This window comes from Equus asinus, chromosome 11 (genome assembly GCF_041296235.1).
Source record: "Equus asinus isolate D_3611 breed Donkey chromosome 11, EquAss-T2T_v2, whole genome shotgun sequence".
NCBI classification, from domain to species: domain Eukaryota; kingdom Metazoa; phylum Chordata; class Mammalia; order Perissodactyla; family Equidae; genus Equus; species Equus asinus.
The window spans coordinates 56,899,783-56,971,871 of NC_091800.1; positions in this window are offsets into that span (position 1 = coordinate 56,899,783).

The following is a 72,089-nucleotide window of genomic DNA, read 5'->3' on the forward strand; positions in this document are numbered from 1 at the left end:
TATTTTAGACCCAAAGGAAGTGAGTGAAAGTGCCATGCAAACATCTGAGGAAAGAGCATACCTGATAGACAGGGCAACAAGTGCAAAAGCTCTGAGAACATTTGAAGGACAGTGAGAAGAGCGGTGCGTCAGGGGCGGAATGGGCAAGGGAGAGTTCTATATCACTTCAGAGAGCCTCGAGGGAGGAGCAGATTTTGTGTGATCTTGGGACCATGAGAGCATTTTGTCTTTCACTCTGAGATGTGAACCTTGGGGAGATTGGGGCTGAGGAGTGGTGTGATGGATGCAAACTTCAAAAGGTGAGAGCTAGAGTAAAAACAGGGAGATGGCTGCCTTGCCAAAGGTGACTTTCCCCACATTCTTAACATTTATGTGTAGATCTTATTTCTAAAAATTTTCGAAAACAATTAAAACAAAATAGTTGATGAACTACCAAAAAGATGGTCTTCTTGACCTTATAGAAGAGTTATGGCATCAACTCTTCTGTATCTTACGGATCTCCCAAATCTGTAAAACAAGACTCATACTTCTCGCTAAGTTAATGGTTCCCTGACTTAAATATTTCATCCCTTACTGCTGTTTGCTTGGTCTACTGAGACCAGTATTAGCAAACATACACATATACCTTTGTGTGCATTAGGTATACACTTAAAAAGTAAATATATATTTACTTGTGTACCATGCATATATGATAATTTCATAGCAGATGTTGAATAATTAGAGAAATTCTCAAGTACTGTCAACATCCTATAGCAAGCACTTTGAAAGTAGGAACCATATCTACTTAATCCCATATTCCTCTATCTATAGGAAAGCTCTTCGTACAAGAGCTTTTTTCAAAATAGTTATGACAGTCCTTTCATATATGCTAATAAACGTGCTGATCTGATCATGATAATGACAATGACTTCATTTTGTATTAGTGCCTTCCCAGTTCACCAAGATTCTCCTTTTTCTGAAAACTCCCTCCAATCCATACAGGCACTTTATCCCACATCACACTGCCTCATTATGTTTGGGCAGAGCATGACTTTGGCCTCTCTTTATAAATAACTGGTCCAGGAGAGAGTACAAAGGGTTAACAATAGTCTCTCCCTAATATTTAGAATTAAGATGAGGGCTGGACCTATAACATGGAAAATTGTGGTCCATCTGCCTTCTGGTTGACAGAAGCAAAGGAAGTTAATTTGCTTAGATGGAAAATATTGATGTAGACATCATATAGCAGATAAGCAAGGGTAGTGAGGAGTTTGGACATTTTATCATTTTTTTATTTCTATAAAATTCAGAGGAATTGACTTATCCCAAGAGAATTTTCATTTCCTTATATTGAATTATCACTTTCTACCTAAGCTAGCTCTGGTTGGTTTCTGTTACTTCAGTTAAAATAACTTTTTATTCTTCTGATAACCCATTTAAATGTTGTTAGGCCTAGCAATACTGGTTTAATGGTAGTATAGCACACAGAATTGAACCACACTTTACTAAAAGCCAAATAGATTTGACTTATTACTCCTTTTATTTAAGAGGCAATTTCAAATGTGTGAATGGGCAGTTAATTATTATAATGTTACTGATTTGCAAAGACATCTTGGTTATTGCCTAACACTGTATCCTTGTCTTTGTATAGATTGGTTATTTTAAAATAAATATTCTGGGGGGCTGACCCAGTAACTTAGTGGTTAAGTTGGCATGCTCTGCTTTGGAGGCCTGGGGTTCACGGGTTCGTGTTCAGGGCACAGACCTACGCACTGCTCATCAAGCCATTCATCAAGTCATGCTTTGGAGGCATCCCACATACAAGACAATGGAAGATTGCCACAGATGTAAGCTCAGTGACAACCCTCCTCAAGCAAAAAGAGTAAAATAGGCAACGGATGCTAGCTCAGGGCCAGTCTTCCTCACCAGAAAAAGAAGAAAAAGAAAAAAAAGAAAGTAAATATTCTGATCTTATGAAAAGCATTTCAAATACTATGTACTTCTATGCAATAGTTATCCTATTTAAATGTTAATAAAATCTGTTTGCATGTAGATAAAAAAGCCAAAACATAAAAACATCAAAATGTTAATTTATAATACAGGGTCAAAAGCAGATTAAAGTATAAAATGAAGTAATAATATCAAAGCTTTCTTCCTAGCTTATGAATTCTCCAGTTTAGTGAGGTTTAAATCAAGACCTGAAATATTTGGAATTGTAACTAAGTTACAAACAAACATTCTACTCCTAGAGATCAGGATTCCAGTTGGAATTACTGACTCTCCATGGAGAGTCATTCTGCACGCTTTCCTTCTGCAGTTACAAGGTTGCAGGCAGTTTCTGTGTAGGTTTTTGTCTAGACTTATAAAAACTTTCAATAAAGCCATGGAGACATTGAATTGCTTCCTGTCTCATGGAAAAAGTCGTAGAACCCAAGTCATGCTGCCTGCCATAAAGCAATCTCTGAGTTTGCGGCCTTCTTTTAGTGCTTCATCTGAATCAAAGAAAGAACACCAGGAACTCTTATTATTGACACAGTGAAAGAATTGTGTAGAAAACTGTGCTGAGCAAGATTTTTATCAGCTATGAAAGTGAGCAAAGTAATTGCTTTGTGATAAGAAGCACCATTATGGAGCACAGACAGAATTTGGGATTTATCCCTTCGTTTTGTGGCAGTACCTTCATAACTATAAGAAGTGAAATTTTCATTTCAATAATGTAAAAAGCATGCCAATAAGTCAACGCAAGAAATCTCTCCTCCTTAGTTTTATTATTATAGCTTTTTCTGTGATATATTTTAAATTCATATATTCTTGGAGTTAAGATAATACTTATACCATTGAAACATTTAAAGTAAACTACAGACACAAGGAAATTCTCTCTCTTAGAAGGGTTTTTACTTTACCTGTTGCACTTCATGTCTTTATTTTGCTGGAATAATTACAATAGTCATACAATGCTCAAGTCTTAGTAGTTAGGAGGACGGGTTAATATGCTAATTTAAAAATGCTCAGACGGATGGAGCTGATTAGAGTTTGGATCAGTTGGCTTCACTTCCTCTTTGATTTCCAATCAAAAAAATGTTGGGAGTGAGGATGTAACAGAGGCTAGAGAAGAAATCCTTAAACAGGCTTATGTGTGAGGGATGAAAGCAGAAGGCTCTGTTTCAAAGGGGAACAAAGATTTTAAACCAGGAGGCTGGGAAAGTTTATGAAGAATTTTCATGTTAAGAATAAGGGCAGGTAAAGAATCAGGAAATAAAACTTTTAATTAGAAAAGCAAAAATAACACTACCTGCAATGTAAGATTGATGAAGCTGGATTCATCCTCCAAATGCTGGATCAGGGTAAGAATTTTAAGATGGATAGATGTGGAAGTAAGAATTGAATATTTTAATCCAGAGTCAGTTTCCCAACCAAGTGCCTGAGGACAAAAAAACAGGATAAATTGTAGGCATCTCAACTCTAGGACAGCTCAGATAGATCATTGTTGCAATCACAAAGATGTAGGCCAATTCCAATGTGTCTGAGAATCTGATCACAGTTGAGTCCTTCCTGCTCCTCTGGCCTGGTGGGTACAAATAAATTGCTGAGATAACCCTTGCCAATCAGCTCTGTACCACATATAAATGACTTCTCTTCTTCTTTGCACTCTAAAAGCTATGAAAAAAAACATACGCGTAGATTTTATATATATGTTAAAATAAAACAACTAAAATTCACTAAATAATTTTTGAAAATATTTCTTGTGTAATATGTATAAGGCATTATCTTACATGTTATATACTATTCAAGGAAATCCACTATGTTCAACAATGTAGATGCTAGTGGATGAAACAGACATTTATACTAATAACATAAGGTACCTGAATTGCTGTAGAGGTAGAGAGAAGGTAATCAACAGAAAAATTCAAGAAGCGCTCCTTGAAGTTCCAAGTAAGAACACTGGAATTCCTTGGAGAAGAAATCTCTCTTAACGTGGCTGCAATGGTGTGGCCCATGCCAGTTCCATTGACAAAGCTGACTGTCCCCAGTCATCACCTTCAGATTGCATCTACAAAGTCAACTATGTTTGCCTTATTAGCAGATTCAAAATGTTTCCAACCATTTCTTAAAGTGCCTGAAAGTAGTTGGTAATAAAAATAAATAAATTTCTGATCAAATTGCCACTACCTTTTTGTTACATAGACTTAACAAAGCCACTACTAGGAGTAATCTTAGAAATTCTGGCATTTTCCAATGACATCAAATAATAAAATCCAAGAAGGATTTTTCTCTTTACAGATTTTTTACACTGTTATTTCTGTGACTCAGAAAATGATAATGAGAAAAAATTTTCATGTGATACAAATTATTGAAAACTTCAATTCAAATTATGATACTAAAATCCTTACAAAAATCAAAATTATTGACCTATTCAGCAGAGTTCACATACTATGAAATAACAATCAGTTTTTATATCATCAAAACCTGTAGGAATTTTCATCTTTATAATAGTAAGTAATTAATTCAAATAGTTTTTCTACATAACATTTTTGAAACATGAGAAACATGACAGAAAGATTATTATGAAACACAAGCATTGCTTTTATATAATTTTTGATAATTGCTTTTAAAGGTAAAGTTAGGTGTAAGTTTCTTATGCTTTTAACTCCAATGTAACTAAAAATTAAAAAGTGAAACAAAACTATAGAAACAGAAAAGGAACATTGTCAACATTAATTTGGTATAACTGATGATGACAGTATGCTTTATAATAAATTACACTGTACAGCTAAATGAAGTGTTGACTGCTCCTATGTGGATATTTTGAATTTAACATACCTAAAATGGCATGTGATTGGTAATTAGTAAATTCTCATGCTTTCCCCTCTTCAAATTTCTTTTGAATGTGTGAAACATACTGTAGAGTTCTAATGTCATTTAAATATTACTTAGCAAAAAGATGTAATTTGTGCGTTAGGTCCTTGTCTGTTGTTTTATTGTTAGTACCCCTTGTCATCAGCTCAATAATAAACTAAAAAAGCAAATGTGTGCATTAAAATCCTGTAGAAGTAGGGGCTGGCCCCATGGCACAGTGGTTAGGTTCGCACGTTCTGCTTGGGAGGCCTGGGGTTTTCTGGTTCAGATCACAGGTGTGGACCTACACACCACTTGTCAAGCCATGCAGTGGCAGGCGTCCCCCAAATAAAGTAGAGGAAGATGGACACGGATGTTAGCTCAAGGCCAATCTTCCTCAGCAAAAAGAGGAGGATTGGTGGCAGATGTTAGCTCAGGGCTAATCTTCCTCGAAAGAAAAAAAAAAATCCCATGGAAGTAAGGGTAAGGGGACAGAAAATGTCAGAAAAGGAGGTTCCAAAGGAGAGCTCAGTGAGGTAGACCAAAATCCTAAGATAGTGGTGTTCCAGCTGCCAAGACTGTTTTGAGAAGGAGGGAGTGAATAATGATGGCAAACACTGCTGAGACGTTACCAGAGAGAGAGAATGAGGCCACTGCATTTGTAACAGGGAGGTAATATGGCAGACTCACAGAAATCTAGTCAGATTTTTTGACCTAAACAATATCCATTACTATTGGTGTTTGGAGTTTGTTCAACTACTTTTTCCAATATATCCTCTAAGTTCCTCAAAAGTGTAGGGCGTTTAATCTCAGTTTTCAAGATCACCCTTCATGGCCCCCATTCTCATAGGAAGGAAATCAAACCTCACTCTCTTTTGGACACACACTCTCTCTCTTCTTTTTTCTTTTTTTAAAATTGTTTACCTCTAGGCTTTCTCTTTTTTTTCCAAGTAATTTAATTGAGACCATAATGGTTTGTAACATTGTGTAATTTTGGGTGTACATTATTATTTATCAATTTCTGAATACACTTCATTGTGCTCACCACCACTAGTCTAATTTTTGTCTGTCACCATACGTATGTGCCCTTTTACCCATTTTGCTGACCCCTCCCAACTCCCTTCCCCTCTAGTAACCACTAATCTCTTCTTTTTATCCATGTATTTGTTATCTTCCACATTTGAGTGAAATCATACAGCATTCTTCTTTCTCTGTCTGGCTTATTTCGCTTAACATCATACCCTCAAGGGCCATCCATGTTGTTGCAAATGAGACGATTTTGTCTTTTCTTTTATGGCTTGAGTACCATTCCATTGTATAAATATACCACATCTTCTTTATCCATTCATCTGTAGATGGGCACTTGGGTTGCTTCCACATCTTGGCTATTATGAATAATGTTGCAATGAACATAGGGGTGCATGAATCTCTTTGGATCATTAATTTCAAGTTCTTTGGATAACTACCCAGTAGTGGGATAGCTGGATATTATGATGTTTCTATTTTTAATTTTTTGAGGAATCTCCATATTGTTTTCCATAGTGGCTGCACCAGTTTGCAGTGTTCTCTCTCTCTTCTTTTTAACCACAAAGCTTCATTCCTTTTGGGCTGTACTGCTTCCCCTCCTAACAGCCTAGTTGTTAGTCATTCAGTCCATTCAGCTCCATTACAGAAGATATGATGAGGATAGGGGTGGCAAAGGGGTCATTCTGAGTCCTCTATAAGGAGGATGTGCGAGACAAGAAGACTTATATTCTTGCATGATGGGCTTCCCCTTAGCATATTTGCTTTTACCATATATGCTATGATGAAAGCATCTCCTTATTTTCCTTGTTTTTGAGCCGCATTACCTAAGTATCCTTTTTTATATTGCTGCCTTAGTTTGTTCAAACTCTTGGAGGTGTGGTGATGGTAATGGTAATTTGATGTATTCCAGGAAGATTTGGGAATGGAAAAACCTTCTCCTGCCACTCAAATGCACCTGTGAATGCATACAACACACAAAACACATAAGGTTTGGAATTAAAAATGTTTTTACATACATTATCCCATTTTATCCTCTCCATGGTCCTTTACTATAGATATACATATGCATTTTTTAAGTGTGGGAAATGAGACAAGAATTAATTAAATATAAACTATATTCCAGACCTTTGAAAGAGAAGCACAGTTTAAAGCAGATACAGACAAAAGCTTACACATTTATCAAAATATGTGGAGGTTCAGTGACAAAGAAATGCACAGGTATTTAATATAGATTATAATAGTTGTTTAAGATGTGGTAAAGCCTTTAAAAATTTTTTTTAATCTTTACTGGTTGATTATAAAGAATAGAAATAAATAACCAAATGAAGAGGTACATAGGGTGGTTTCCAGAATGTGTTGAGAATAGGAGATTCTGTTCCCCCGGATGTGGGGTGTGTCACCCCCCAGGCATGTGAATATGTTTTCTTGTCTAAAGTTGAGTCAAACTTCAGGGAATATTCAGCAGCTTGGATAAGGCCCCTCCACCTCCCACTCTGGTGGGTCAATCAACTGCAGGAAAGAGTAGGAGCTGAGTTACATTAGATAAATATGCTTCACCAGTAACCTGTGTTGGACAGACAACCCCAGCTGTCTACTACTGGTCTCTTCTCTTCTTACCCTACACACTTGATAATTTTCTGTCTCCATCACGGCTTCAGTTTCCATAAGTGTATTGACAACATCCAAATGAATATCACACCACAGACCTTCCCATAAATTTCAGATAATTATATTTTCATGGCCTGTCAATATCTCATATTCAAAATTTTTAGGATTTAAATTTATCTTCTCTCATCCACCTAGTCTTGCTTCTCCCTTCTGGATTTCAGTGGCTATCAAGATTTGCTGTAGTCAGAAGATCAGGGATCATGCTTGACACCTCCATCTCTTTCAACCATAAATACAATCAATTTGCTGCTACTCCCGGCAGAGCCTTTCGCTCAGGTCCTCTACTGCTCTCATGCATGCTTCTGACAATGGCAAGCTGTGTGAAGAAAATGGCTCCAAGAAGAGGCTAATCAAGTATGAAATCAAGTAACTTTTTAATTAATCCGACAGGTAATAATCGAATGCCTACCTATGGTAGGTATTGTGCTATGATCTTAACTATTAGTTTAAAAGCACATGTATGTAAAATTATACTGCCAAGTTAATTTCCAACTCATTTGAGAAGTTCAACAAACATTGTGGATTTTGAATTATAAAACCTAATCCATCAATATTATAACACAAGTATTAATCAATTAATATTTAGTAGTAATGCTAAGTAGGTTTTTTTTAATCAAACACCAGTAGTAGCCCCTTAATATTCACTTCATGGAAGATGTTTCTTCAGAGAGGCAGACCTGAGCCATCTGTGAATGTCTGTTGATTCTCATCGGCAAACGGAAACAAAGAAATTCCAATAGATAGCTTACCACATAAAACGAAGCTATGTTGGGCTTACTAAACTAGGCAGAGTCGGGGATGCTGAAAGCTCAGTTCAGATATATTAACTAATACAGAGTAGAAGAAGGTTTTATTGGATGTATGATACAGAAGTATCTAAGAATGTGACTCAGAAGAGAACTACCATCCTTCAAAGGTTGGTCTAAGCACCATCTCCATCCGGAAGCCATTCCTGAACTCATCTGGATTTAACCTCTTTCTGCCTGGTGATTTACCCTAACTCTGGTATGATAATGATTACTTTTTATCATCTCTCATCTCCCACATGAGACTCCCTCATTTTGTTAAGTACTCTCCATAGCACCCAGAACTGTGCCTCATGTCATGGAAACATCTAAATACTTGTTTATAACTAATTAAAATGCATAGAAAATGCATATTTGGTACATATTATTGCTGTAAATAACATGATAAAAAAATTCTTGCTAAATTTTTTTTCATTTAAAAGCACAAATTTTAAAAGTACTTTGCAAAGATTTTCTCAGTTTTTTTTTTTACAGTGAGCAGTAAAATCTTTTATCAATAAATTCTTTCATTATGGTCTTAATATTTTAGCCAAATACATAATAAGTGGTATCAATATAAGGTAATTTCTCATAGATATACACTGATCAATGATAAATAGAAGTTAAAATGTCTGGATATAATTAGAAAAAACACAGCACACTTAGTATTGATGTTTAGATATTCCTTGTGGGCAACGAATCCCAGAATTATTTCCCAGGAGGTCTCATTAGGAGACATTTGTCAGCTTGATGAAGTTATAAAGGGCCAGGGTATGGTTGTCAGCACTGAAGGCTATGATACATGTGAAAGACATATTTTTCACCATACCGTACCATGAACTAAAGACTCAAGAGTAATGTAAAATACAGAATCCCAGTAAATTAATTTGCAATGATAAGTTGCAGCCATGCCAATTTGCTTGGATGGGGCTTCCCAGCCTCAACTTCTCAGACTTTCCCTTAAATAGAAAACATGCTTGTTATCTTTCTAGGATCCCAATATTCCATTGGCTAATATTAAACATACAAATCCAGAACATATGCCCAAGAGTGATCAAGTTCATCTTTCCTTCCTATTATGTAGATTTCTTGGCTTCTCTTGAAATCTTACATAACAATAAAGATTCTGAGATAAACGGAGTGTATGAAAAGTCAAACTCAGAGAAACAGAGAGGAGAAATGTGATTGCCAGGGGCTGGAGGTGAAGGTGGAGAAATAGGGAGTGGCTGCTAAAAGAGTATAAAACTTTCAGTTATAAGAGGAATACAGTCTGAGAATCTACTGTATAGCGTGGTGACTAGAGCTGATAACACTGTATTATATGATTGAATTTGCTGTGAGTAGAACTTAAATATTCTTACATCTTCCCAAAAGATAAATATGTGAGGTGATGGATGTGTTAATTAACTTGATTTGGGAATCCTTTCATAATGCATATGTATATCAAGTCATTACATTGTACACTTTAAATATCTTATAATTTTGTCAATTATACTTCAGTAAGGCTGAAAAAAAAAGAAAAAAAAAACCAAAAATGAGTGTAGGTTCAAAAATACAAAAAAATAATAAAGTGTGAATGGAGAATAGAGTAAAAGGAGACTACTTTTTTGTTTTGCAAATAATTAACTTTTTTATCTCTATCAAGAAAGGGAATTAATTCTGGTGTTAAATTTAGTAATAACTTACACTACTTGCCCTATAAAGGTATATGTTAATGTTCAAAAATTAACTTTATCTGGACTAATATTTATCATTCTTATGTGCTTTATTTAAAGGTAAGAGTAGGAAAAATTTACATTGAAAGTTTAGAGTTGGTCCTTCTAACAATCTTGTACTAATGTGGTGAATTCTTTTTTTTGGTGAGGAAGATTGTCCCTGAGCTCACATCTGTTGCCAATCTTCCTCTTTTTGCTTGAGGAAGATTGTCCCTGAGCTAACATCTGTGCCAGTCTTCCTCTATTTTGTATGTGGGATGCCACCACAGCACAGCTTGATGAGTGGTGTGTAGGTCCACACCTGGGATCCGAACCCGTGAATCCCGGGTCACTGAAGCAGAGCACATGAACTTAACCTTATGCCACCAGGTTGATCCCTAATGTGGTGAATTTTTTTATCATTGAAAACTGGGTAATGGTGTCAATTTATTCATGCCAAAATACTCATTTTTAAATAACAAAATTTCATTTTTGTTTGTAAGTGAAATAAACAAGATCATAAAAATGGAAGATTATCACACTGAATTGTCCAGATCTTATGTATTGTTAAATGTTCGTTTAGTAGTTGCTTCATTTTTATCTTCCTTTCTATATTTATTGTTTGGGCTCCTGAGCTCAATGGACTAGGTTCCTATCCAGATCTTTCCACTGAAAATGCTGCTGACCTTGATAAACATACTTAACCCCTCTGCATCCCAATTTTCTCATATGTAGAATAGGGAAATAATAGCACTCACTTCATTGGGTTATTGTGATATAGAGGGATATGGCAAAACATAAGCCATTTAGTATACTAAACAACAAATGTTAGAAATTGTTGTTATGATCATTTTTACATATTTTTGCGTTTCACTTTTCCAAAGAAAAACGATGTGAAGTGGGTATTGTTATCCTTATTTTACAGATGATAAAAACAAGAATCAGGGAAATTAAGCAAACTTCTGAATTCTGTCTAGCCCCAGTTCTGTCTGATTCCAAAATCTATCTTTCCCCCACTATACCACACTGCCTCTCAACAGAGTTTTATTCAGCTCCCTTCCTGAATCTATTTTACATCAGCTTCAATGATGCATTTAACCTCAAGAACACAGAATTTTATTCTTGTATCACATAAGTTATTTTAGCAAAAGTGTCTTAATTTCCTTTTGCTGACACTACTTAGAAATGGTTTTAGTCAATTAAGCCAAGGTTATGTCTCAAGCAATTTAAAAATGTTATTATGAACCAAATATTCTAGCTTCTACACAATTCTCTATTTCTTATTTGTAAGGTAAAAACAATAGGAGCAGAAAAAGCTGCCCCATTGAGGCATTCTTTATACAGAGGATAGTTAGCAGAGTTTGTCTATTTTTCTCCCTCAATGAGGCAAAAAATTATTTGTGCATTTTAATAAAAGCATGCTTACAATCATCCCATTCTTCCTTCATTATTTATTGTTTTGAATCATATGAAATCAACTATCTGCAATCTCATCCTGATGAGTCTGATACTTGAGAGTATAAAGACTTTGGCCATCTCAGTTTTTAATTTTTAACCTTTGCTTCTTACTTTCAGCTAATCTCAATCTTTTCTTTGTTAGGATGTGGTAAGTCAAGACATACAGATAATCGATGTGGTTCCATATTGTTGCCACACCCTTTTTATTCTCCCAGCAGATGCTGGTCTTCTCTACTGAGTTTCCTGCCTTTTTAAAAAAATGCCGTTGGGTAAAACCATTAGACATTGTCAATAAAATTGTCAATTTTGTCAGTAAAAAAAATGTTTATTTTGGCAAGCTAAAATCATTACGAGTCTATTGAAGTCATTGTTATTTGTTTTTCTCACTTTTCAAAGCTAACTCTGAGTTTACCTAAAATACTACCTTCTATTTTTGTTAGCTTTTATTTATCTAGCAAAACTTCTAGCAAAGTAATAAAGTGGTTATGGTTATATGGTATGGAAGTATTAATAAGAATAGCTGGCATTTATTAAGAATTAAATGCTAAGCAATTTGCATTGACTCATGGAACTTCCACAACAACCCTAACCATTTTACACTTGACAAAACTGATGTTCAAGAAATTGAACCTAAGATCACACAGCTAGGAGATACTAAGCAGGGGCTTGGACGAGCTTTCACTGCCTCTTAAAGTTTCGTTCCTGATTACTAAACCAGTGATTCTCAATTTTTGGAAACTTGACTCCTTCAAGAAGAAGTAAAATCATGATTTCTGGGTAATGGGCACAAGCCTCCCCATTTTGCAGCATTATCTAGGACACTGGCCTCTATGTGTGTGTCCCTGAAAATCATTGTCAGTGTCTAAGAGCTCGGGACTGCATCATAAACGTAAACCAAATTTGGTCCCAATTTAGCCTAGTTTCTTCTGGTTTAAATTTAGCGGTACTTGTAACAATTCCCATCCCTCAATCATTAGAAAAAAAGAGAACATAGAAAGAAAATGTGTGAAGCGTGGGGAGGGAGGTGGAGTAAAACGAAGGAAATTCAAGACCAGATATGTCGCCTCCCCCACTGTCTTTCTGTCAGTCTATTTTCAATAAGATATGACAGTATACTCACATAATTGTATGGACTGTTGTATTTCTAGAATACCTTTAGATGCAGGATTTATACTGTAAAAATTTTCCCTGGAGAAAGGTGATCATGGCCTACTTTCTTGTAGGAAGAGAACTGTTGTTGCAAATTTGTAAAGGGAGGTTGGCTACTCAGAAGTGAATGAAACATGCTGTTTTCTTAGGCAACAAACTCATCCCAGGCTTCAGCAGATGTGAGTTTAAGAAGTGCTGCGTTTGTAGAAATGATCCATGTTAAGTGAACATGAAGGAGGCAGAAATTGGAATGTTGGTTGCCAGGGCTGGGGGAGGGGGAAATGGGGAAGTATTAGTCAAAGGGGACAAAGTTTCAGTTATGCAAGATGAATAAGTCCTAGAGATATGCTGTGCAGCATAGTGCCTAGAGTTAACAATACTGTATTGTATGCTTAACAATTTGCTAAGACGATAGGTCTTACCTTAAGTGTTCTTATCACCCAAAATGATAATGATAAATAAAGATGCTGGGAGGAAACTCTTGGATGTGATGAGTATGTTTACGGCATAGATTTTGGTGATGGATTCATAGGTGTATACTTATCTTCAAACCCACTAGTCGTATACAGGAAATGTGTACAGCATTTTTATGTCAGTTAAACCTCAATAAAGTGGGTAATTAAAAAAAAAAGGAATAATTTTAAACTCAGATCTCTAAGTCTAGAATCCTCTGTTTAGGATAAGCAGAGACCCACCAGGTGTTCAATGAGACTCAGCAGGATGCAGGAATGCTTACACTTAGAATTCAAATGTGAGTCATTACTGTGAGGGCCCAAGTGAGGTGACGTTTCTCCAGATAGGAAGCACGTCACCTGTGTGCAGAGGTTCTCTCCGCAGCCCTGTAGTCTCTCAGCCATGTCCGGTGCCCTGGCCACTCCCCCCTCCCCCCCCCCCATTGTCTTCTGTCAGTCAGGCTTCTAGTCTCAGACCCTCACCAGTTTCATTTTACATCCTTGGACATTCACAAGAGAAGATTTGGGCATGGATAGTGGAGAGGGTTATGGGTAGAGGAAAGGTTTGAGAAGGCAAAATTTTAGAGTCAAATTTGGCGATATTCAGGACATATGTTTTAGGCTTTATCAATCTTATTTACCTACATTTGTTTTTATCTCAGCACCACTTGTCCCTCCCATAGCAACCTCCAGATGATATCTTCTGACAGAGCTGGTGGCTTCTGCAAACACAGCCAAATCAGTAGAATCTGACATCACATTATTTATTAATGACTTACTCTTCCAAAAGGCAGTGCAATTCACTAAAGAAGATTTTTGGCAGAGGATGTTATAAATGGGATGCTAAATCAGATACTGTGACGGGAGACGTTTATTCATTCACAGTGACCCATTTTGATTTTTTATGCACTCCTTGAACTGAGAAGTAAAAAAAAAGAAGTTATATACATGTTCCAAATTGTTCATATTTGAGTCTGGAATTGTGCTGTAACATTTAAGAACAAATTAACAAATTGAATTTAACAATCTGTTAAATTAACAAATTGATTTAACTGGTTATGCTATTTCATATGTACATGCAGAGATTGTATAGAAACAATCTTACACATATGTATGTGGTGAGGGAGGGATAGATTTTTTTTAAGGATTAAAACACTGTTTAGAATTCTGCCAAAGTAGAATAGGCTGTTGTCTAACATAAATTAAGAGACTTAAAGCTGAGCACCCAATGAGCAGATTCGTTTGACTTGTGTAACCAAATATTAGAGCACATTATCTGTGTGGTTAAGGTTTATGACTTGAAATTAAACTGTACTTTTCAGCTTTTTATCCATGATGTTGAAATGGGGTAGGGTAAATTAGACCAGCTAAATATTATTCTACTTTATCTGTATATTATAAACATGTAGGTAATTCTATACGGAAGACCTATTGTACTTTACACAAACCTCTATTAAAAGTAAATTATTAATATTCTGTTACCACCTTGGTTCACACTTACATTTTATTTTCTTACTCCAGTGCTCAATTCCTCTCTTCATTAAACTCTTAGAGAAAAATAGAGAAAGACAAGTTTTTGTTCACTTGTTAGAGCCCAGATACTCTGCTTAATGCATTGCATGTATTATCTGAATAAATCCTCATGGGGACCCTGAAAGAAATGTAGTTATTCCTTACTTTTCCAGGTGAGGAAACTGAGGCCAAGAGAAGAAGAAACATAACTCATTCATATCACTAACAAGTTTCAAATTTGGAAATAGAAATAAGCGCTACATGACTCCGACAATGGCGATCTTTTCTACTGGTGCAATCTTATTTTAACAATCTTTAATCAAAATTTATTCCCTTGATGAAAAACATCTGATGACTGTGAACTCTATATTGCTGTAAAGTTAAAATTCCTTAGCGTGATGTTCAATACCCTCCTTAATCCAGCTCCTTCCATATTTTTCTACATAAGTCTTACGCTTTTCTTTACTTGTCGTAGAATCAAGTCAGTGCGTACTGCTTGACATTTTCTTAACAGGCCCAGTTCTTTCTCTGTTTGATGATTCGTGCTGTTCTCTCCCACTTGAATTATATTCTCTCTCCATTTATATTTGTTGAAATCCTATATCTCACCCAAGTCTTAGGATAAATGCCACCTCTTCCTTGAAGCCTCTCGTCATCTTTCTTAGTCAAGCCCTCATAAATAATTGCTTATACCTCTGGTTTGGAACATGGGCAATCTGACTCTATGCTCTAGTTATTTATGCATCTGTCTTAGCTCCTCTATCAAACTCTTAGAGGGAAGAAACTCATTTTGTATTTTCCACAGTGCCTAGCATACTTCTTTTTTTTTGGCTGAGGAAGATTCATCCTGAGCCAACATCTGTTGCCAATCTTCCTCTTTTTTTGCCCCAGGAAGATTGCCCTGAGCTAACATCTTTACCAATCTTCCTCTCTTTTGCATGTGGAACACTACCATAGCATGGCTGGTGAGTGTTGTAGGTCTGCGCCCAGGATCTGAACCTGCGAAGCTAGGCTGCTGAGGCAGAGCACATGGAAGTTTAACCACTGGGCAATGGGGCCGGGCCTGTATAGCCCTTGATACGTAGTAGAGATTCAATCATTATCTTTTGAATGAGTGAATCAGTGATAGGCAACTGAAGAGAAACTTAGATTTTATGCTTTATTAGTAAGATCTTTTTATTATTGATTCTCATAGAACTTTTCAGAACTGTTACAGTAAAACTTGCTCACAATAGAATCTCCAAATGCTATTCCCAGGATAGGTTCTGGAATAGTAATATATAAAACCCACTTGTAAGTCTGTAGAAAACATTCAAAATGTCAAAGATCCTGGATTTGAAAACAATGATGATGACGTTAATATGGAAAACACATGCGGTAATTAAGGACGTATAGGTGTGTGTGCATGCAGTATGCTAGATTTCTTTATCAGATTGATATACCTACTTACCAAAGAAGAGGACCCGCTTGTGACACAGAATGGTAAGATAATTTGTCAGTAACGCATGCATTGCTACAAGTTATGTTAGTAAAAAAAATATTATAAATTAAAGCACTCATGGGTCGCTCAACTCAGCTGGCAATACACCTGAATAAAAAAGGAGAGCTGGACTTAATCTCCAAGCCTGTCATTTATTTCTTTCACACAAAAAGTATGGGACACAGGTGGCCAGAAGTCAAAGGTCATAGTCTGCCTGAATGCTTCATAAGGCACGGTACAAATGTATGGGACCTGCTGGGTGAAATCAAAAAGTCACTAGAATGGGGCACGATTTTAGTGACCCAGGTCAAAGGCCATACTGCTTTTGGTGTTTTACAAATGTTTGACAGATTAAATACCCACCTCCTAGGGATAACGAATAGGCCATGGAGCTAACAGTATTCATAAGCATTAAAGCTTCATTCAGAATGCTCCTTATGAAGGACGTAGGTCACATAAGATTAGTAATGTGGTTACAATAATTTTTTCCTGTTGTCGGAAAATTATACTCTGGACAATATCCCTGAGTGTAATTGCAGGTCACCCAATATGAAGACCAGGAAAATAGAAAAGACCTGGGAAAAAAGCAACAGTTACACCCTGACCTGTCTTTCCCTGAAATGTAGAATGACCTTTTTAGCACTTTTTCATATTTTGGCATATTTTTTTTCTTGGACGCAGTGTCATTTTATCACTAATCTGTGTAAATTATTTTGCTGACATTCAGTACTTTTTACAGTTTAATTTCTCTAGAAAATCGACCTGTTATAAAAATAAGTTTTGACAGATAATCTGGTGGTGTTATCAGGACAATAAAATAGGTAAAACATAGAAAAGTGCTTTATAAATATTGTAAAATGCTCTGAATTAAGGCTGTACTATTATTTAACACAGTATTTCTTTAAATGCTGTGGGAAAATATTCATAAAATTAGTTTTGTGTTGTAATCTGCCTCTCGTTTTTTTAGTATTCTTTTACAATTTGAAAACAATAATTTAATTTCCTTTGTGGCTTTATGTAAACCAATGGCTTAAATGATGGTGAGTCACAATCACCTGGAGAGCTTGTTAGAGCACAGATTTCTGGGCCCCACCCCAGAATTTTTTATTCAGTAGGTCTGGGTGAGGATACCAGGCTACTGGTCCGGGGATCACAGTTTGGGAACCACTGATCTAAACAATGTGTCTTCGTAACAGTATGAAAGTGAAAGAATTCTCTTAATAATCTGGATATATTCAAATATGCCAACATTTTATATCTTATAGATTTAATAGTAACACTTTCTTTAGTTTCCACTTTTATCTGGTGTTTTATCAAGAGGTAGAATTTGTCTTTCTTCCTAATTTATGTATCAGATCAACATTATTTTCTTTAATAGTGACTCTTAGAAGATCTAAAAACTATTTTAAAGGAATTTTTATTAATTAATTTGCTTGAATCCTGCTAAATTTGCTATCGGTGTCATTGTTATTGTTCTTTGACATCAGAGATAATGTTGATTATGTTTTTACCAGGAAGGAAGTGACTGAAAACTCAAGCCATGCATTTGCTAAATTAAATAGTGTTTGTCTGCTTGTACTCTTACAGATTAATTACTGTTTCCAGGATTTTACTATGTGTAACTTCTTTTTCTTCAGAAATGGTAAGAGCCACGTCTGACTCTAATGCCTTCATTTGATATTCGTTATTTTCTGCTTTTTTATTTTCCCAGAAGGCATGCCTTTGTCACATAGATTTTATACTTCTTGACAGTAATCCCAGCTTACTCTAGTTTTAACACATACTATGGGAAAGTCTTGGAAAAACTGTACCCAAATCACTTTCGTATTCACTTTAGCAGAGGTAAGAAGTGTTGAGTCCGTTGTCAATATCAGACTTTCTGTACCGGAAGGATTTATTAATTATTAATGTTGTTCTATGCAAAGGGATTGGCAGAAAGAAGATCGAGACGTAGGAATACAGGCTGTGAACCAACCACTCAGCCCTTAATATCAGATCAAAATGCTGCAATGGGTATTGCTATTGGTTTGCTATCACAGAATTTTATTCTGCTTTTGGTGAAGAAGATTGGCCCTGAGCTAACCTCTGTTGCCAATCTTCTGCTTGTTCTTTTTGTTTTTTTTTCCTCCCCAAAGCCCCAGTACATAGTTGTATATCCTAGTTGTAGATCATTCTACTTTTTGTTTCTGGGATGCTGCCACAACATGGCCTGACAAGTCATGTGTAGGTACATGCCCAGGATCCAAATCAGAACCCCAGGCAGCCGAAGTGGAGCACAGGAAATTAAGCACTTGGCCACGGGGCCAGCCCCCAGAGTTTTATTCTTTATTCCCTCTCTGATTATGTAGTTTTCTTTGAGGTTACTTCTCTGTTGAATTTTTTTTAGGTCAAGAGATAGGAAAGTAATAGTCTTGGTGCCTATAATTTTCTAATTTATAGTAATTAATTCTAATTCTCACCATACCTCTTTGTGGATGAAAGTTCTAGTTATTAGCTAGAATTTCAAAAATTGTTCATGCATAGGATACTGATTTGCTAACTTCTCTTGGATTTCTATTTATGCACACACACAAATAACACACACAGGGCTTTCAGTCTTAAAAAAGAAATAGAAAAAATTAGTAGCAGGCAAGTAAAGGGATACGGTCAATGTAAAAACGCATGCTAACAATACATTGTGCTTAACTTTATTATTTAACAGCCTCTTGGAAACATAGGTGTGACATCTGTTTTCAGATTTCCAAATTGATTTTTATTTTTAGCCTGATTATATACATATATATTATATATACATATTATATGAATGTGTGTGTCCAAGGGGTGGAAAGATAGAGACAATAGAAAGAAAGCATTATGTAGGGCAAAGGCACGAGTAGGAGAAATTGTAAAACCAAAACAAAACCAAAAGAAATGGCAGAAACTTGTAAATTTGTTCTTTACCTTGTTTACGTCTGAAAATATTACCACGTGTGACTACTTCTGGAGAAGGTTACACTCACAGAGTACAACTGAATTCCCCAGTCTCACTTTCCTCCTCTCATTCAGAGTCTTAATCCATTCTATCAAAAACTGTAGATAAAGTCCTGCTATAATTTAGAACAGAGGGTAAGAGAATCAACTGACATTTCTTTAAGATTACAAATAATTTTTCCATGAATCTTTTGATTTCATCTTCACTACTACCATGACTGTGAGTTTATTAATTTTCTCCCTCAAACAGTTTATATTTTAAACTTATCTAGTGTATTGGAAAAGTTCTCTTTCTAAGTGAAGCAATTCAAAACATAAGTGAGCGGGGAGAGGGAAGTGGTAGTTAGGCAGAGAGTGGCGTGCACGCGCGCACATGTGTGTGTGTGTGTTGTGTTTGAATGTGTGGGAAGGTGAATTTCACTGAGGGGAAGTCAGAAAAGGATTGCTTGTGAGAGAATCTCAGCTTATTTCATGGTAAGCTCCACCCTGAAAACATAGGATCATTTTTCATCAATAATATGTATTGATGCTTATGTGTTGATGCTATGTATTTATGCTTATCTCTAATATGCTCTGTTACGAGTTCATATCATGGTTTATTTCCTTCATGCTTATTGAATTTTTTCCTCCATTAGACTACAAAGATTGATTCCTTTTCTTCTGAAAAATAATCAATCCACTATTATACATATGGGATCTAGGCAACAAATTTTGACCAACTGAATTATTGTCCCATTTCAATCATATAGTTGTATTCTCTAGAGAGTTAGTAAATAGAGTTCAGCATTAGACATCTAGATAATTCTCAGCTGAAAAAATAGGTATAAGGAATAACGTTAATAAATGGAATATTTGGCTATATTCACACTATGGAATTTCTCTCTTGCTTCACCTACCTTCCTGCTTCCAGACATCTAAGCAGATGAAGATCTTTTTTCAAAACTTGAAAGTTAATGTCAAAACTGATTTAAAAATGCAGTAATGGTTTGCAGGTTAAATATTTCTAAGACAAAACAGGGAATCATTTTTAACCAACATATGACTTGATATAGTATTTTCTAATAAGGAAGTTTCCTGAGAACGAGTAAAAGAGATTTAGGATTCGATATGCTTTCATAAATCAGCTCTCCAAACATGGGATTCTGCTTTTCAAAATTAAGCTAAGAAAACAAACTCAGCCTAAATAGGAAGCATATTCATATTGTTGTTTCTATGTAATATTCTGAAATATCGCTCACTGAGGCCTGAATACATTACTCGTTAGTTACCTTTCCTCTTTTTTCAGCTTTATGGGTTGTTGTGAAAGAACACATGCTTTGAACAGCTGAGGAAAACTGAGAGGATCACAGCGACACCAAGCATGGGCCAACATGAAGTCAAAACTTTGCATTAACCCACCCTGAAGTTGCTCATGTCCAGGTGAATTGTTATCTCCTGAAAACAGTTCAAAAAGCCAGTTCTCTCCTATTGCTTGTCAGAAAAGCAAGATCCAGTTTATCTCAGAAAGATATGAGGTTTTAATACGTACCTTTTTAATCTATAACGTAAAGCCGAAGTCACTGTCTACTTATAAAATATGAAAGTAACCTGGAGTTAGACCGATAGATTGAAAGAGGAAAGGAATTTGTTTTCAAGCTATAGTTGAAATTCAGGCACAGAAGCAGAAACAAGATGAAGGTAGAAAGGACTTGCCATTAGCAGAACAGTCGACATCAGCAAATCCCTCCTCTTGGTAATGAGAAAGGTTCTCTAGCTGGGTGAAGACACCAGAAATCCTGATTTAATCCTTCTGCTCTGCGTTCCTCATGTGTCGGAGTTCTGTCGCTTTGGGTTCCTGTGAGACCAGGTCCCATGTTAGTGATTACTCTTTTCCTTCTATCCATGCAGATTCTGATGCAAAATCATCCATTACTTGAAGTAACATGATGGAGACTTCCTTGCAACCATAACTATGGCAGTGTTCATGTATATCGCTGTCAGTGGTTGCTGTAAAATAGGTGTCAGAGTGCTGCTTAAATACACATCTTTGCTTAAAATGGTGAAATATAATAATAGGGTAGTGTACCAAAGACAAATAAAAATCTTAAAAAAATTCTAGTTATGAATATATTTTAAGTTATCTTCAAATTTAAAATAAAATACTTACAGATTACAACACTGGATGAGTCCCATGAATATTCTATGTCTCTACATGAACTTTTCAGAGCTTGATTGAAATATATTATCAAACATTAAATTGTTCACACTGTCTACAATGAGGTGAATTAGTGCAAGTGAATGACTAATAAACCACAAAGAAAGTAAAGGACCATAAATGTTGAAGAGGAAAGATTAAAATGCGTAGTTATTGCTTGGGTTGTATAAACCCAGAGTTAGGTGACTTGAGCCCAGAGAGCTTGGTTGAGCAACTCTAACTAAGAAGTACAGTTCTGTTTTGTCTCAATCTTAGTGCCACGTGTTGTTAACGATAAGTCTATCGAGCTCCGGAGCACTGTGGGGATGCAACAATTTGTATTCTTCAGGTCACAAGGGAGAAAAGAGCCTTCTTGTCCCCTTTCAGGAATTTTTAGAGCAATTGGATTTAAATTCATGCTTGGGGTCCTTTCACTCAGTGCAAGCTGCCTGCCAGAGCAGTAAAGAGCACCAGCTTTTGGCATCTCTTTGAATGGTTAGACCAGTTCCGCCATATAGTGATCGTGTGACTTTGAAACTGTGCCTTCATTTCCATATCAAAAAACATGCAGCCAAGAAAGGAACCTCCTTTGTAGAGTTAAACAGGGATCAAGAGAGGTAAATATAAATGTAAAGCATCTGGTTCATAGTAAGCACTTACTAAATGTTAACAAATAGTATTACAAGGGAAAGATATTCTATCTATCTATCTATCTATCTATCTACCTATCTATCTATCCATCATCCATCTACCCTCTACTTTGTTATCAAAGGCATTCAATGTGAACAAAGCCGTTCTATCAAAAGAAAACATAAATGCCTTCCTGGGAGTCACTAGGGTGCTCAGGAATTTTAGCCAGCCACCTGTATTTGATGCTTCTTGTCCTGCACTTTGCCCTGAAAATGGTCAGCATGCACTTTAATGTGAAGGCCATACAGAGATAGGAACATATGTTCACAAACTAAGTAAATGGCAATTTCCTCTCCCCGTGCAGAGCCTGTAGTTTTCTCCTCAGTGGAGTGGAGTGTGTTTATTGAACACCATCACTCCAATTTTGTAAAATATCAAACAAATTGTTTCATTAGGTCCGCACTTCTCATTACAAGTTTCGGGAGAGCTTGATATGACATGCAATACTAAGGAAGGAAAGTAAAATCAGAAAATACAAAAGCAGCCACATTCAAGCGTAACCTGAGAAAGAGATAGAAGCCCAACAAACTTCAAAGTCAGTGAGAAGTGGGCAGATGATTCTGATGGTGGGAACCATGATAACCTGCTGTTCCACATAGGCACCGTGCAATTGTAGCTAGATGGATGACTTGAGATATTGAGTGAGGACACAAAATAATGAAAGAAGCAGCAAAATTCCAAAAGGACTTTTGTGGTTGTAATGTACTCTGTTATTTTTGAGACTTTTCCCATGGTTTGCATATTATTAGCAACCCCAGATGGGTGGATTTGCCTCAGAGCCACACTATAAATCATTATTGGAGTTAGTGGTGATAGTCACTATTAATGCTTGTGCTCCATCCTGAAATGTCTTTTTGTGCTTACTTTCTCTTCTTCCTTTGCATTCCCCTGATCATCAATCACAAAAGCAGCTTGGCCATTTCTCTCTGTCTTGCCTCAGTGAACTCCGACTTTCCTTGACCGTTAACCCTCACTGGAATGCACATGGCCTGTACGCCTCTCTGGGCCCCTATTCACCTCTCCCAATGAGCCTCCCTTCCTGGCACTGAGCTGCAAGGCAATATTTTCCATCTGTTGAATGAAGAGCATGACACAGGCAGTTTGATATGGTCTCGGAGACCACAGCAAACCAATGATGCACAACTCACTTTTATTCCACAAGCCTGTGGGAGCCCAAAGAGATAAGAGGCCTTTCTGCTAGGCTGAGCACAAAGCCTGGCTTTTAGAAACAAATATTCCTTCCTGAAACACTCAAGATGTTTCATATTCAAGCCAGAAACATTGTGGGTTGGAATAATCTAGGGATGAATCTAATCGGAAGTTATCTTGAAATGTGTGAGCAAGCGTCTCTTTCGTACCCCAGCCGTTTTCTTTCCTCAGAATATTTACGGGGGATCAGCCTGTGTTTATTATGCAGTAGCGAGAAAATTTTGTCTGTTCTAAAAGAACCTATCAGGTTTTTCCAAGGAGAAGAGCGGAAGTGTGGTTCATAACGGGTTCAGACAAATTTGGGGGGCTCTGATAACATCACATCCTCAAATTAGGGAATATTTTTCTTCGTAAAGTATTTCAAAAACTGTTTCATGGCTTCTAGTTCTCATTATCAGAATGTTTGTGACGAAATTGTTAAAATGTCATTGCTAAGGGTACAAAAATAATTTTCACAAGTATTTTGTAACATAATATTTGTGATAAATATTAATATTATATGGTTTCTTAATTTACATATCTGACGAGAAAATTGAGTTGATAGATATTCTTAATAGGATCATTAGCTTTAAAAATCAAAATGACGGAGAAATAATCTTGGTAAAGGAAAAAATGTTGTTTAATGATATTTGCTTGTTCAAAATGTGTTACTTGCTCTTCAGTGCTTCAAGAATCAAATTAAAATTCCTGGTGTAGTTTTCAAGACTCCTCATGACTAGACCCAAGCCCACTCGAGTCAAACAGTTCCACTTACCCATACTAAAACATCAAAATATTCTAGCCTCTTTTTCTACTGTTATCTCTGTCCGAAATTCCCTTTCCATCATTTTGCTTATTAAAATTCTAACCACCTACTGAGGAGAGTTTTCTTAATTAATTTTTCTACATTTTCCTCTTTTCATTAATTCTTTCCAACCATCCTCTCCAGGAACAATCATATTTTAACTATTTTGTGCTGTGAATAACATTTGCATCTCTCTTTTTTTTTTTTCTCAATTCAGTTTGCAGCTATGTGACAGCTACCTTTTATTGCACAGGTACTGCTTTTAGACTGTGCTAGGTTCAACAGGTGTTACTCCTTCTATCTCTACAACAAGTTTTTGAGGTCAATATTGTTATCTCCATTTACAAACAGGGAAACAGAGTTCAAGAAAGACTGAGAAATGTGCTGAAGGTTACCCAATGCTACCTGGTCAAACTGGAATTTGAACCTGAATGTGCCTGATTAAAAAGCCCAGTTTTCTTTTTCTCTCTTCTAGTTTTGTGGACGTTTTTACAGACATGTGCCATCTTCAGGGCCTGATCTTTATCTTTCTAGATTCCAATGCATCTAGTTTGATACTGAAGCTGCCAATCAATTTTACTGGACTAAATCAAATCTGTAAAATCTTGGCCAAGTTTATAAAAAAATAAAATATAAAACTACCATTGGTTCTGTGTAGATATTTGTGTCAGATTCCACAATTTTTACATATAACAATTCCAATATATACACACAAAATACTCAGACATATAAGGTTTATGTGTGCATGTACGGGTGTGTGGTAAAATTATCCATCGACTTTCATATGAAAGAATTTATTCTTTTAATGCCTATTACTCACAGTTTCTCTCATTTACTGAATTCTTTATGCTAATTTTGGTAGTTAAAACAAATCTGAATTTTCACCTGTAAAACACCCTTTATTTTGTTACTATTTGGTTAGTAAAATGCTTTTGCTTAATTTTCTTTTTCACCTGTAGGGGTATTCATAAATTACAGAATTTAGATGAGATTTACTTGCAATAAGCATTGTCATGTTCCTTGTAAATGAAAAAGACTAAGATCTTTTAGAACCTAAGCGTAGTCATGAAGAATATTGGAGGAAAGTAACTTAGAGACTACTATAGCCTTTGAACCAAAGAAATGTTACAAAATTTTCTCTTTTCAAAGTCTGTATTAGATAGCATTGCCTCCTAGGCAGTAAATGATTATGGTTACATAGACACTTAACACATTTATTTGTCTTTTTAAAATTTTTAAAAATTCCTTTGCCAGTTTCACTCTAATAGGATGTGTGTGTGTCTGTGTGTGTGTGTTTCAGAAAGAAAGTTATTGAATTAATTGTAGAGAGATCCACATTTTGGTTCCTCTCCACTTTAAAATGTAATAAAACTTACATAGGCCATCAAAGTTTAGTACCCTAACAAGTATACATTTTTGAGTGTCACTTGGTAATAAAATCCTTATGGATGGCAGTCTATGCCATCAAAAAACCTATAGTCTGTTTTGTGTATACATGTAATTATTGAAAGAGGTAAAATATTATCCCTGGTTCCAGTCTTTCGGATTTCCAATCCATTCTTTATTTTCAGCTAGAGCAATTTTTCTAAAACACAAATAAGAATATAATACGTTCTTGCTTGAAGTCCTTCATGCACTCCATGACTTTCATGATATAGTTCAAATTTGTTGGTTTAGCCATCCAAATTGTTTTTGACATTGCTCCTGTCCACAGCACTAGCCTTAACATCACCCTAAATATCAAGACATACATCTTTTTGTTTCCTGAATTCACCATGTTATTTGGGAGCATCTGGAGATATTTAATGAAGGAAGTCATGTTTAACATGATTCTTAAAGGAGAGCTGGACATTGACAAGTAGAGGGAGAGGAGGATGCAAGCGTGCCGGGCACGAGGTGTTGGATGCTAGGACTAAAGGTTGTGTGCACAGGAGGGAGACATAGGTTGCCAAGTGAAGAGGAAAAGTTTATTTATTATTTTTTTTTTAAAGATTTTATTTTTTCCTTTTTCTCCCCAAAGCCCCCCGGTACATAGCTATGTATTCCTCGTTGTGGGTTCTTCTAGTTGTGGCATGTGGGACGCTGCCTCAGCGTGGTCTAATGAGCAGTGCTATGTCCGCGCCCAGGATTCGAACCAACGAAACACTGGGCCGCCTGCCGCGGAGCGCGCGAACTTAACCACTCGGCCATGGGGCCAGCCCCAAGGAAAAGTTTATTTTGAAAGTAAGTGAGACTGTGACCTAGAATCTGGAGGAAGGATGAGGGTTGCTGTTCTCTAACTCACAGATCTTTCCTAGATCTTTCAAGTTGGAAGGGGTCTCAAGTTGAAAAGAGATGAAGAGTATGAAGGAGAAAGGAGGAGAAGGGGGGAAAAATGTAACTTTAACCCTTTAATAGAACTCATCTTTACAATTTCATTCTACATTAACTGTATTTTGGTAAAAGTATTTTTCTGTTAATATGAAATCTATCTAACTTCATTACACTTTCGCTACTAGGTTATATCCTTAAAGGCACACAAATCATTTCACATTCAACATTGTGAAACAATGATCATTTCACACTAACACTCAACACTTAATAAATGGAATCCTGGATATTTGTACCCTTAATTCCTATGGTTAAAACATGTGTGACAGCAACAGAAAAATAACAAACTCATATTCCTATTTTTAATTGCTGAACAGTGATTTAGGTCATGGCTTTCTTTCACTGGTAATTAGCACTGTTGATATGACATAGTGGAAATAAATATCGTTTAAAAATAGAGTAACACATTTTTTCCCAAATGTCATCTGAGCATTACATAGCGCCTAAAACTTCCCCACTACATTTACAAACAGCCTTGAGAGGGAACGGGAGAAGGAAAAGCTGATTCTCATTACTCTTTTGAAGTTGAGACTAAAAACAAAAGATAAGAGTAGGAAATTGGTTATATCCGAGCCAGCTTCCTATCACCATTAATGAAGTTATCTTTATCTCCATGGGTTGTTTATTGTTCTGATTTAATATAAAAAGTCGATGTTCATAAAGACAGTGTTTTCTTTTGAGGTTAGTAAAAAATAGATAATAAACTATCCATAAACCATGAAAAATGAATACATAAATCTACTGTGTAGTTTTTATTAGGCTTCAGACTTTTTTGTATTCATCCCATGTCGATCATGAATTACATGTTTATATTAAAATATTTTTTCTAGGCTTTGACATTAAAATTGAAAAATAGGCTGATTTTTACTGTTTTTAATTTGAAGTGAATCTTGATCAGCTCCTTGTTAAGCATTTTAAGCAGGAAACTTCTCCTATAGTAGAGGAAACTAAAAAGACCATTTCATCCTGAAACTGGGATTTTGTATTTAAAGTATTTCTCACAGTGCCTGTAGGGTATGAATACACCGTTGTCCCTTCTTTTTTATACCCTCATTATACTTTGTTACATGTTATAATTAGGTATAGGAAAAGTATAATTCTTTAGAGGAAATTTCCATTGGAATTGTAGAAATTAACCATAGCAAACATCAACTTTTTTATATTCTACGTTTGCAATTATATATTTATATGTATATAATGCAGTCAATAATCCAAATAGTTAATATTATGTTTTAAAAAGAGCAGTTAGTATTCAATATTAAAGTCACAGGATAATCATGAAATTCAGAGGGTGAATCCTTCAACTTTTGCAAAAATTTGGGCTTTATTTTAGAAATTCTACCCCCATAAATCTAATTAGAGGAGTTATTATTGTATATTGGATTATCAACTATCATCGCAATGATGGAATATAAAGCTAAGATAAAAGAAGATTTCATAAGCCAGTCATCCATGCACTTAATACTATGCTAATAGCTACTCTAGGAAACATAAAAAGTTGCAATCTCATTGAAGAGTGAAGTTTATGCAGCGGAGCAAATAAACAGAGAATAACACCTGATAGTATATCATCAGATGCTAAATTTTGTTTAATGAGTTGTTAGTTCTAAACGAATTTAGCTAAAAGGAGATGATAAAAACTGATACTTAGGAAAACTAAACAGTCATCTAAGATTTCTCAGTAAATGAGTATTAAAGTCAAATTTTATCGAGTCCCTTTATTTTCAGTCTTGCCACTACACCAAACTGAATTTATTTCTTTACGTTAAGAACAGAAATTCAAACAGTAGTGTGTGTATAGTGTGGAGCGTTTCTGGGTGACTTCATAGAAGAGACAGCACTGACACAGCGCTGCAAAGAATGAGGACGATGTGCTTCTTAGCCTAGTGAACTTCCTACATAAGACATAAATAAGGTTGATGCTTGTTCATTTACATATTCTCCTTTGAAAGTCATCCAAGGCAACAAATGGACTATAAATTTTCCGTGTTTTTGGTGTTCTTGATCTTAACAGATGCAAAATGATCTTTACTACTTCTGAATCAGGTTCTCCATAACATGTACGTGTATACTTTGCAAAGTATCATAATCTCTGTCTTTCTTCACGTGATTCACTTGATGACTACAGTCTTTGTTTTACAATTCTTTATGCACAGAATTCTGCTAAGGCATAGGTTGGATAGGACTAAAGACTAGAACATAGCCTATCATTATTGAGCATTTACCATGTGCAGCACATGTAAGCACCTCAATTTCTCCCTCCCAACACTGCAAAGCTATGACAACATCCCTCCAAGAGCTACAAGGACAGAAAGTCTTCCGTTAGCAGGAATCAGGGTCTACTGGCCTCTGTGACCATTTGCACCAACACCTAGACATGCTTCTTTCCTACAGAAGAGATACAGATGAGGTTGTGGTGTGTCCCTGAGGCCAGAGCAAAGTTCAGTAATGTGTTCAGATGCATTTCTTTCTCTCTCCTGGATCAGAAATGAAGCAGGACCAGGAGGATATCACGCCGTATATGACAACCAAAGCCAGACACTAGTAAGATTTTACTTTTCTGCCTGCCTACAGGCAGAGCAAGTACTCTGCTGTCACCTAGCTTTTAAGACAGCACTGATTATTGGAAAGGACTTATGCTGTATTCAATTTCTGACTCTGAAAAGGGCCAGCAGCTATCTCATATTATGTCATTCAACATCTTCATTCTTCAGTTTCTTCATCTGTTGACTAGAGATAAGAACACTTGCTTGTTCAGAGCAGAAAAAGAAACACACCAGTGTGAAGACAAGTGTGAAGACAAGATAAAATATGAAGATATTCCCATAGGTTTGAAATTTTGGCTGAATATTTTTATTACTATCTTTATCTATATTAAATATGTGTCCAAAATCAACAATATGTTAGTTATACGTATGAGTTAACATTCCTCAATCCATTGATTAATCCGTCCTCTACTGCGTTAATGTCTTATCCTGCTGCCAAAGTGAGTGTCTGATAACATAAAACTGATCATGTCATTTCTATGTTACAATACTCTCATGGCTCTCTTTAGCATAAAAGAAAAGTCTAAACTCCCACTCAGATTGGGTGAGATCCTTCTGAAATTGGACTCTAACTACATTTATAATTTTATTTTCTACTACACCTTCAGGTACCCGCTGAGTTCTACCCAGACTGAAGTATTTGTAGTTCCTAATCCAACACGCTTATTCCTTCACTTACATTTCTGAATCCCTAGAGGTCAGAGACCATGTTGTCAATATTTTGTTTTATTCAGCAGCCCGAGCAATGCCTGGATATATAAGACTTTGAGATCCTGTGGGTTGAATGAGTTCAGAACTTACATAGTGCTTAGAGCTCACAAAGTAGTATCACATACCTCATCTCATTTAATTTTCATAACAACATGGTGAGTTGGGGGGGCAGGAATTATCATATTCTGCAGGAAACTGAGGTTGCTGGAGAGTAACTTGCTCACATGAGGTCTCAAAGCTGGTGAGTGATATAACCAGAACTCTACTGCCTTGTTGCTAATCCAGATGCTTTTTCATTAACCCTTATTGTGTTAATAACAAAATGCAAAACTAGAGAAGTCTTCAATATTTAAACATCTTTAGGCCATTCTGCTTATTACAGGTTCTAATCTGACTGAGACAAGAATTCTCAACATAGATAATCTTGGGCGGGATAATCTATTTCTGTGAGAGATGGGATGTTGCTGGTTTGTGAGCCAGCACTGACAAATTCAGCAACGTGTCAATGGAATCATTAGTCCAGCACTTTCACTTCTTCCCAGATAAGCCTATGGTGTGAACAATTAAAATTGCCTTCCACGGTGGCAAGAAGAAAATCAGTGTGGGATATGAGATGTCATGTGAAACATAGAATGCTGTTTGTTTGTCCTAAATTATCTTCTCATACTTTTTCAGAAGGAGATTTATGAAGTTGATTTTCAGGGCTTTCCATTATAAAATCCCACTTGTGAATAATCATTTCTTCCTTCAATACGCCCTGCATATGTGACTAGGATAATTTTATGTGTCAGTTTAACTGGGCCATGGGGTGCCCAGATGTTTGTTGTCAGACAAATATACTTGCATAATTTCTCGAGAAGTGCTCAGGAACTGAGGCATGATGGTATTACAATTCTAAGATTAGTAGGTCATAATATCTACATTTATATTTCCAGCCTTTTTAAAATTCCTGGTGTCCAGTGATTTTCAGTGGTTTTGAGGTTAATATAAAGTGGAAATTCAAATAGTTTTTTCACTTGCTTCTTCTCAAACCACTTAAAATCCATTCATTCACTTGGAGATTCTCAAAGGAACATCATTCTTGACATGCCAAGGACTCATTCAGTCATTGTTCAAATAACATCCATCATCACTGTGTACACTGTGTACGATACCCCTTGGTGAACTCTTCCAACTAAAGCTCTTCTCTACTCTTGCCTCAGTCTCCTGTTCAGAATGTGCAAATGAGAAAGTATCTATCAATGTGTTATGAGTGTAAAATAAGATAAGCAAGGGTCTTTTTGCTCAATGAAACCTCTACAGTTGGCATTGTGATTAATAAAATTCTATCATTAGATCTGTGTTTTTAGTCCTTTCTTACAATTCAAATACAAAAGGAAAGGATTAGACGTAAATGCTAACTAGCATGTGTATTGTTGTTTGCTCATTTGTTTGTTGTTTGTTTTCAGATCTTTTCCCAAGAGCATATGTTTACAATGAAGAAAGGAGAAGAGCACGCTCGATACTCCAGGCTGATGCACCTATGTAAGTATCGGGAATTGGGAGAAGAGTGCAAAAGTGAACGAGAGCAGAGAAAGAGGATTAGAGGCCCTATGATTTCGCTTCCATCATGACTGCCAATGTCTTATTCTGTCACCTCTCCTGACAGCTACATCTTCTCCATTCTCTAAAGGGTGGCTGTTCAGATCAAGGAAATAATTCAATTTGAGGTTTGAGGAAGATCAATTATAAGTTTTGTTTGGAGTCTGAATTTATTTGAAGGAAAGTTGAATCATGTGAGAGTAAATGGAGGTGGTGGCAATCTGAATATAAAAGGATATTCGTGCTGTCAGAGCATTTTTAGACATCGAGAAATATGGATCAACAGCTTAGAAAGATGCTAAAATTTGGAGACAAGTTTGAAAATCATTCACATAGACATGATTGCCGCCATTCAGGTGGTGGATTCGTGTGTTATTTACTCCTGGAATGGGAGGAATGCTAAAAATGAAATGCAATTTAACATAGTGATTGAGAACCTAGGTCTTGGGCTTTGGTATTTTGATGTCAAATTACTGCTTCAGGAATTTCTGGTCCACTTTGGGCAAGACACTTAACATATCTTAGCCCTAGTGGGAACACTGGAAACATGGAGATAATAATTATTTTCAGAGAGTTTCAGTTGAGGATTAAATGAGATCAAACATGTAAATTGCTGAGCAGTTCCTGACATTTACTATGTGCTCAATAAATGTTAGCTAATAGTATTATTAATGTTATCATTACTACTTTATGTATAAAAGTTAGTAGGCTTGACTTTCACCAATTGTTGGGTTTTTAAACAACTATCAATCACAATGTTCTCCATTGTATATACAGAATACTTGATAAAAACATATGAGGGATATATAATGGCTTTTTAAAAATCACTAGTTAAAGTCAGGAAAAAGCACCTGGTGAATGTTAGTATATTCACAGTCTCCAGGAAATTCAATTCAATGAAAAAAGGAAATCCGGCATCTGCCTGGAATAACTGTCAGTCTCCAAAATTGATTTTCGTGAGTGTGGAGTGATAATCTTTTACCCAAGTTTCTTAGGGCGAGGGCTTTACAAGGGGGTTGTCTGATAGTTAAGCCTGTTTTAAAAGATACTTCTGTAAACATGCTAAAGTGCTTCCTGTCTCAGACGAGTTCTTGCTGAATGACATGGCATTGTACAGTGTGAGTGCCTGGAGCTTAAAATGCAGGAAGCTATAGATCATTCTTAATGAATAAATCATGTGTATTCCTGCTGTCAATTCTGCTAACGCTTTTGTGGAAGCCAAGGCTGGTGCTGTGGTAAACTATCAATAACTGGGACCGACTAGGTCAGCTATTCAGTAACCTGATGTAGCAGTAACATCTGTTCCTGTATATAGTTCTTTCTTTCTTTTAAAGCACTGAAGCACGACACAGAAAAAATAAGTTCCTAGAATTTATCTGCTTTTGTCAGACAGCGTTTTTTAACGTAAGCCAGTAAAACATTCATAAAAATAAACCGTTTTTGAATAATAAGGATAACCCTGTTGCTTGAGACATTTAATTCTTGAATTATTTATTAAAATTTGATTGAGGGGCTGGCCTGGTAGCGCAGAGATTAAGTTCACACATTCTGCTTCTCGGCAGCCCAGGGTTCGCTGGTTTGGATCCCGGGTGCGGACGTGGCACCACTTGGCAAAAGCCATGCTGTGGCAGGCGTCCCACATATGAAGTAGAGGAAGATGGGCATGGATGTTTGCTCAGGGCTAGTCTTCCTCAGCAAAAAGAGGAGGATTGGAAGTAGTTAGCTCATGGCTAATCTTCTTCAAAAAAATAAAATAAAGTTTGATTGAATGCCTTATGTTTAAAACTTCATTAGTAGCTCTAACAATCTTGGCCATGTATCTGCAATCTTACTAGGAAAAGGAAAAATGAGCTGGGAACAGGAAAAAATTAAAAGAGAAAAAATTTTATGTGCTTTGTCTTTTGAAAAAGAATTTTGGAAGGAAAATAGGTTATCATTAAGGAATGTACAAATCAAATACATGATTGGTAGTTTATATACATTTTATGTCAATTTACATGAATTTTACATATATGCCTTTTATATAAACAGATAGTAATAGTTTCCCTTTAAAGTCAGAGATGTAAAATAGTAACTAAACACAAAATAGATATCCTCACATTTTAAAATAAATTTTGAATGCTTACTCTTATTCTCTTCAAAGCCGTAACTTTACCCAGCATTTGTCTAGTTCTTAATTGTACGAAAATCTTTTTATTCATTTAGCAAGTATCTATACATTTTTGGAAATTTTGGCTTTAACACAGAATTTTTCATACAAAAACTTTCATTAAATCAACATAACTGTGAAGTAGGCACCACACTTTTTATGAGCATCCGTGGCCAAATAATCCTGTGATCCTTATCCTAAGGAAACTTTCATTAAACTAGATAAAACAGTCAAGTGAATATATTTTTACAACATAGTGTGATCATAGCTATGATGAAGGCATTTACAGGATAGTAGAGCACAGAATAGGGGCAGATAAATCATGTAGACTGGCGATAAAGGTATAATGAGAATGGAGAGTTCAGGTAGGAGACTAACAGGATATTAAACTGGAGTGTTAGGCAGGATCCTGATCATGAATGGCCTCATAAGTAAACTAAAGCACTTGAATTTTGACTAGAAAGCTAACAGAGGCAAAAAAAAATTTTAATTAGAAGTAATATGTGATCAAATAGGCACTTTCAGAAAGTTTACTCCCATGCTGATTAGAGGGTAGACAGGAGAATGATGAGACTGGAGACACAAGACCAGACAAGAGATTGTTGCTATAGATAAACAACATAGTACGGATTTCTGGGCTAGTGCAGATTTGTATAAAAGTTAACATAGTTGAAAAGATTATTAAAGTATAAACTCATGAATGCTTGGTAATGTGGGTAGTGAGGAAGAGAGAGAAGATGTGAGCAAACCCTTATATCTACCAAATTAATTCTTTATTAAGAATATAGAGGCACATCATTGATAAGAATTATTGAATATTTGCTGTATACTCTAGGTATAAGTGGAATTGTAAATAATATTCACTATCTAAATATGTGTTTATTTATATGACTTTTCATGCCAGAATTATAAGTGGTTGAGTACCCTGTCTGAGCTTCCTGTGGCTGCTATAATAAATTACCACAAACTTGGTGATTTAAAATGACAGAAATTTATTATCTTACAGTTCTGGAGCCCAGAATTCTGAAATGAGGATCACTGGACTGAACTGAAGGTATGGGCAGGGCCGTGCTCCCTCTGGAACATCTAGGGGAGATGTTGCTCTTTGCCTCTTCTAGTTTCCGGAAGCCTGGCATCTCTTGGCTTGTGCCCATATCACTCTAACCTTCAAAGCTACCATCTTTGAATCTCTCTCTGTCCTGCTTTCACATCACCGTCTCCTCAATGTGGCTGTGAAATCTCCTCCTGCCTCTCTTATAAGAACACTTGTTATTGCATTTTGAGCCCACCCAATAATCCAGAATAATCTCCCCATTTCAAGATCTTTAAAGATTCTAGGGATTAAGACCAAATATCTTTAGGGGCCATGATTTGGTCAACTAAAATCCCTAATGAGGAGCTGGCTCCATGGGGCAGCAAAGTTTGCACGTTCCACTTCGGTGGCCCGGGGTTCACCAATTCAACTCCCTGGTGTGAACATGGTACCACTTGGCATGCCATGTTGTGGTAAGCATCCCACATATAAAGTAGAGGAAGATGGGCATAGATGTTAGCTCAGGGCCAGTCTTCCTCGGCAAAAAGAGGAGGATTGGCAGCAGTTAGCTCAGGGCTAATCTTCCTCAAAAACAAACAAACAAAATCCCTATTGATATATAGTCAAAGAGTAAAATGTCCAGATTAGTTCTATTCTTCTGCTCCAACAACAAGAAACAACTGATAAAATTTGAAAAAAAGAGAGTCTGAATTTTTGTGGAATATTGTATAATTCCATTTATATGAGGTCCCTAGAACAGGAAAATTCATAGAGACAGAAAGTAGAATAAAGATTATCAGGGGCTGAGGGAGGGGAAATGGACAATTATGGTTTAATGGGTACAGAGTTTCTATTAGGGATGATGAAAAAGTTCTGGAAATGGACAGTGTTGATGGCTGTACAACATTATGAATGTGCTTAATCATACCGAAAATCACACAAAAATAGTTAAAATGGTACATTTTATGTTATTTATATTTTATCACAATAAAAAAAGTCAACAGAAAAAACAGTCTTCTGTCTTATAAAAGAAACTGCTAACCTGAGAAGGTCAGATGTCACAGATACAGACTTGTGATTAGATGTCACTTGACTTTCCATTGCCCCTTTGATTGAATCTATAACACTATGATCATCACCCTGAAAGGATGTTTTGGGAGTCGCTTCCCTGCAAGAGGCCCTTGGGGCAAGGTGGAGGCAACTGCAAAACTGTAAGACAAAAAAAAATGAGCAGAGACAAAAAGACAGAAACCAAACCCAAACAAAAAAAGAACAAAACCCCTTCCCTATGCCAAATAAGATCACAAAACAAATTTCAAAACATGTGAAAAAACATGATGTTAATAAATTCAAGTCAGTCCATTGGATGAAATTAAGAATGTAGAACAAACTGGGGGGGGGGGAGTTTAAAATAAATACAGAGAGAGGATTTATACTTCTGATCATAATGTGGTAACAAGTGTTGTGTTTGCATTTTATTGTTAAAGGGTAAAAAAAAGAGAATAATAAATATGATACACTGGTTTTCAGACATTGGATAATAAGCAGCAAAAGAAGATGATCCTTAAAAGAAGGGAAATAGTTGACATAGGTGACCACAACAAACAACCTGACATTTTGCCTAGGAGAGTTTTCAGGATTTGACGAAGGTGGGAGAAAATCAAACAAAGCCTGGCTATCTCACAGAAGTAAAGATCAGAGTTTGGGGAGATCACATGGCTAGAATTTGGGGGCCAGCATAATGGAGAGAAAGGAACTATACCCACAAGGCACTGAAGATCTTCAGAAAGGGTCTCTTGAATTTTTGGGTAAGTACTGATCTACAAATATGAGAGAGAGAACTATTTATGGCCAAAGTGGTGGGGGAGGGACCAAAAATGTGTAAAACAGTAGGCCAGAGAACGTCTTTCATAACACTTATGTATAAGACAGAGTCCTCAGAAGTGTATTACTTTAGTTGCTCATGAAAAACTGTGTAAGCTGGAGGCAATGGAACAGTATCTTTGAAATACTGGAAGAAAAAAGACCTTTCAGCCTACAATTATATACCCAGTAAAAATATCTTTCAAAATTGAAAGTGAAATAAAGATTTTTCAGACAACCAAAAGGGAGAAAATTCATCACCAGCAGACCTATATTACCATATATAGTCACGTGCCACCAAATGAGATTTTGGTCAACAATGAATCGTGTATACAACTGTGCTTCCATGATACTGTAATGGACTTGAAAAATTCCTGTCAGTGAGTGATATTGTAGCTCTTGCTGACTTCAACAAGCTCCTTAAAAAGTTTGAAAATATGGACCCCAACACTGAAAAGTTTTCATTAATAAGAGGAATGTTCATAGTACATTACCTGCTTACACGCAAATTTATGATGAAAAAAGAAACAAACCCAGCAAACCACCATGATCATATTTCTTTCTGAAAACAGTGACAGCTCCTCAAGAAGATCCTTAGGCATGTTCTTCAGGAAGTATTCCAGAAAGAGGCATTGTTATCATAGGAGATGACAGCTCCCTGTGTGGTATTGCCCCTGCAGACCTTCCAGTGGGACAGGATGTAGAGGTGGAAGACAGTGATACTGATGATCTTCATCCTGTGTAGGCCTAAGCTAATGTGTGTGTTTGTGTCTTAGTTTTTAACAAAAAAGTTTAAAAAGTAAAAAAGAAAAATTAAAAAATAGAAAAAACAGAAAAATTTTATAGAATAACAATATAAAGAAAGAAAATATTTTTGTGCAGCTATAAAATGTGTTTCTGGTGTTTTTTTTTTTTTTTTCTTGCAGGGAATGATTCACCCTACGCTAATATCTGTCGCCAATCTTCCTCTCTTTTGTTTTCCTCCCCAAAGGCCCAGTGCATGGTTGTATATTCTAGTTCTAAATCCTTCTAGTTCTTCTACGTGAGCTGCTGCCAGAGCATGGCAACTGACAGACAGGTGGTTTGGTTCCACGATGGGGAAACGAACCCGGGCTGCCAAAGCAGTGAGAGCACCAAACTTTAACTACTAAGGCTTTTACGTCAGGGCTGGCTCTGTGTTTGTGTTTTAAGCAGTGTTATAACAAAAGAATCAAAATGTTAAAAAAAAATAAAAAATTTACAAAGTAAAAAGTTATAGTAAGCTAAGGTTAATTTACTATTGAAGAAAGAAAAATTTTTAAATATATTTAGTGTAGCCTAAGTGTGCAGTATTTCTAAAGTGTACAGCAGTGCACAGTGATGTCCTAGCCTTCACATTCACTCAGCACTCACTAATTCACCCCGGGCAACTTCCAGTTCTGTAAGCTCCATTCATGGTAAGTGTCCTATACAGGTGTACCATTTTTAACCTTTTCTACTATATTTTTACTGTAGCTTTTCTTATGTTCAGACATGTTTAGATACACAAATACCATTGTGTTACCGTAGTCTACGGTATTCAGTACAGTGACGTGCTGTGCAGGTTTGTAGCCTCGGAGCAGTAGGCTGTACCATCTAGGTCTGTGTAAGTACACTCTATGACGCGCTATGACCAAGTCACCTAATGATGAATTTCTCAGAATGTATCCCTGTCATTAAGTGATGCTGACTGCATATTTGAATTCATCAGGCAGAAAGAAATGACACCACATTAAAATATGGAGCTACAAGGGTCAGGCCCCATGGCCAAGTGGTTGGGTTTGCGCACTCCCCTTCAGTGGCCCAGGGTTTCACCAGTTTGGATCCTGGGTGCAGACATGGCACCGCTCATCAAGCCATGCTGAGGCAGCACCCCACATGACACAACCAGAAGGAGCCACAACTAAAAATATGCAACTATGTACTGGGGGGCTTTGGGGAGAAAAAGCAAAAATTAAAAAAAAAATCTTTAAAAAAAATATGGAGCTACAAAATAGAATGACAAGTGTTGAAGAAAGGTAAATATTTGGGTAAGAGACAAGAAAAATGAGAATAAGATAATTATAATGTAAACAGAAACCAGGAAAAAATAAAGATAAAAGTAGAGCTCAATGGAAAAACCCTGAAAGACATTAGAGAAAAATTAATAAAACTCAAATCTGGGTCTCTGAATAAACCCAATGTAATTGATAAATCTGTACTCAGAATGATCAAGAAAAAAGAAGACACAAATTATCAGTGCCAGGAACGAAAGCGGTCACATAACTAGAGACTAGAGATAATAAGAGAATACTCAGGGAATATTATTGTCAGTGTTAAGCCAATAAATTTTACAGCTGGATAAATTCCTTGAAAGAAGCCAAATGTCACTCAAAAAGAAATAAATAATATAAGTGGCCTCTCTTATGGACTAAATTGTGTCATCATCTCCTGCCTCCCAAATTTATATGTTGAAGCCGTAAACTCCAGTACTGAAGAATGTGGCCATATTTGGAGACAGGGCCTTTAAAGATGTAATTATGTTAAAATAAGGCTGTGACGGTGGCCCTCATCCAATTTGACTGGTGTCCTTTTAAGAAGAGGAAATTTAGACACACAAAGAAACACTGTGGGCTTGGACACACAGAGGAAAGACCATGTGAGGACACAATGAAAAGACCGCCATTTGCAAACCAAGGAGAGAGGCCTCAGAGGAAACCAAACCTGCCAACACCTTGGTCTCGGACTTCTGGCCTCTAGAACTGTGAGAAAATAAATTTCTGTTGTTTAAGCCCCCAGTGTGTGGTATTTTGTTACTGCAGTCCTAACAAACTAACACAGCCTGATATCTGTTAAATAAATTGAATTCATAATTAAATCCTTCCAACCAAAAACACTCCAGGATCAGTTGGCTTCACTTGTGAATTCTTCTGAACATCTAAAGATTAATTGATACCAATTCTGTACAAATTCTTCTGGAAAGTATCACTTTGTAATGCATTTTATGAGGCCAGTATTATCTTACTACCAAAACCAGACAAAATAATTCTATAATGAAAAAATTTCAGTCCAAAATATTTCATGAATATAAACAAGAAAATCCTTAAAACCTTTTTAGGAAATCATATCTACAGATAAATAAAAAGATATTGTGATAGGGAATAATGGTTCCCCAAAGATATCTACATCCTAGTCTCTGGAAACTCTGAATATGTTACCTTCATGGTAAAAGAGACTTTATAGAGGAGATTCAGTTAAGGGTCGTCAAATGGCGTGACTGTCTTGGATTGTCTGGGTGGGTCCAATGTAATCACAGGGGTGCTTAAAGATGGAAGAGAGAGAAGGAGAGAACAATATGTGACTACACAGGCGTGGTCAGAGAAACACAAATTGCTGGCTTTGAAGATGAAGGATGGGGGACACAAGTTGAGAAATGTGAATGGCTTTTTGAAGCTAGAAGAGGCAAGGAAACAGATTTCCCTTCGGGCCTCCAGAAAGGGACACAGCTCTGCCAACACTTTGATTTTAGCTCAGTGAGGTCCATGTAGAACTTTTAACCTACAGACTGTAAAATAATACATTTGTGTAGTTTTAACCCAGTAAATTTATGAAATTTGTTTAGAAAAATAATGCAGAAATATTCAAGTAGGATGTATGTGAGAATGCAATGTTGGTTTAATGTTTAAAATCAGTTAATGTGATTTAGCATATTTACAGACTAAAAGCAATAATAATAGCAACAAAAACATATAATCATTTCAACAGATACAAAGAAAGCATTTGATGAATTCAACAGCCACTTAAAGCAAAACTTCTAGGCAAACAACAGATACATCTACTAAAACCTGCAGCCATTGTTATACTTAATAGTAAAATAATGAATTCTTTAACACCAGGATCAGCAAGAAAGCAAAGATGCTCCTCTCACCACTCCTACTCAGCAATGCACTGGATCTTAGCTAGTGAAAAAATATAAGGGAAAAACACAAAAAGTCCTATATTTTTTCATAGATGACATCATCTATGTAGAAAATCCTAAATAATTTGCTTATAGAACTAATAAGCTAGTGTAGCAAGGCCAGAGAAAACAAGTTACTACACAAAATTGATTGGGATAACTATGCCTTGACGATGGACAATTGGAAATCAAAATTTCTAAAAAACAATGAAACAACACTGAAAAAATAACTAAATATTAAAGGTAGCCCAAAAATTGGAAATAAAGAGACATAATCATTGAAAGAAAGTTCTCGTTTGAAAAGATATATTATATATTTATAGAACAGAGTAGATAGTTCAGGAAAAAGAAGAACATTTACATATGAAAAGACACCATGAAAGTTAAAAGGCAAGAAATGAACTAAAAATGTTTTCAATACATTGAATATATACAGTTACACACATACACATGACTAGACACAAATCAATAGGACAAAAGGCAACAGGAAAATTCAGTACCAAATTGAGAAAATGATACCTACAGGCAATTTTTAGAAAATAAAATAAGCAAGACAAATAAACATAGGATAAACTATCTGATACTCTTGGTAAACAAGTAATGCAAATTAAAATAAGGTGATACCCTATCATACTCATTAGGTGGGTAAAACAAAGAAATATCTGGCATGTATGTGAAACAAAAATAACTCTTACGAATTGTTGATTCAGAGTGACTATCAGTATCTTGTAAATGTTGAAGTTATTTACATTACATACTTCAGCTTTGTACTTATAGATATAAATCCTAAGGGTCTAGAATTTGTGCAAAAAAAAAAAAAAAGAAAAAGCCACGTGCATGATTATTCATTGAAGTTTTAGTTTGGTTTTAATAGTGAAAAGTTGTAGTAATCTAGATTCCCACCAAAAGCAAAAAGGATAACTCGTGTGCAATCTATCAATACATTAGTGCACAATAATTCAAAGAAATGAACTAGCAATATGTATATCACTATGAAAAAATTTTAGAGGTATACATTTTAGTGCGAAAAAACAAGGTGAAAAAGAACATATACAATATGACATTATATAAGCTTGATAATATTCAAACTAAAACTCAATATTGTTTATGACTACCTAGATAAATAGTAAAAGTACAAAAAATTTTCATCAGCATCAAAATCACCAAATGCAAGTTACTGAATACCTCGGAGGAGAGATGAAGGGAAGTAAAATCAGGGAGGGATAAACAATTAAAAGATTATAAAAGATCCAAAACAAACAGGGCAAAATGTTAAAGGTGTCCTGAACCTGGGTGGGTTTGTAAAAGGAAGTTTATAATATTTTTCTTTACACTTCTCCGTATGTCGGAACTATTTAATGACAAAATGGACCATATAAAAGAGAAACTGCTATTGTGTTTATCAACTAGCTTAAGGGTTGATTTTTTCAAAACTTTATTTTGCTAATGATGTAATTCACAAGAATTTACAACTAAATTAGACAGCATTGCATGGCAGTTAAACCTATTCTTATCCAAGCTATTGTTTTACATAAAATAGGTCCCACTGAGAGTTGTCCGACTGGAAAATTACAGCCCTTGAGGACAAAGAACTAAATCTGATTATATTAAATTTAAATCACACTTTGTGTGCATAACCTTTTGCCAGCTGCCTGTCTCCATTTCCACTGATTTAAGCACCCTCGTCAGATAACAGTTCTGAACCTCTCTTTAGTCCGTAAACTTGTTTTTCCTGCCATGTGAGAGAAGGGAACCTGTTTACATGTGGATCACTTATCGACAATTATTTTAATATCACTTATAAAAAGTCCACTCTGGATCTATGTCTTTATCTGAACCAAGCTTCTGTTATCTTGATAATTCCAATGCTGAGATAGAAGGACACTGTTAAATTGTGAAAGCACTTTCATCTGAATGTTATGTTCACTATAAAAATAATTTCTGGGAAGTTCCCGTTCCAGAAACCAAAAGAGAATCCATGTGGTTTATTTACTTACAAATGAATTAAGGTGAATCAGTTGAGGAAAGTAAAACTGAGTTTTAACAAAATGTAAGGTTGCTCTACTTATTTCATTTGATACCCAGTGATTCTATTGTTTTCTAATAGTTTGGACACCTGGGTTTTAGTATTTTCTTTATTTCCATACCTGGGGACTTTTCATCTCTAAGCTGAGGACAATAATATTTACTTGATGACGTAATTCAATTCCCTTGTGGTATCAAAAAACCACCGGTTATGGTCCACCTTTAGGTGTTAATGACTAGAGTACACATGAAGTCCCATGCTGGGAGTAGAAGCAATAATCCTGTTAAACGATACGCGTTCAAATGAATCGTTCTATCTCAGTGATTTAACGGGCAGTCTTACACTTTTCTAGCCTATCTTTGTGTCAAGGCATAGCCTAAAGTCCTTCCACCAATATTTGAAGAAATCCTCTGACTGTAGTCCTAGGTGATAACACAGAAATAGTGAATCTTGAGAAGTCTAGGAAGCCACCTCACAGATTCCAAGGCGTAGGGATAAGGACTCCAAAGGAGTCTTCGACACACTAAGGGAACATTGCTCCCTAAAGAAATGGGTTCTTGCTGGAGCCTGATAGAATCTTCTGTCTGGAATCTTCAGTTTTAGACAAAGAGCTAATGTGATAGGGAGAGCCAGGGTGTTTTCAAATAAAAATGTTTTCTCTGCTTTGGTCCAGGGATGTCGTTAAAAAAATAAGCTTCTCCTAGGGCCATTGATGACACCAGTCCATGATCAGGAGTTCTGTGCTGCTATTGGTGTTACTAGCAAAAATCAACATGTGGGCCTCATCTGTCTCCTTATCGCAGTTAAAATTGGCAGTGTCCTCTGGCAGGGACAGGAGCCCTGCAGGTAACTCCAAGTCTGATCCCTGATTTTACGAGCAAACCATTGACCATGTCAGACTGATATTCCAGCCCTTCCAAAAACCCTGAAGCTCTAAGCAGAAAGCCAAATAAAGGCATGACTTGCTTCTTTATGTCCTGTAGTTGAGATTTACTGCAACATCACTCTAGGTAAATCAAACTCAAGTCTATCAGTGAAATGTTAGTTAAAAATAGAACTATGCTGTAGAATTCTGATATATCATTTACAGTTTCTGTATATTTACCTTAGTTCTTAGTAATGGTTTAGTCATACTTGATCAGCTTAACCTCTTTATAAACTATCAACAACCCTAACAAGTCATTAATAAAGAGAGCTCTATAACTTTGGCGGACATCTCGGGAGTTTTAATCACGCACACATATCCAAATATAGAAAAGCAGATAAGCATGTTTCTTATAAAATGGTTTCTGCACAGTGCTCATTACCAACTGGATGCGCTGCATTTTATATGGATAAAGAGACATTAGCATCCTCCAATGAGCAGTTGCCTTTCCACCTGTCCCCTTCCATTCCTCAGAAATTTCAAGCATCTTGAAATAGTTCTTGTTTCTGCTCATGCATAGTTCCAAAAGGATTACTAAAGACCACATACTGCGTGTCTTATGTTTAAAAAGAATAGGTAGATGCATTTGTCATTATGTCATTTATTTTCACAATATTGCAAAGAAATAGGGAATGACAAAGAGGGTGGTAATGACTGAAGATGACAATGATGATGATAACTGCCAAAGGGGTAGAGACAGAGGCAGGAAGAAGAAAAGAGTGATGACGGAGAAGATAAAGAAAAGACAAGCACAACCTTAGACTGTTCACTGATTGATTATGATGAGCTAGGTGCAAAGCTGAGCACTTGTGTCATCTGTCAAGCAGGTGCTGTGTCACTCCCATTGCCATATGTAGAACTGTTTATGCAATTTGCTCTAATCACAAGATAAAAAAGAGGAATGCTAAATCTCAAACCCAGGTCTGCCCGATTCTTTAGAATAAATTTCCGAGAATTGTATGCTTTTGTGAAAATCGATGACTAGAAGCAGAAAGCCCACTTAGAAAAAAAATCGTATAGCAATAAGTTCAGGGCTCTGTTTGCAGAAAGGAATTCTAGGTATCTGCCAATATGTGCTCCTTCCATGACATTCAATGACAAAGGAAACTGCTAGAAATACTTGGTAAATACTCATTTTACTGCATTTTCAGAGGAGTGAGTATATGTCTACTTTGTTGAAAATTTTATCCCATAAATAAAAATATATCATCTCTTATGTTTTTTTCATCATGTAATATTGAAAGTGCTAACACTAAAAACAAGACTATGAAACCGAGACCTCATCATGTTGTGTTAAAATGCGTTACAATTTAAGTTAAGAATATTATCAACATTATGGCCTACTGAGTGATAATGATTAAAAACAGTAGTACTGGTATTTAAATTTTAAAAATACTCTAGAGCAAGTCATTATAAAGTTTTATGTTTGTTTATATATGAAGAGTTAGATAGACTTATTAGGTATGCCTTTAAAGTATATTAAAAAAAGACACCCAAGATCCCTTTAAGAAATCTGTTTTTCCCAAGAGCACTTCTTTAAGACAGAGGCATGTTTTCCCCTTCAAATAGTTCTGGTGTTGTATCATTAAAAAGTGAGCAGAACTTATGTTCAGACTTTTTGTTTTTTGACTTCCACTAAAAACCTCCAATCATATTGTCCTTCCCTTGGAGTCCACAGAAACACATTTTGGATGTGCTGCCTGGAGCTGATGCAAGTGCTGTCAAGTTTCCTATCCTGGATTTTATTTCCTTCAGGATGAGAAATAGAAGTACATAATTTGGCAGAGAGAAAAGTGATTATCCTGTTGCCTAAGAGGCAAATGTTTTAGCGATGTGCAAAAGGAAAAGCACTACAAATTCCAAGTGATAAGTGCTGCTGTTCTAAGTGTGGGAGGTAAGAAAGTCTGGGGAAGAGGAGTTGTTTGTGGAGGATGGGTAGGTCTGGCCGAGTGGGAGTTTGTTCCAGAAAACTAAGATGGACAGATGGGGTTTGGGTTTGGAGCATGACTGAGGTTGGAATGTACATCCAGAAAAATCCACTGTTCCTCTATTTTTAATTTTCCTGATTTACCCCCTAACTTTATTTTCTGTGAGCCTTTTTTTCCCCTGAATTTCTCTCCTGACCTTTTCTTGGAGCCATGTTTTGTTTGATTTATTTATTTTTTTAAACAATTATGCCTTTAATTACTTCATTACGTGACTTCTTTTTCAAAATGCAAGTACAAACTGAAATGCCTCTTTTTATGCTGATAGAAGTGCTATTGGACTTTAAAGGGTCCAAGTGGCAGGACACCGGAGAGCCTTTTCTTGCTCTGGGCCTCACTCAAAGTTGGCAAAGTCAACTTGATAAATGGGTCTGCTCTGAACAGTATATCAAAGTGGTATATGTAACCTCTCAAATCCAAAGAGACACACTTAGGGTGAATTTTCAAATGTAGTGAATTTTTTTTTCATCTTGAAGTAACTAACCTACATGTCTGAACTGTTGAAACACTAGCAACTTTACAGAGGTATGAGGCTCCAGGATTTATCTCCCTATTCATAACTAGAACTTGCAAAGTAATCCATGATAACTGGTAATTCTGAGTTACCAGGTCGTATTAGAATGATCAATTGCTGTAGTGTTTGAAAGATCCGTAAATGCATAATAGGTCCTAGGATCTGTGTTGATTTGCAATTGGGGTAAAGAGACGATTAAGCTTATAATAACTCTCTGGTGTGTACTGCGAATAATCCTCACCTGTGCCAGCCAACAGACAATTTAAATGAGAATGTAATAGGAATCTCAACCCTTGCATCTTTTAAAGTTTTGATGATGGCATTAATTATCGATTCCCCTAGGGGTATAATATTGATTTTAGCTTACAATTTTGAAAGGTAGAGTAAATTTCCGAAACTTTCAGTGGTCAAAATTGCTCTCACTCTATGAATTGGCAAGGCTATATGGGATTGTGCCAGTTTTTAACATATCTGTTTTAGAGAAGTTTTTGTTTCCGACCAATATGTATAGCCAGTATGTAACAGAGACTGGATTTATCCTCCTACCTAAGTGGAACAAATAACTGGACAAAATAAATGAAACAATGCTTTTCAAGATATTGGACATGAGGCAACAGAGGTTAGTGACTCTCTCTCTCGAGAGAAACCAAACGAGATGAGCCCTGAAATTGCCTAAGTTTACTGACTTGAGGGATTTTCCAGATCACAGAGCAAGGAAACTCAGGTGGAGCTTGGCAGAATTCCTGAGTTGAGGAGACAGATCTAATGGTCCAGGGAGAACAAGCTATCTAGAGTTCATAAGCCAGAGTGTTGAGATAACAGAGCTGCACAGAAACAGAGCTCTAGAGATCTGTAGGGGAGTCCCTCAAGTGTTCATCAGAGTACTGATTAGTGCAAGCATGTGAAAAACTACATAAGGCTTGGAAATGAATGACCTAAAAGGATTAGAACAGAGTAACTTGAGCTTACCCAGGGCGAGGAATAAACCCTATTTCCATCAGCCAGTCTGGAAAGCCTCATAATTCATTGAACATTTGATAGTGTTTTCAGAAGACTCTTGCCTCAATAGTGGGAAATAATTAGCCATAGACTATGTACTGCTCCAAACTCACTTAACAAATCTTAAATGTAAGTCTCAAACTATTTCTCAGTAACATAATTGTGTTCCATAACAAAGGTTGAGAATATAGGATTACAAAAATATTCAGCACCCAACAAGGTAAAATTAACAATGTCTGATATCCAATTAAAAAAATTGTCGGGAAGGCAAACAGGCAGGAAAATTCAACCCATAGTGAGGAGAAAATTAAATCAATTGAAACTGGCCCAGGTAGTAGAATTGGCAGAGAAGGAACTTTAAAACAGTTATTACAACTGTACTCCACATGTTCAAAAAGCTAGAGGAAAAATTGTATATGTTAAGTAGTGACAGAAAAGACCTGAAAATATAGCCTAACTTCTAGACGTGAAAACTACAATGGCTGAGATGAAAAATGCATTGGATATTATTAACAGCAGACTGTACATTGCAGAAGAAACAATTAGTGAGCTTGAAGACATAGAACAGAAATTATACAAAATAAAACACACAGGGAAAAATATGTGGTTTAAAAATGAATAGAACATGCTTTGGGACAGCTTCAAAAATCCTAATTATAATTGCAATTGTAAGCATAAAGCTTGGCTGAGGCAGGGGAAGAGGAATGGCAGAAAAAATATTTGAGGAATAATGACATGAAAATTTCCAAATTGATTAAACTATAAACCTGCAGTTCCAAAAATCTCAACTAACTCAAAGTACAAGCAAAAAATATATATGTAGTATTTTTTTTTATCAGTGTAGATCATAATTAAATTGGTCCAAACGAGGGATAAAGAGAAAAATCTTAAAAGCAGCCAGAGGAAAACACACATTATGTTTAGGAGAACAAAGATAATTTCTTGGTAGAAATAATACAAGCAATAAAACAGTTGGACAGCATCTTTAAAGAACTAAAAAAAAGAAAACCTCAGCTTAGAATTCTATATCTAACAAAAACGTCTTTAACATTAAAGCCAAAATAAAGGAAACAAAGGTAAAAATAAAAGTTTAAACAAGTCGTTGCCAGCAGACCTGAATTACAAGAAATGTTAAAGAAGTTTCTTAGGAAGATGAAAAATTGTCTTCTTATTTAAGTTTATTTTAAAGATATTGAATGATCAAAGCAAACATAATAACAATGTATTGTGGAGGTTATGAAAAATGTAGAAGTAAATATGTAATAGTGCAAGAGCCAGGAGGGAAAAAATGGAAATAAATTGTTGTAAGGTTCTTATACTATACGTGAAATGGCATACTATTGAATGAATTCAGATGGTGAAGTTAGAGACATATAAAACAAACTCTAAAAGAACCACTAAAGTAACACAATAGTTATTGTAAATAAGAGAAATAAAATAAAATATAACTGTGAAAAATATTAAAGTAAACTAAAAGAAGTAAAAAACAAGCAAGAAAGGCTGAAGAGAAGAGAAAAAGGAACAAGAAATAGATGGGATAAACAGAAAATGAACAGGAAAATTTTGCATTTAAGTCCAACTGTATAAATATTACATTAAATGTAAATGGGACAAAAATAGCAAGTATTGCCAGATTGGATAATAAAGCAAGACCCAATTATATGTGCCTACAAGAAATCTGTGTTAAATAATAAAACACGCACATATTAATAGTAAGTGGATAAAAAATTTTATGCCATGATAATATTAATCAAAGGAAAGCTGGGGTGGCTATATTAATATCAGACATAGTACAGTGCAGAGCAAAGAATATTACCAGGGATTAAAGAAATCCAATTCATAGTAATAAAGAGATGCTATAACAAGTCTAAATGCTTATATAACTAGTAATAGAGCTTCAAAATGCATGAAACTAAAATTGATAGGTGTCAAGGAGAAATAGAAAAATCTACAATTATAGTTGGAGATTTTAACACTCTTATCTCGATAATAGAAAGTAGATGGAAAATCAGTAAGCATAGATAGGACTGAAGCAACAGTATTTAAACAGATTAAGTTAACTAACACAATAGAATACTCTATCCAAGACAGGAAAACATACTTTTAAAAAAATCCTCATGGAAAATTTACAAGATAATCTGTATCCTGGTCTGTAAAAAAGTCTCAATAAATTTAAAAGGATTCAAGTTGGATAAAGTATGTTCTCTGACCAAAATAAAATTAGAAATCATTAACAGAAAGATCTCTGGAAAACCTTGGATATTTGGAAATCATATAACACACTTCTAAATAACTCAAATCTATTTTAAACTAAATAGAATTTAAATCATACACACACCAAAATTTGTGAGATGTTGCTTATTCAGTACTTAAAGGAAAATTTGTAACACTAAATACATGTATTATTTTTTAAAAAAATGTTCTCAATTTCATGACCACAGCTTCCACCTTAAGAGTTTAGGAAACAAAGAACCAATGACACCTAATATAAGCAGAAGAAAGGAAATAATAGAGATCAGAGTGGAAATCAATAAAATAGAAAACAACATTTAAAAACAGAGAAAAAATTATGAAACCAAAAGATAGTTCTTTGTAAAAATTAAAAAAAATTAAATTAAATTTCTATCCAGAGTAGTCAGAAAAAAAGAGAGAGGGAACAAAATACCAATATCAGACATGAAATAAATGACATCACTAGAAATTATATGAATAGTAAAAGCATAATAGGGAATTTTATAAATACCCTTCTGCAAGGAAAGTTGACAAAAAAGATAAAGTGAAAAAATCTTGGAAACAAAGAAGAAATATATTTCCTGAATAGCCCTGTCTATTAAAGAAATTGAATTTGTAGTTAAGACATTCCAATGAAGAAAATTTCAGAACTGAATTAAAGCAAAAAATTAAAGAAGATATAACACCAATTCTATGCAAACTTTTCCAGGAAATTATAAAGGAAGGAATAGTTCCCAACTCATTCTATGAGGCCAACATTACCCTGCTATCAAAACCAAAGATGTGGCAAGAATAGAAACTGCAGACTATTATCCCCTGTAAACACGGATGCAAAAATTCCCAACAAAATGCACAGATCGAATCCGTAAGTATATAAAATGGAGTTTATCCCAGCAAGGCACAGATGATTTATCAGTCAGCAATCAAGTAACATGATTCATCATATCAACAAACTGAAAAATGTAACACTGTATAGTATGATTATCTCAGTTGATAGAGGAAAAGTGTTGACAATATCAAATACATATTCTTGATTTAAAAAAAACTCTTGGGGCTGGACTGGTGGCACAGCAGTTAAGTTTGCACATTCTGCTTTGGTGGCCTGGGGTTTGCTGGTTCAGATCCCAGGTGCAGACCTACACACTGCTTGTCAAGCCATGCTGTGGCAGGACTCCCACGTATAAAGTAGAGGAAGATGGGCACAGATGTTAGCTCAGGGCCAGTCTTCCTGAGCAAAAAGAGGAGGATTGGTGGCAGATGTTAGCTCAGGGCTAATCTTCCTCAAAAATAAATAAATGAATAAATAAATAAGTAAATAAGAAAAAAAACCTCTCAGCAAAATAGGCATAGATGGGAAGTAACCTAATTTTTGCAGACTTTTGGTATATAAATCGTCTCTGCTAGTGTTTGATTTGTTCTTTTCTCCAGGAAGAGGTTGGAGTTGGAATCTAGTTATATGTCTAGAAACAATGAGGAGTGGTAAAGGTGGGACATGAGAATTGCCTTGTCCTTGCAACTAAGTGCTTTAGGCATGGTCGTTACAGGGACTTCAACAAAGCAAGGACAAGCTAGTTACTTCTGCTTGCAAGGGAAGCTCAGCAGGATTTAGTGGTTCAGAGTGATGGGTTTTTTACTCTAACCTTAGGACTTTATTCTAATTCTTAGTTTACCTTTTTCCCTGTTTCCTAAGGTCAACTGATATGTTGGTAAATATTATTAATATTTTTTTCTTCCAACTCATTTTGCTTTCTCAGCTCTTCTGCTGCAATTGGTAAAGACTGTAAATGAGTGGGGTCTTGAAGAATTAGGTCTTTGATCTTTTTGTTCTCATTCTTTAGGGCCCACAAGTCAGATACAAAAATGGAAGCCAACACCACAGTTCAAGAATTTCATAATCAACATTTTACTAAATTGTAGCAGCTATTTAATTAAAACCTAGACTTAATGGGCACTGGAGAACCTAGAAAATAACACTGCATTGTTTTGCCACTGCATGACAGAGACTGTTAAAAGTCCTGTTTTTTAAATTTATTCTTTCTTTTTTTTGCTGAGGAAGATTAGCCCTGAGCTAACATCTGTTCTCAATCTTTCTCTCTCTTTTTTTTTTTTTTCCTGCTTGAGGAAGATTAGCCCTGAGCTAACATCTGTGGCAATCTTTCTTCACTTTATATGTGAGTTGCCACCACAGCATGGCTGATGAGTGGTGTAGGTCTGCACCTGGGATCCAAATCCATGAACCCAGGCCACCGAAGCAGAGTGTACTGAACTTAACCACTATGCCACAAGGCAGGCCCCTAGAGTCCTATTTTTTTTAGTCATAGCTGTATTCTCACTCTGTTCATATCCATGGATATGGAATAACCAATCCTAGATTCCTGTCATTGAATGTCTACTGCCTGCAACCACTTCCAGAGCCAATAGTCTTTTGGTCACTTTTGTAGTTGTGAAAAACTGGAAATGTGCTGGGCAGTTTAAGGAAAAGAGAATTCATTAAAGAATATTAGATATTTAACAGGATCAGTAGGACAATAAAATGGAAAATAAAACAAAGCTTGAGGTTACACTTGTAGATGAATATTTAAAACCATGCCACAAAATTTACCTCACAGGAAAACCCATTCTGGGGCTTTCTCTCAAAACTAAATGCCAAAAGAATCAACTTTACTGCAATGCTTCTGTTATTACTACCAGTGCTGATGCCACCTCTGCATGAGAAATACAGTCTTGCTACCGCTACCATTCCTCAAGTCTGGAATTCAAAATTTCAGTTCTACAAAAACAAGCAAGGTATTCAAAAGTGGTTGGTGCCCAAGAATATGCCATATTTCCCCTACAGTTAGTCTGCTTTGCCTGTTTCTCCATATGTAAGTAGGGTTTATTTATCATACTTATATTCTTATTTAGTCTTTAAATTTTAGGATATGGGATCATGACAGAGAAGGACTGGTTATCACCTATCAATGATCCTGTATTTTGAGCTGGAGATAATATGTGATGGACTTTGTGTTGTTTCACTTTTGAGAGGGTAACAACATATTTTCAGTTATCTGAAATTTGAAAGCATTGTGTTATATGAGAGTCTTTCTTTATGGTAAAGTAATTATAAAAGCAAGGGACATGTAACTGTGAAGTAATCAAAAGGATGGGCAGTACTGGATACCTGCCATCTTTTTTGCCAGCTAAGTCCTGAACTATCATTCTATTTCTATATAATACCCTTTTATTACGTGGGTTTTGGTGAGTGGGGAGCAGATCATCCTTACTCTCGCACTCCTTGCAGCTAAGCTTTTAGACACATAATTTAGGCTCAGTCAATCATATTTTCCCAATGGGACTTTGAAATTTGAGAGTGGTGTAAATATAGAGGAAGATTTAGAATTTATTCACAGTGGCAGAGATGGAGTTGAGACTTTGTTGATCACAGTAGGCAGTGTCATCATACGCTTTTTATCAGCATTTAGTAAGTTGGTGCATATGAACCGTTTTAAATAATTCACAGAGCAGATTCTGGGTAAGCCTTTATTATCCATAAGTGAAAGGCCATTTCAGGCTTTACCAAAACTGGATTTCAGAGCATTTTACTAGCCCAGGAATTCAGAATTAGAATCACTCTTTGCTGTAATAATTTTCATGCCTTTGTAGTTTAGTTTGCATCTGTTTGGATGTGAAATAAATATTTCATGAAATTGTATGTTTACATAAGCCAAGTGAATCCAAGTCTAACCTCCAGTCAGTGTAACTCATTTACTCTCACAGAGGTCACTGTGTGACCTATCACTTTGGACTTTTTGTAATGCTGGGGAGTAGACTTAAGACAAACACAGAACTAGTGCAACACACAGACAATCTCACTCCATTCATCCTCTCTTTGGGAAGAAAAGGAGAGCTGGCTTGTGATGCTGCCTAAGCACGAAGCCAAACGCAGTAAATAGAAGGCTGGCTCTCCAGATGTAGCTGCTCTGTTCAATTTATTTCACCACATCTAGCCCCTGCCCTAATTGGAGACAGTCCTGGAGCATTGTGCAATGCTTCAGGAAGTCCAGTTTGGGGAATGCTGCCTGCATAGCATACACCATCTACTGCTTTGCACTTTGTTCTTAGGATTTCTGGAATTCGGTATAGTTGAGTACTCCCAAAGTGTGGTCTCGATTAAGATAAATATAGTTTATCCTCTCTCTCTCTTGAAGTATGTGAATGGTAAGAATTGTTTATTTACTTTTCTTCTATTTATGATGGAAAAAATTAATATCACAGTATCATTAGACTAATTGTAAAATCTTCTCAATTTTTATGCTGTCTAATAGTCTTTATTTTGTAGATAAAGAAGCTGAAACCTAGAAATGGTAATGACTTGTCCAAGATCAGATATATAATAAATGGCAGAAGTGGACTAAAATCTGGGTTTTGATGACACAAAGTAATGGGCTTTTCATAATAGTCACTCTCTAAGCCACCTCCTAACAGAGGACACTTTATAGCTGACTAACGCTCATCAAAAGGAGAGTAATTTGGGGCTGGCCCCGTGGCGGAGTGGTTAAGTTTGCACGCTTTGCCTCAGCGGCCCAGGGTTTCACTGGTTTGGAACCTGGGCGCAGACGTGGCACCACTCATTAGGTCATGCTGAGGCGGCGTCCCCACATGCCACAACTAGAAGGACCCACAACTAAAATATACAACTACGTACTGGGGGGATTTGGGGAGAAAAAGAAAAAAGAAAAAAGATTGGCAACAGTTGTTAGCTCAGGTGCCAATCTTCAAAAAAAAAACAAGGGTAATTTCAGCAAGTCATATGATTTCCAGTTCCACATTTTGACTCCATTAAGAATAAGAACTAATGTCATTTTACAGGGAAAAAAAATCCACTATAGGCAAAGTTCATCGAGCCCTTATACCTCCTCTCTCTCAATGTTAACATGGATATATTGTGAAAATGATCTCCCTAATTAGTGTCTGCTCATGGGTGGCAAGTCATGCGATGAAGAACCTACAATGATTGGGACACTGGGTTGAGTCTAGGTATAATGAACATGCACAAATTGCATCCATAGACCTGGAGTCATTGCTTTCCAATAAAGCATAAACTAGATCCAATTTTTAAATTTTCAAACATTGTATGTTTCATATAATTGTATAATGTGATGTTTTGGTAAATGATAGATTTTTTTTTAACGTATATATAAAAAAATTGCCACATGCAAGCCATGATTTATAGGAACAATATCATTAAACATTATTCTAGAATTTTATTTTACTATGCTTCACAGTTCAAGGACATAGTGAGTAATAATTTTATTCTTCTTGACTTTTTTTAGCATTTTGGATTTTTTACTCATAAAAATGTAATTCAGTAATTATGCACTATTATATATCTTCCATCAGTGTCCTACGACACAACTTTTTGAAATTACTAAACTTGAGATCATCTTTAAGAAGATTCATAATATTTACCTTATCAAGATAAGCATGTGCTTGTTTGTAAATTTATCAAAATCTTATCCAAAACTCTTTGCTTAGAATACAAGAAGAGAATCATAGAGATCTGAGGGCTCCTGATTTTTTCCCCCATTTTCTTACTAGCGTCTAAAGGCATAATACTACAATAACTTATTCTTATTCTACCCCAATTAAAAATAATCATAGCCTGTTTTTAAAATTATCATGTCAATTATTTGTGCTTGATTTAAATTTGTTAATTCCTTAATTGTCTCAATTCTTTTCTGCTCCACAGCAATTAAGACCTCAGAGGATAAGTTTTATTATATTCTTCTCTGAATATTTCATCCACCCATTTGCTTTAACTGAAACTGGATCTTTCGTGGTATCACTGTTTTTCAACAGTGGAGACCGCTTGCTATGTTACATTTCGGATATTTCAGAGTTGGAATTTGTAGTCACTATCCATCATGGTGTCCAAACCTATTCCAGTCCAGTACTCTCCTTCTCTCCAGTAAAATCCCATTCTCATGTGAACATTTTTTATCCAATTATATCTCTAAATGCTTCTTTCACTTTTTTCTTTCCTCTCTCCAACTGCCCTCATGCTGCTCCATCTCCCTTTTCTACTGTGTCCCGTTAACAACAACAACAACCACAGCAACAACAGCAAAACAGATCTGGATAAATCTCTCCCTGCCTTCTCCGAATCTGCACCACGGCTACTGAGTGCTGGAGGAAAAATACTCAATAATATCACACACACACACATATTAATAACTCTGCAATTTATGGTTCTTCCAATAAAAAATTTGCTTTCTCTCATCAGCTTTCTCTCCCATTCTCCAGAGTGAATTTCATATCTTCTCTATTCTTAATCTTCTATTCCACAACTTACATCCTGCTCTTTTCTTAACATATCATACAATCTTTGCTGAGGTCACAAAGACTTTGGAAGTCATTATTTGGGATCTCACAAAACTTCCTTCCATGTGTAACTTATTTGTACCCCATTTCCATCAATTCTTGTAGGGTGATGCTACAACAAAAACATAAACATAGCCAATTACATCCAAATCTTACTCATGTAAGAGTTGGTCAGAGTTTGAAGATTTTTTTCTCATTAGCTCCTCATGCAAAACCTAGGATTTATTATTATTCTAATTTTACATTTGAGGAAACTGAGGCATAGAAAAATTAAGCAACTCTTTCATGTCATTCAGCTAGAGTTCTTAAACCAGGATTGCACCCAAGTTGTCTTGAACGAGAGTAAACACTATACTGTGACTCTTCCTGGCTAAGACTAATTTTTCTATCTCTAATCTGTATCTAATATGTTCCCTCACCTTCATGGACTTTGTCTTTTTAAAAGGTATGCTGATATCTTGATGTTATTTTTATTCCATGATATCTAAGGATTCAATTCCTTTAATAAACACAAGTTTGTTATCCATGCTATAATGATGAAGATCTTAAATAATAATATGGTCCTATAATATAAATTTATTTTTACCTGTAGAAAAGGCATAATTTAATTGAAACTTAAATATGTTTCTCTTGGTAAATATAAAAAAGACATTAGTAACCTGCAATATCTGCTATAGTGACTAGATATTATTTGAGACAAGAATCTTGATCTCTTAATTTTAAGGCAATTTTTCACAATCTTTTTAAAAGATATTTAAAAATTTTTATATTTATACATATAAATAAATTTTAGACTGCAAAATTAATATATAAAAACATTATTCTTTCAAAAAGAGAAAGCATTATAGCTCAGATTAAAGTCCTTTTGGCCAGCATTTCTGTTCTCAACTTCTTTTCTGCCTTCACCTTTGGTAGCCATTGTTAAAAGGTATTTATCCTTCTATATGACTTTCTAAGAATTTCTATACATATAACTTTATCCAAAAGTGTATGTTGGACTATTTTCTTGAACTTAAAGATTCCAAACTCTATGCAGTATTATTTCATTTGCTGTTTTTACAAAACCATATCCTAACATGAATGGACATAATTAACTACTCAGCTTTAGTAAAGCATTATATAATATGGATTTTTAACAGCAATCTTCATTCTGATGTAATTTTAGATTACTATTTTTTCAATACTATAAACAATGTTTCATAAATATTATAAATATACACGATTTGATTACCCTTGTGATTAGAGAAGGGAGGTAGTTATTTTAGAAATTTCATTTTTGGAAGTTACTAGAAAAATATTGAACAGATTTTCAAATTTATGTGACATTAACTGTGGTTATGTTTTATATCAGTGTTAACAAATGACTAGTATATTCCCTGTCTTATAATTCTGTATCTATTTTTATTGAATGAATAAACTTAAGAAAAATAGTAGCTCTATCTATTATGAGAACCCAATAAGAGTGCTGAATAAGAGATTCCAAAAACTATCAAATAATGCTTTTCAAACAGTTGTGATTTTTTCCAATTATTATTTTTGTGTGTGTGAGGGAGAGTTTCCCTGAGCTAACAGCCAATATTTCTCTTTGTTGTCTTTTTTGCTTGAAGAAAATCAGCCCTGAGCCAACATCTGTGCCAATCTTCCTCCACTTTGCATGTACGATGCCTCTACAGCATGGCTGATGAGTGAAGAAGGTCCATGCCAGGGATCTGAACCCAGGAACCCAAGTCGCTGAAGTGGAGTGTGTGGAACTTTAACCACTTGGCCACAGGGCCAGCCCCCAAACAGTTATTTTTCAAAGAAGAACTCAAAAGAGAAATCAAAAAAATATTTTGAGACAAACTAAAATGGGTAAACAACATATCAAAACTTATGAGATGCAGCAAAAGCAATTCTAACAGGAAAGTTTGTAGCTATACAAGCTATATTATGAAAAAAGAAACATCTCAAATAAACAAGCTAACATTAAACCTCAAAGAAATTTTTAAAAAGAATAAACTAAGCTCAAAGTTAGCAGATGGAAGGCAATAATAAATATTAGAGCAAAAATAGATGAAATAAAGAATAGGAAAACAATAGAAAAGATGAATGAAACTAAGAATTGGTTCTTTGAAAAGATTAACAAAATTGACAAAGCTTTAACTAGGCTAACCAAGATAAAGAGAGGACTCAATGGATAAAATTATTAACTAAAGAGGAGACATTACAACTGATACCACAGGAATACAAAGGATCATAAGAGATTACTATGAACACATATGCTAACAAATTAGACAACCTAGAAAAAATAGATAAATTCTTAGAAACTTACAACCTACCAAGACTGCATCATGAAGAAATAGAAAATCTGAACAGACTGAAAATGAGTAAGGATATTGAATCAGGACTCAAAAAATCTTCCAACAAAGAAAAGTCCATGACCAGATAGTTTCACTGGTGAATTCTACCAAAAATTTAAGGAAGACTTAATGTCAGTCCTTCTCAAATTCCTCCAAATATTGAAGAGGAGGGAACAACCCCTAAATCATTTTACAAGACCACCATTACCCTGGTATCAAAACCAGACAAGGACATTACAAGAAAAGAAAATTATAGGCCAATATCCTTGAGGAACATAGATGCAAAAATTCTCAAAATATACTAGCAAACAGAGTTCAAAAGTACATAAGGATCATAGACCATGATCAAGTGGTATTCATCCCTGGGATACAGTGATGGTCCAACATCCATAAATCAATCAATGTGATACATCACATTAACAAAATGAGGGATAAAATTCATATGCTCATCTCAATAGATGCAAAAAACGTATTTGAATAAATTCAACATCTTTCTTGATTAAAAATTCTCAACAAACTTGATAGAGAAAGAACATATCTCAACTTAATATGGGCTGTGTATAACAAGCCCACAACTAACATCATACTCAACGATAAAACACTGAAAATTTTTCCTCTAAGATCAGGAACAAGACAAGGGTGTCCACTCTAGCCACTTTTATTCAACATAGTACTGGAAGCCCTAGCCAGAGCAATTAGGCCAGAAAAAGAACTAAAAGGCAGCCAAATAGGAAAGGAAGAAGTAAAATAATCTCTATTTGAAGATGACATGATATTATATGTAGAAAGCCCTAAAGTTCCCACCAAAACACTGTTAGAACTAATAAATACATTGAGCAAAATTTCAGGATACAAAATCAATACATAAAAATTAGTTGCATTTTGGGGCCAGCCCTGTGGCCTAGTGGTTAAGTTGAGCAGTTTTTCTTCGGTGGTCCAGGTTTGGTTCCCCAGTGCAGACCTACACCACTTGTCAGCAGCCATGCTGTGGCAGTAACCCACGTAAGAAATAGAGGAAGATTGGCACAGATGTTAGCTCAGGGCAGATTGTCCTTAGGCAAAAAAGAGGAAGATTGAAGATGTTAGCTCAGAGTGAATCTTCCTCAGCAAAAAAAAAAAAAGAAAAAAGAATCAGTTGCATTTCTATACACTAACAATAATCTATCAGAGAAAGAAACTAAGAAAACAATTCCATTTACAATAGCATCAAAAAGAATAAAATACTTATGAATAAATTTACCCAAAGAGGTAAAAGATCTGTACACTGAATAAGATACTGATGAAAGAAGTTGAACAAGGCACAAATGAATGGAAAGATATTCAATGCTCATGGGTTGGAAGAATTAATCTCAGTAAAATATCCACATTACCCAAACAATGTACAGATTCAATGTAATCTCTATCAAAATTCCAATGGCCGTACTTACAGAAATAGAAAAAACAGTTCTAAAATTTGTGTGGAACCACAAAAGACCTTGAATATCCAAAGCAATTCTGAAAAAGAATAAAGGTAGAGGAATCACACTTTCTGACTTCAAACCATACTACAAAGCTATAGTAATAAAAACAGTATGGTACTGGCATAAAAATATACATATAGGCAAATGGAACAGAGTAGAGAGCCCAGAAATAGACCCATGCATATATGATCAACTAATAACTGATAAAGGAGCCACGAATATTCAGTGGGGAAAGGATGGTCTCCTCAATAAATAGTTTTGGGAAAACTGGATACTACATGCATAAAAATGAAATTAGACTCCTATCTTACACTACTCACAAAACTTAATTCAAGATGGATTAAAGGCAACATAAGACCTGAAACCATAAAACTCCTAAAAGAAAACAAAGGGGAAAAGCTCCTTGGCATTGGTCTTGTCAATGTTTTTTCACTTTGACACCAAAAGCACAAACAACAAAGGCAAAAATAAACAAGTGTATCTTCATCAAACCAAAAAGCTTCTGCAGGGGAAAAGAAACAAATAACAAAATTAGAAGTCAACTTAGGGAGTGGGAGAAAATATTTCCAAATCATATATCTGATAAGGGGTTAATATTCAAAACATATAAAGCACCCAAACAACTGAATAACAGGAAAACAAACGACCAGATTAAAAAATGAGCAGAGGAACTGTATAGACATTTTTTCAAAGAAGACATACAAATGCCCAAGAGGTACTGGGAAAAGTGCTCAACATCACTAATCATCAACAAAATGCAAATCAAAACCACAATGAGACATCACATCACACCTGTTGGAAGGCTATCATCAAAAAGAGGAGATAACAAGTGCTGGCGAGGATGTGGAGAAAAGGGAACCCTTGTCACTGTTGGTGGGAGTGTAAATTGGTACAGCCACTATAAAAAACAGTATGAAGTTTCCTCGAAAAATTAAAAATAGAACTACCATATGATCTAACAATCCCACTTCAAAGTATATTTTCAAAGGAGATAAAAACAAGATATTTAAGAGATATCTGCACTCCCTTGTTTCTTGCCACATTATTGACAATAGCCAAGATACGAAAAACATCTAAGTGTCCATAAATGGATAAATAAAGAAGATGAGATATATGTATAATTAATATGTTTGTTAATTACTCATCCACGAGAAATGACATCTTGCCTTTTGTGACAGCGTGGGTAGATCTTGAGGGCACTATGCTAAGTGAAATAAGTCAGACAGAGAAGGATAAACACTTTATACTATCGCTTATATGTAGAGTCCAAAAAAGCCAAACTTGTAGAAATAGAGAGTAGAATGGTGGTTACGAGGGGTAGAGGGTTGGTGAAAAGGAGATATGTGAGTCAAACAGTACAAACTTCGAGTTATAAGATGAATATGTTCGGGGGATTTAATGCACAGCATAGTGATTATAGTTAACAGTACTGTGTTGTGTACTTAAAAATTTCTAAAGAGTAGATCTAAAATGTTAACACTATAAAAAATGGTAATTATGTGATGTGATGGAGGTGTTACTTAATGCACACCTTAAATTTAAACAATGTTATATGCCAATTATATCTCAATAAAGCTGGAAAAAATAAACAAAAAATAAAAATGTAGTCTTCTTAGTCCTGCATTTAAAAAACTCAATTTCCCTTGCCATTTATGATAAATTACCAAAGTTTAACATGGATAAGAAACTCTGGAAGGCCATCCTTCTGCTTACCTCCTTGTAAACCACTCTCCCTTAGTTATTCAGTTCTTCACTCTTGTTCTCCTGCTAGGGCATTCACACATACTCTCCTTTCTGTCAATGTTCTTCATCTTCTTGGCTTCCCTACTATGCACAACTCTTCCTTCAAGTAACTTTCAGGGACAACTTTTCACTAGCTTTCCAGACTAATTCAGTCTCATTGCTATAGAAATTTTCACAGTCTTATACTCTCCTTTTCTGATATTGATAACACTTGTCTTAATTGCTCCATGTGTACCTTCCTATTAGTCTGTACTCTCTAAGAATTCAGGAGCCACTCATTCCTGCTCACTGCCACAGAGTACAGAGGTATAAATATTTGTTGCTGATTTAATATCTTTACTATTTCAAGCTTGGGAGATTTGGAATATGAAATAATTGTTGAGGGTCAGTTGTGGTGGCCCAGTGGTTAGTTTAGCACTCTCTGCTTCGGCAGCTTCTGTCAGTGGCCATGCTGTGGTGGTGGCTCACATACAAAATGAGGAAGATTGGCCACAGATGTTAGCTCAAGGTGAATATTCCTCAGAGAAAGTAAGGAAAGAAAGAAAGAAAGAAAGGAAGTAAGGAAAGAAGGAAGAATTGTTGAATAGAAATAAGAAACTCAAAGGAAGAGCCATTTTTCCATGAAATAAGATAAATTTATGTTTTTATGCTCAATTTAATTTAGAGATGACTTTCAGGTGTGGATTTTTAGAGGCAATTAGAATTGTGATGCTTAAAAAGTAGAAAAAGAGACAGTATGGTGAGTACCAAACTGAAAATATTTACAACTAGTCTTATTTTGGTAAGGGGGAAAAACACGTTGCAGAGAATAAAATTGCCTAAATATGAGCATCCACTATGAGAATCTAATCATTAAAGCTATGAAAACGAATGAGATTTTTCAGGGAAAATACAGGCACAAAGTCAAGGACTAAACTGAAGAATGGCTAAATGTTGGTAATAGAAGGAATAATAAGAGCAAGTAAAGATTATAGAGAAAGAAGAAGATGAGGTTCGTGTAAAGTTATAGAAGCTGGAGAAGAGAGTGGGTGAGTCAGAACAAGAGCTGCAAGAGAGTTTGAGGCTGGAGAGTGAGGAAATGTTGGAGGAGGAGCATAAGTTCAACAGTGCTTCTTAAGGAACAGTTTAAGTAGGGTGGGGAAGTTATATTAAACGGTTTTAAGAACTGTTTGGAAAAGACAAAAAGGCAACTAGGGTAGACAATTTGCTCAAGCATTCTGGGCAAAAGTTGAAGCAATGGGATTTTATCTTGAAAAGAGGGCAGGCCTTTTTTTCTTTTAAAGGAGAATGAAGTCTTGACTATGTATAAAGCAGAAAGAAATATCCAGTGAACTGGATTGAGTTAAAGAATTAGGAAAGCAAAGAAATAATTGAAGAAATAACATACTAGAAAAGGCATTGAGATTATTATTTACCTTTATCATCATCATCATCATTATAATCATTATCATCATTATTAGGATAGAGATAGGCTCAAGAATGCAGGTTAAGAGCTTTGGCTTTTCAAATAATAACTGTGATTTGTTAAATGCTTAGTATCTGCCAAAGATCTGTTAATTATCCTTTATTACTCTATAAGGTAGAAATCATTACCTCCATTTTAGACAATGATATTGAGGCTGTTAAATTGGAAAACTTGTCAAGGTCATACCATGTCAGCAGAAAGTATCTAACTTGGTCTGTCTGACTCCAAACCCAAAGCACTCCACCAGGGCATGATGCTGTTTCCCTACAAAGAACACCATTTCCTCAAGACAAGGCAAAAGCAACGAGGGAGAGATGCACAATTTTTTTGAGTGGAAGAGGAGGGCAATTGTGTAAACTTAGGTAGGAATGGTTTCAATTTTCTCAGTAGGAGGTGAGGTTATGTGCTAAGAAGGGAGGGAGGAGGGCTGGGATTAGGGACTTGAGCAGAGGGGAAACATTTGGAACAGCTGCAGTAAGGAATGCAAGAGGGAGTCAACAAGCAATAAATAAAAGAATTGCTGAGATACAATGAGAGTCCAGCTGAGGTCAGTTGACTCGGTCACTATTGTTTAGTGACTTGCTTCAATTTATCAATATGGGAAGAGAAATTGGGCAATAGGAGTTATTGAAATGTGGGGATCGGTAAAGTGGAAATAACAGAAGAACAAAGAGGGAGACACAGGCAGGTTGTAAGTATATTATTGACCTGATTAATGGTGTGGGTTTTGGCAGAGTGGAGAGGAAGGGTGTGGCTCACAGCCAAGAAGAGGAGCGAAGGAATAAGCTGCTGGAGGGCACGATGAAAGTGAAGATGGAAGAAGAGAAGACATGAAATGAAAGGAGAGGAGTCGGTGGTTTAATAATGATAAAATAATTTTTAAAAAAATGATTGCTAACATTTAATGATTGCTCATCTTGGGCCAGAACTGATACCTGTGTTACCATGTTGAATTCTCACAATAACATCACCAGTTGTATTATTATCTTCACTTTATACATGAGAAAACCAAAAGTTAGATAACTTAAGTAACTTGAAGAGGATTTTAATCCTCTTAGTAACGGAAGAGAAGAGATTCAGGGACGGGCTGTTAAGCAGCAAAGTCCTTGACCTTATCCAATGAGCACACTGACTTTGAGAAGGGCTGAGGCGCCCTTTTGTAACATATGTTTACACGGTTTAATTTACATCTCTGAATCGCTCCAATTCTTTGAGATCTGTTAGAAAAAACAGATACATATTTGCTTGTATGTAATTCTTATGAAATCCAAGTATACTACTTTATTCATTTCAAGTCATACGAAAGCTTGCTGGGGAAAGTACACACCTGTTAATTGTTACTAACACCCTCAGACATATTTTATTGGTCAGGCGATAGTGCTGTAGAAGAATTTTAGTTCTTGCAGCTGCACAAAGCTGCACATTTTGAATGCCTGAAATTTGACCTAAATGGTATTGACATTACAGTGACTGTGAGTGATGGAAAAGGAAACAAAAAATCTTGGATTTTTTTCCTCTACAGAGACCTCTTCTCCTCCAATTAATAACAACAACAGACTTAGAAAATATCTCTTAAACTACAGACCGCAGCCAGCAGTGCAGCTGCGTAGTTCCAAGAGGCCCACAGAGATTCCTGCCTTTCAGGCTAAATCCTTCCACTCATAAAAATCCTCTTTTTGTTTTGTTAAAGTGTTCTCTATGCTTGTTTTCTTATTTTATTTTATTTTATTTCATTTCATTAAGTTTAAGTATCAGTGGAAAATATCTCCAGTACTTGACATGGATAACTTTCGGAATCTACGTTTCTTGCACCGTGATTTAAAAGAAACAGAAAGTGGAAAACATAATTGAATCCAATAAATGTATATTGACAAGTACGTTAATGAGTAAAGTCGAAGTTCCTAGGGAGATTCCAAGGTAATTGAAGCATGGTCTCTGTCCTCAGAAGTGATATGGTTTAAAATACACGGACAAAGAGAACAGATTAGTAGTTTCCAGAGGGGAAGAGGGTTGGGCAAAAGAACTAAAGGGGCACATGTGTATGGTGATGGATAAAAATTAGACTAATGGGGCTGAGCACAATGAAGTGTCTTCAGAAATTGATAAACAATAATGTACACCGAAATTACACAATGTTATAAACCATTATAATCCCAATAAAATTACTTGGAAAAAAACCTGAAGTAATATGGTTTAGAGAGACAGATAGGCATAGAGAGCAATGATTATAAAGTGAATCACGAGGTTACTTTATTTTGAAAGGTTTTTGAAAAATGTTTTGGTAATACAGATGGAGATATTACACATGGCTAGTGGATCGGAACAGTGATGGAGGCAGCAAGGCTAAGTAAGATTGTGATAGATGGATACGAGAATAAAAAACAATCCAGGTAGATTGTGTCTCAGTGTCACAGGCAGCAAGGCAAGAAAGTGAATTTTCACCAAGTAATAGGGACTGCTCTGGGTAGTAGCCCAAACTGTATGCAGAAAAATGCGAATTGAGGGAAGGGTTGTAGAAAACCACAGAACGGTCAATTGAGGCCATTTTTGAGATTCTTTTAATGTTCAGTTAAGGAACAGGAGCAGGGTGCTGTATTCAACTGTGAGCAGTGTAAGATTTAAGAACAACCAAGTCACGTAATCAGGTAGATTCCTTAGGCAGGACTTTCACTTAAAAACCAGAATGAAGCAATTACCTGGAAAATTACACTTAACTGCCTTTTCATTGTTTACTTATACATTTTGGTAAAAGTAACACACAAATTTTAATTTCATTGACATGTGATAAGATGGTTAAATAATTGATCCTACTTAATGACAGAGACTTTGATTGAAAGAGAGGGAGGAGAGACAATCTAGATGTCCTCTGTCACTTTTTCTGGCAGCAAAGTAGACCTGATGTCTTGACTTACTTTCCCACTTGAAACAGCTAGAAAGCTAGTGTGTGTCAGGAGTGGGAAGACTAAACATGCTCAAACATGTTTGCTGAGATGGCAAGACAGGAAGAATCCTACAGAGAACAAAAACGAGATGAAGAGTATCTAGAAAGTAAACAACCATCAAAGCCTGCTTTTACCTTAATCATTATTGAAAAAACCTGGATACCTTGAATTTCTGCTCTGTTGTTGTATGGGAATGAAAATAAGGAGGTGAAGTCTAGCCTAGGGGAGGAGCCCGAATAAGGGACTCCTCCCATAAAGCTGGAAAAAGGATTTCACTGGCACCACAAGGATAAGAGGGAAATAAAACTGCTGAGCAGAAAGTGACAGTAAAACCAAACCAAACCAACAACAAAACAAGGAAAACCTACCTTAAATGTGACATCTGGAGGAGAGGAAAAACAGTCAACTCTCACTTCAGGTTGTATTCATACAGTCTATCTGTGTGGTCAGAAAAAGGCGATTAAAGTGATTTTAGGTTGGTAGTACATCCAGGAAGTAAAGAGAACCAGTTTCAAGAAAATAATTCTAACATATGTTAAAAAAAAAAAAGAATTGAGAAATAGTTTCACTCCCCAACTAACTTTTGAGACTGGCATAACTTTCATACTAAAACAGACTGGGATAGTCCAAGAGAGGAACCTTATAGGCTAATCTCTCTCATGAAAAAAGTTTTAAACCAAATAGCAGCAAAGCAAAGAGCACTGTTTAAAAAAGTGATGATACAGCATAAGCTAATTGCATTTATCGCAGAAATGCAAACTTGGATTAATGTTAGAAAATTGATTTGTATAATTCACCGCATGTGTCAGGACTATTTATTGTCTCAAGACTTATTTTCTCCTTCTTCCAAATAAATACAAATTTTGTCTAGAAATATGTCTTCCCAGAGATAAAGTTTTTCGGTTTTTTTTTTTAAAGCAAAACATGGCATGTGCTTTCCCAGACTAGCACTAATTTCCCAGGCTTCTTTGCAAATACCTGCTGCCGTGAGACTACATTCTGGCCAAAAGGATGTGAGATAGTGTGACATGTTTAATTTCCAGTCAATTCCCTTAAATGAAAAGGAGCATACCTAATTTCACCCCTTTTCCCTTTTTGGCTTGCAGAAACAATGATATTAATACTATACCCTTATGAACAATATAAGGATGAAGCATAGTAAGGTAGAAAGAATCTGGAACAGATTCTATACCAGATTTGCACTCTTCATGCCTGGTCTATTAAATGAGAAAGAAACAAGCTTTTATCTTCTTTAAGCCATTTTTATTTGAGATTCCTTTACAGTTACTGAATCTATATCCTAAGTATCATGTCACATTAATATCATAAAGAAGAAAAGCCATACGATCATCTCAGTAGATGAGGGAAAATCATTTAAAAAGGTTCAACATAGGGGCTGGCCCCATGGCCGAGTGGTTAAGTTTGAATGCTTGGCTTTGGTGGCCCAGGGTTTCGCTGGTTTGGATCCTGGGCGAGGACACTGCTTGTCAGGTCTGGCTGAGGCGGCGTCCCACATGCCACAACTAGAAGGACCCACAACTAATATATACATCTATGTACTAGGGGAGTTTGGGGAGAAAAAGCAGAAAAAAAAAGATTGGCAACAGTTGTTAGCTCAGGTGCCAATCTTTAAACACAAAAAAAAGGTTCAACATAAATTCATTGAGTATTATCAAATTAGGGATGGAAGAAAATTTCATTAACTTAGTCAAAGGCATAAAGTCATCTACAACATCTACACTTAATATCAGAATTAAGATGAAATGATGTTACCATCCTCATTAAGAATGTGGTGGATTAAAGATGGTCATAAATTGTTTGCCATCCTTCCTATCAAGGGCTGGGCTCCGTTTCCTGTCCTTGAGCCTCAGTAGGCTTTGTGAAGAATACCGCAGAGATGATGCTGCACCAGATTCCGGGCCCAGGCCTTAAGAAACCAGCAGCTTCCATTTCCTAAATCTTGCAACACTCTCTCTCGGAGCCCTGGTCACCATGTAAAAAGTTGAATTACATTGAAAACAGCTTCTGGGGAAGCCGTGTGTCCACACTCAGATCACTTGTCCCACATAAGCCCAGCTACTCAATCTTTCCTTCCAAAGCTCCAGCTTTGTGAGTCCAAATGCCATTTTGGACATTTCAGGCCATTACATCTGCAAGCAGAACATTAACGAATGGCCACAGTTAAAACAAACGTGGCAAAGACTTGCCCAGTCAAGTCCTTAATATACTCTTAAGAATAATAGAAAAAGTGGTTTTAGTCCCCAATTAACTTTTTGAAAAAATTTTTAGCACAATTTGCAATTCACAGAAAAATTGAGCAGATAGTATGGAGAGTTCCCATATATCCCTGATTATTTATTCCGTATAGTTTCCCCTGTTATTAATATCATGCTTTAGTGTGGTATAATTGTTACAATTAATGAACCCATTATTAACTAAAGTTTATAGCTTACATTAAGGCTCACTCTTTGTGTTACACAGTTAAATAGGCTTGACAAATGCATAATGCCATGTATCCACCATTAAAATATCATACAGAATAGTTTCACTGCTCTAAAAATCTCCCTTGTATTTTCCACTCATTCCCTCACTCCCTAATCCCTGGCAACCACTGACCTTTCCCCTGCCTCTTTAGTTTTGCCTTTTCCAGAATGCTCTGTCATTGGAATAACGCAGTATGTGGTGTTTTAAGACTGGCTACTTTCACTTAGCAATATGCATTTAAGTTTTCTCCATGTCTTTTCGTGGATTACTAGCTCATTTCTTTTAATCACTGAGTAAGACTCCGTTGTATTGATATACCACAGTTTGTTTATGCATTCACCTACTGAAGGATGTTTTCTGAGAGTCTAGATTTTGGTGATTATAAATAAAGCTACTATAAACATTGTGTGAAGGTTTTTGTGTGGACCTCAGTTTTCAATTTGGTTGGGTAAACATCCAGGAAGTAATTGCTGGATCATATGGCAAGACCATGTGCAGCTTTGTAAGAAACTGCAGAAGTGTCTTGCAAAGACTGGACTATTTTGAATTCCCAGCAGCAATGAATGATATTTCTCGTTGCTTTGCATCTTCACCAAATTTGGTATTGTTAGTTTTTTTTGTATTTTAGTCATTCTAATATGTGTGTAGTGGTATCTCATTGTTGCTTTAATTTGAAATTCCCTAATGACATATAGTCTTGAGCATCTTTTCACATGTTTATTTGCTGTCTGTATGTCTTCCTTGATGAGGTGTTTATTCAGATCTTTTGCCCATATTTAAACTAGGTGTCTGTTTTCTTATTATTAAATTGTAAAAAGTGCTTGTATATTTTGGATACATGTCTTTTGTTATATATGTTTTGCAAATATTTTTCCCAGTCTTTACTTTGTCTTTTTATTTTCTTAATAGTATCTTTTCTTATAGGAAAAGAAATAAATTTGGTGAAGTCCAACTTTTCAATTTACATTTCAGTCTATGGACGATTTTGGGTTAATTTTTTGTGAAAGGTGAAAGGTCTGTGTCTAGATTCCTTTTTTTTGCATGTAGATGTCCAATTGTCCCAGCACCATTTGTTGAAATGACGATACTTTCTCTGTTGAATTGCCTTTGCTTGTTTGTCAAAATCAATTGACTGTATTTGTGTGGGTCTCTCTCTGACCTCATTATTCTGTTTCCTTGATAGAGCTGTCTATTTTTTCACCAATATCCATGATGTCTTGATTACTGTTGCTTTATAGCAAGTCTTGAAGTTGGGTAGTGTCAGTCCTCTGACAGTTTCTTCTTCGGTATTGTGCTGGCTATTCTAGGGCTTTTGTCTTTCCACGTAAACTTTAGAACCAGCTTGTCAACATCCACAAAACAACTTCCTAGGATTTTGACTGGGATTGTGTTGAATCTATAGGTCATTTTGGGAAAAACCGATATCTTAATGATATTGTCTTGCTATCCGTGAACATGGATTCTCTTTCCATTTATTTAGATCTTTGATTTCTTTGATCAGAGTTTTGTAGTTTTCTTTGTAAACATTCTGTACATAATTGTGAGATTTATTCCTAAATATTTCTCTTTGTGTGTGCTAATTCAAATGGTAGTCTGTTTTTAATTTCAAATTCCAATTGTTCGTTGCTGGCACAGGAAAGCAGTTGTCTTTTTTATATAATAACCTGTATCCTGTCACTGCACTATAATAGCTTATTAGTTCCAGGAATATTTTGGTTGATTCTATGGGACTGTCTACATAGATAATCATGTCATCTGCGACCTGAGGAAGTTTTGTTTCTTTCTTCTCAATCTATATGCCTTTTAATTTCTTTTCTTGTCTTATTGCATTAGCTAGGAGTTCCAGTACAATGTTGAGTGGGTGTGTTGAGAGCAAATATTCTATCCTCAATCTTCATGTTACCATCATGTGATTTTAGATATAGTTTTTTTTTCTAGATTTACTTTTGTAATCATAATGAGAAAGTTCTCCTCTCTTCTTAGTTTGCTAAGGGTTTTATTCTTCATGAACATGTGTTGAATTTTGTCAATGCTTTTTCTGCATCCATAAATATGATCATGTGATTTTTTTCTTTTTAGCTTGTTGATGCAATGGATTACGTTCGTTAATTGATTGTCAAATGTCAAACCAAACTAGCACGTCTGGAATAAGCTCCAATTTGTCACGGTGTTTAATATTTATTCTTGTACAATTTGCTAGTATTTTCTGGAGGATTTTATCATATATGTTCATGAAAGATATTGGTTCTTAGTTTTTTTTCCTTGTAATGTCTTTATCTGGTTTTGGTATTAGTCTAATCTTCCCGTAGGAAAATTGTTCCTTGCCTTTTTCTAGCTTCTGGTGGTTTCCCAGAAATCTTTGGAATTCTTCGGCTTCTAGTTGTATAATTCTGATCTCTGCCTTCATCACGTGGAACTCTCACTCTTAACCTCTGCATTCACATGGCCAACTTCTTATGAGCACATTAGTCATGTTGGATTAGAGACTCATTCTACTCTGGTATGGCCTCATTATCATTATGCGATGCTCCTCTTTATCTCTAACAATATTCCTTGTTCTAAAGTCTGCTGTTCCTGAAACTAATGTAGGTACTACAGTTTTCTATTAGTGTTGGCATGGTATATCATTCTTGATCTCTTCACTTTTAATCATTTAGTGTGTTTATATCTAAAGTGAGTTTCTCGTAGACAACATATAGTTTAATCTTAGCATTCTGACTTTTAATTGGTGTATTTAGAGCCTTCACATTTAATTTGATTATTGATATAATTGGATTTATATCTGTCATGTTTGTACCTATTTTCTATTAATTGTACTTGTTTTTTCTTTTTTCTCTTCTTCTCATTTTCAGTCTTTTTTTTTAAATAGACTTTATCTTTTAGAGCATTTTAGATTCACAGCAAAATTGAGCAGAAGATATAGAGATTTCTCATATTCTCCCTGCCCTCACACATCCATAACCCCTGCCACACATGCATCGACATCCCCACCAGAGTGGTACACTTTTACAATTGAAGTTCCTACACTGATACATCATTATCACCCAGAGTCCATATTTTACATTAGGGTTGGGTCTTGGTGTTGTATATTCTACGGTTTTGGACAGATGTTTAATGACATATATACACCATTATAGTATTATACAGAATAGTTTCACCACCCTAAAAATCCTCTGTGCTCCACCTGTTTATCCTCACTTCTCCCCCTAGCCCCTGAAAATTACTGATCTTTTAGAGTCTGCATGGTTTTACCTTTTCCAGAATGTTATGTAATTGGAATCATTCAGTCTGTACCCTTTTCAGATTGACTTCTTTCACTGCTAATAAGCATTTAAGTTTCCTCCATGTCTTTTCATGGCTTGATAGCTCATTTCCTTTTAGTAATAAATAATACTCCTTCATATAGATGTACCATAGTTTATCTATTCTCCTACTTAAGGACGTCTTGGTTGCTTCCAAGTTTTGGCAATTATGAATGAAACTTCTGTAAACGTCTGTGTGCAGGCTTTTGCATGGACATCAGTTTTCAACTCCTTTGGGTAAATGCCAAGAAGTATGATTGCTGGATCGTATAGTAAGAGTATTTTTAGTTTTCACGAAACTGCTAAACTGTATTCCAAGGTGGTTGCACCATTTTTGCATTGCCACCAGCAATGAAGGAAAGTTCCTGATGCTCCACACCCTCACCAGCATTTGGTGTTGTCAACTTTCTCTGGTTATAAATGAACATTGTATATGATTATTTTTTAAAAAATCTCTATCATTTATACTACTTTTAAAATTTTTATGTAGTTGCCCTAGACTTTTCCTTATCCATTTACAGCTAATCAAACCATACTTATTGCAGTGTAGCTACCTTATAATCGAGTATTCCAAATTCCTCCCTTCCCTCTCTTGACATTGCTGTCATTTATTTTATTTATACGTATGGTATGATCATCTAATACATTGTTGCTATTATTTCTTTGAACAGTTATCTATTAGATCAATTAAGAATAAGAAACAAACATTTTATTTTAATTTCACTTATTCCTTCTCTGATGCTCTTCCTTTCTTTATGTCAATCCAAGTTTCTATAATTTTCCTTATCACCAAAGAACTTCTTTTACTATTTCTTGCAAAGTAGGTCTGCTGGTAGAAAATTCCCTTAGTTTCTTGTTTGACAAAATCTTTATTTCTCCTTCACGTTTGAAGAACACTTTCACAGGATGCAGAATTCTAGGTTCATGTTATTTTTCTTTCAACATTTCATTTTACTGTACTCTCTTCTAGTCGACATGGTTTCTGATGAGAAGGCTGATATACTTTTTCCCTTGTTCCTCTAAGTAAGGCACCCCCTCTGCCTCTGACTCTTTTCCGGGTTTTCTGTACTTTGAATGTGATGTGCCTAGGGGTAGATTTTTTTGGTAATTATCCTGCTCGATGTTCTCAGAATCCTAGATCTGTGGTTTGGTGTCTGTCATCAATTTTGAAAACTTTTTATCCATTATTACTTCAGATATTTTTTGCACTCCCTTCTTTCTTTTCCTTCTGGTACTCCTA